The sequence below is a fragment of the Oncorhynchus gorbuscha genome, linkage group LG12 (genome assembly GCF_021184085.1).
Source record: "Oncorhynchus gorbuscha isolate QuinsamMale2020 ecotype Even-year linkage group LG12, OgorEven_v1.0, whole genome shotgun sequence".
Taxonomy (NCBI): Eukaryota; Metazoa; Chordata; class Actinopteri; order Salmoniformes; family Salmonidae; genus Oncorhynchus; species Oncorhynchus gorbuscha.
The window spans coordinates 52,264,904-52,336,992 of record NC_060184.1 but is presented as its reverse complement, the minus strand read 5'-3'; positions in this window follow the sequence as shown (position 1 = coordinate 52,336,992).

Here is a 72,089-nt window from a genome sequence, read left to right as displayed (position 1 = left end):
GATGCATCTCTGGTTGGTTTGGTGGAAAGTTTTGCCCTAGTTCTGACAGTCTGGAGGTCCTGAGGTGAGCAGGGAGATGTTTGCCTGAGGCGTCTACAGCTGTTCTGTTCTGTGATTGTCTGTTACAATGAGTTTATCCGGCCCCACAAGGACACAGCAACTCTCTGGTCAGTTGGAATCTCTGACTTAGCTGCCTGAGCTAGAGAAACCAATATGGAATCCTTTTATTTATTTATTATATCATTGTATTTATTTATTATCACAGAATTCCATCCCTCTATGAAAAAACACCATGTCTCGTAGATCCCATATGATCTATTAGTTATTGTTCCAGTTTTACATTAAGACTAACTATTAAATGCTGTTGTGTTGTTCCCCAGTAGGTGAAACATTATTGGTCCAATTTCCTGTTGAGTCACGGAGACACTCAAAGTGATATACAGAGCCAGCTCAAAGCAGTATTCTTCAAACATTACTGTCTGCTATAAGAACACCGTCTCATCTTCAGTACCATTATTTGCCATTTTTCTCTCCATGTAAAAGACTGAATATTGACCAGTTTTTGACCTGGGATGCATCCCAAATTACATCCTATTCTCTATGTAGTGCACTACTTTTGTCCAGGGCCTATAGGGTGCTATGTTGGGCACAGCCCTGTTCTATCCAGATCTCTATTTGGTCGTTTCCCATGTATTTATGAGCATTGCATTCAATATGTTACAATTTTCCAACTCATTGTCACAGCGGCAGCTTCACAGCCATCCCACACACAGCCTTGTCTTTCCAGTGCCTGGTCTGTTTTTACTGCCTGCTGTCGCGTCTGTCAGGGGAGCAAGTTAATAGCACACCAGAGGACATAGACATTAATCTCAACACAAACCTGTTTCTATAGCTTTGGACCAGCTTTGATGTTCAAAATGATCATAAATATATCAAATAGTATAATGATTAGGAAAATAATTGTGATGCATGTCTTGGACTTTAATGTTGTAAAGGCTGTGGTATGTATCAGGGCAGTGCACAGACCTTTTACGGGGCACGTGCTCAACAGAAAAAAAGAGCACCCCCAAAAACAAAATCCTGTAATGGCAGTCTCAGACTCGTTGAATTATTACAAGAAGAGGAGAAAGCAGCTCAATCTGATGAGTAGAGTACTTTACAAAACTACTTTGACAGGAAAAAATGCAGCTTTTATGCTTTTCAATGTCCAATACAACAAAAAAAGTAAGAATAGAATGTAAGAAATACTCTAGCATACTATTATGATATCCAAACCAACTCCATTTGTTGCAACTATCATGTATCCCAATGGTTTTCAAACTTGTTGACCTGCAACCCCCAAAAAGGAATGGTTCAAAACTTGCGACTCCTGAACACGCACATGCAGAAGTGCACACGCGAACATGCACGCTCAATGAGCAAATGTAGCCTGTCATTACAGCCATAAACAGTGATGAATTTTCAAAATGCAATATAAACAGCCTTTTACACCTGCATTTGGAGCTGAAAGTCATTCAAGTTAGCAGACAATGTCAAGTAGTGCTATGTCATGTCACTTCACTGGAGTACAGAGCAAGTAAAATCATAGGGCTACACGGATGTTACCGGATTGGATGGAATTCATGTCCTATCTGCACCCACAGTCACTTTGGAGGACAGTCTGCCTGCAGAGTGCTAGTTGCCAGCCGAGTAGCCCTGTTCTTCCTCATAAATATTGTAATACTGTCACGCCTTGGTCATTGTATTTTGTGTTTTCATTATATATTTGGTCAGGCCAGGATGTGACATGGGTTTATGTTGTTATATTTCGTATTGGGGTTTTTGTATTATTGGGATTGCGGCTGAGTAGGGGTGTTGTATGGGCTTGGATGCCTGAGGCGCTTCTCAATCAGAGTCAGGTAATTCTCGTTGTCTCTGATTGGGAACCGTATTTAGGTAGCCTGGTTTCGCTTTGTATTTTGTGGGTGATTGTTCCTGTCTCTGTGTCGTTTCACCAGATAGGCTCGGTCACTTTGGTTTTTCTTTTTACTTGTTTTGGAAGAAGAGAACGAGCGCCATTATCCTTGCGGAGATGGTGCTAAATACATCTACACGGTCGGTCCCTGGGATTGGGCTGGCCAACACGATTCGGTTTGCTTGGAAGGAAAAGGAGTTGGAGCCTTTAGGACGGGAATCTTTTGGAAGGATAATATTGATGGAGATTCTGAAGCTGACGGTGAAGGACGTGTTTTGTTTCCAAGGCAACTCGCTGGAGGGAGCATACGACGTGGCACTATATACAGAGGAAAAACACGATGATATCCTGAGAAGGGCAAGAGCAGTGGGAGGTGAGAGGCCGATGTGCCACTACGATATAACAAGCCTGGCGAAGAATAACTTTAGGGTTGTAACTGTCAACATTTACAACCCATACGTTAAGGACGAAGAGGTGAGGGCTTTTCTGGGGAGATACATGGATAACGTCTCCTCAGCAAGGCACCTCAAAGACTCCCTTGGGTTTTGGAATGGGAGGAGAGGCTTCCAGGCCCTCCTCAGAGAGGACCCAAAGGGACATGGTGGCTACCTCCATCCTCCTGCTATGTTCTCCCTAGGGGCTGACAGGGGGATGTTGTTTTATGCACGTCAGCCCCCATTTTGCAGGCGCTGTATGGCCTACGGTCACATATTCGCCTCGTGCAGTACACGGAAATGCAGATTTTGTGCATCTGAGGATCACGAGGCGAGAGATTGTGACAAGCCTAAGACGTGCCGTGGGTGTGGCTCGTCAGCACACCTGTGGCGGGGGTGCCCTGCCCGTCAGAGGTCATATGCGGCTGGGGGGAGGGGAGCAGGAGCGGGGGATGGGGGAAGAAGAGGAGGGGAAGGAAGCACGCCTCATGACCAGAGTACAGGTCCAGAGGGGAAGGCCACAAGGAAGGAGGAGGAGCCAGAAGCGGCGGATGGAAGAGAGAAGGAAACGGAAGGCACGGGAGTAGGAGAACCAGAAAAAGCGGCGGAAGAAGGCAACCGAGTGGAGGAGCATGAGAGAGAAGAAAGCGAGGGAGGAGTGGTTGAGAAGGAGACGGTGGAAGAGAAAGTGGACTGGGGGGAAAGTGCCCTGGTGGAAGAGATGAGGGGTATGGTGGAGGAGCTGGCGGGGGGGGGTGGTATCTCTCCACTGCCGCCATCACCAAAGAAGAGTATGAAGAGGAGGGGGCGATTGGCCGACAGTGAGGGGGAGGGGATGGCCAAGAGAGTGATGGGTGCGGGAGAAACCTCTGGGTTGCTGCTGGTTTCCCCAGGCCCTCAACTTCTGTTGGGTGGGGACACACATAACAAGACTCAGGACTGGGTACAAGAGGAGGTGGGGAGTTTTTTGTTTGGGGACTCCCCCAATTTTTTTCCAAACCAGCTGCAACACTGGGGAGGGGGAGGATTGTGGGGGTAGACCCAGGGTGCAGGGCACCCCGGAGCCAAACACTATTCCTGCATCCTGGGATGGTGTGATGGAGGAAGAGGGGGGGATGTCGGGATTACGGATGGTGTTCTCACCGGTAGATATGGAGCAGGGGAGCATCGGGTGAGTCTCCTGTTTATGTTTTTTTTCTGTCTGGGTTTAGAATTTGAGTGTATTACATGTTTTTATTTTTTTCATGGAGTCTAATTTTACTTTTGTTAGTTTAAATGTAAGGGGTTTAAGGGATTTTGTTAAGAGGAGGGCGGTTTTTAGTTATTTGGAGGGTGTGGGGTTTGATTTTTGTTTTTTACAGGAGGTTCACCTGAGGGATGGAGCGGATGTTAGTAGGTTTAAGAGGGAGAGGGACAAGGGGAGTCGGTTTGGGGTTTTGGGGGGGTGCACTCATCGGGAGTAGGGATTTTGTGTGGGCACAGGGAGGTAAAAGTGGAGGATTCTTTTGTGGTAATGCAGGGGAGGGTTATAGGGGTGGATGTCACGATAAGGGATTGTAAATTTAGATTAGTTGTGGTGTATGGGCCACAGGTGGTGGCAGACAGGAGGGAGATGGTGGACTGTCTGACGCCCCTGTGTGTCACAAATAGGAAATTAGTGATAGGGGGGGATTTTAATACAGATTTAGGAAGAGGGGGGATAGCAGTGCGGGCGCCATTGCCAGGCTAATGGCTTGCCATGGTCTGGTAGATGGTGGTCTGCACACTACTCCGAAAATGGACGGTCCTACATGGTGCAACTCCAGGGGGGTTGAGCGGAGGCTTGACTATATTTTTGTACCCACGTCTTTGGGTAAGTTGTCTGGTCGGCTGTTGCCTGTTTTCTTTTCGGATCACGACGGGGTGCTCCTGCAGGTGGGGTCGCCAGTCTGCCTCTTTGGTAGGGGGTACTGGAAGCTAGATCGGGATGTGCTGGAGGAGCAGGCTTTTGTTGACAGGTTTTATGGTTTCTTTTGGAGGCTTGAGGGCCTCCGGTCCATGTGCGAGGGGGTGTTAGAGTGGTGGGAACTAGTTAAGGTGAGGATTAGGGCTTTTATAATAGGGTATTGCAAGAGGAAAAAAAGGGAGGAGAGGAGGGAGGTGGATCGTATCCAGAGGTTAATTGAACTCGAATACGAGGCAGGCAACCTCGGCGGGTCGTTTGACTGGGAGAGATCCGCAACCCTAAAGGCGCAGCTCAGATAGTTGCAGGAGCGGAAGGCTCGAGCTTTCCTTGAGCGTGCGCATAGTGGCTTTCTAGAACATAATGAGACTTGTTCTGCTATGTTCTTTAAGTTGGTTAGGGCCAGACAGAGTAGGAAGGTGTTAGGAAAGAAAATGGTAGTATAGTTAGAGAACCAGAGGACATGGTCAGGGTGACAACTGATCATTTCCAAGGTTTATTTAAGGATAGGGAAATAGATGTAGAGCAGGGAAATGTGTTTTTAGAACACTTGTCCAGGCGGTTGCCGGAGGACATTAGAGAAGTGATGGAGGCCCAGATCTCACTAGAAGAGGTTGAGAGCGCTCTTAGGAGGATGGGAAAAGGGAAGGTGCCTGGGATGGATGGGCTGCCGGCTGAGTTTTATCTCAAGTTTTGGGGTATACTTGGACCAGTGGTCCTCGAAGTCTTGAAGGCCATCCTTGAGACGGGGGTCCCGGGGGGATCAATGGCTGTTGGTGTGCTGTCACTTTTATATAAGAAGGGGGAAGTAACAGACCTTGGCAACTGGCGGTCGTTGACCATGCTGTGTGTAGATTACAAGCTACTTGCAAAGGTTTTAGCAGACCGGTTGCGCACAGCTCTTCCCTACGCCGTTCATAAGGATCAGACGTGCGGGGTAGAGGGCCGCTCTATTAGATGGAACCTACAGTTAATCAGGGACTCCATCTCTTGGGTTGAAGATAGAGGACTGCCTTTAATGGTAGCAGCGCTAGATCAGGCGAAAGCCTTCAATCGCGTGAATAGATCCTTTTTATTCAGAGTGTTAGGTCGATTAGGAGAAGTTTATAGGATGGATTCGTAAATTATATGTCAGAGCGGGGTGCCGAGTTAGTGTAAATAGTCACTTAGGTGACGTTTTTGACCTCTCGTCTGGGGTCAGGCAGGGGTGTCCACTCTCGGCTCTCCTCTTTGTTCTGTACATGGAGCTTCTGGGGGCTGCCATTAGGGCAGACACAGGGGTGGAAGGCTAGCTGATCCCTGGAAGTGGTGGGCTGCGTGTTAAGATGACGCAGTACGCCGACGACACTTCCTTGCTGTTGTGCAAGGACTCGTGCCTGACAAGGTCCCTTGCCATCTTTGGGGATTTCACCCGAGCGTCGGGAGCAGTTCTGAACCATGCAAAGTCTTCCGTCAAGTTTTTCAGAAGATGGCGCGGTAGAACGGATGTGCCTGGGGGGTTATCTCTCTGTGAGGGGGCCCTGAGGATTCTCGGGGTCCATTTTGAGACCTTCGGCTCAGCGACGCTAAACTGGAACATGCGTATCGCAGTGGTACAGAGGAAGCTAGCAATGTGGAAAGCTAGGTATTTGTCTTTTATGGGCAAAGTCCTGGTCCTAAAGGTGGATGTGTTGCCGTCTCTTTTGTATTTGGCATACATCTACCCATTGCCGGCTTGTCTGAGGAGGCCTCTAGTGAGGCTTGTGTTTCAGTTTATGTGGAGTGGCAGGTGCGAGTGGGTCGCCAGGGCACGCATGATCTGTCCCATCGGGGAGGGAGGTAGGGGTGTACCACATTTCCCCCTCAAGCTGGACACAATTTTTGTTTCTTTTTTGTTAACCTCTTCAGTCGACCCTCTACTTTTTCGAACATTCTGTTAAAAATCGCGCAACATTTCAGCGCCCTGCTACTCAGGCCAGGAATATAGTATATGCATATGATTAGTATGTGTGGATAGAAAACACTCAGATGTTTATAAAACTGGTTAAATCACGGCTGTGACTATAACAGAACGTGCGTTTCATCGAAAAGTGCAAGAAAATCTGATCACTGAAAATGGAAATAAATATCCTTGCGCCACTTCCAGGAATTGTTCAAAGTGAACCGAATTACATGAGGCCGAGGTTTCAGTGCCTACAGCTTCCACACGATGTCTAGAGTCTTGTCATTTGATTCAGCTTTGATTCTTGGTCAAAACGGATCAAGGGAATCGATTCCCTCCGGTCTCTGACCGGATATTTTGGTTGAGAGTTACACGGACATTTTTTCCAGACGGACAGCTAAAGAGTATACTTCGCCTCGTGATCAATTTGATCGCTTATTAACGTTTAATAATACCTAACGTTGCATTACAAAAGTATTTTGAAGTGTTTTGTGAAAGTTTATCGTCGACATTTTGAATTTAAAAAAACTAGCGTTATGAAACGCTATTTTTTCCCATTTATCACACAGTCTTCATAGATCGATATCTAGGCTATATATGGACCGATTTAATCGAAAAAAAGACCCAATAGTGATTATGGGACATCTAGGGGTGCCAACAAAGAAGATGGTCAAAGGTAATGAATGTTTTATATTTTATTTGTGCGGTTTGTGTAGCGATGACTATGCTAATTATTTTGTTTACGTCCCCTGCGGGTCTTTTGGGGTGTTACATGCTATCAGATAATAGCTTCTCATGCTTTCGCCGAAAAGCATTTTAAAAATCTGACTTGTTGCCTGGATTCACAATGAGTGTAGCTTTAATTCAATACCCTGCATGTGTATTTTAATGAACGTTTGAGTTTTATCTAATACTATTAGCATTTAGCGTAGCACATTTGCATTTCCAGAGCTCTAGATGGGACGCCTGCGTGCCAGGTAGGAGCAAGAGGTTAATGGAGCTTGCTCAGCCAGTGATACACCCGTCCAGTTACCTCCTGCAGGTGTTTTTCTCGTATCAGGCGAGAAGCATAATGGTGTGGTCTAACATGGGTCCTCGGGCAGAACAGCTGCCGTGGCACTTTGGTCACACGGCCAAGTGGCTGCGTGCGCACCCTGAGGTTGAAGTTGCCCGAGTAGGTTTAGATCACAGGCACCTGTACGAGGAGGTCAGAAAGGCAGTGAGTCCGGCGCCTGTAGTGGGCATCTCGGATGTGGTCTGGGAGGGAGTGCAGGCGCGGGGTCTGGATAACAGGCTCAAGGACCTGAATTGGTTGAGCCTTCATAAGTGTTTGCCGGTACGTTCCATCTTGTACCGGTATAATTTGGTGCAATCCCCCACCTGTCTAAGATCCTCTTGTGGCAGGGAGGAGACTGTGCACCATGTCTTTTGGGACTGTGCCTTTGCCTGAGTAGTATGGGCTAGGGCACGGGTGTTGTTAGGTTTGGTAAAGGGGGATTTTGTATTGACGTGGGCCAGGTTAGAGAGGGGTGTAGGGAGAGCGAGAGGGACGAATAGGGACAGGTTTCTGCTCTGGCTTCTCATGAGTCTCTTTAAACGGGGGCTGTGGGAAGCAAGGCAGAACATGGTGAAGACAGGGAGAGATTGGGGGTGGAAGGGATAGTGAGGAGGGTGGAAGGAGATTTGAGGGGAGGATGAAGAGGGAGGAGAGGAAGTGGGGGCAGCATGCTGCTCGGGAGAGGTGGAAGGGGGGTTTAGGGCTGGGTGTCATTTAGATTTGTAAGAGGATAGATTAGGGACGGGGAGATAGGGAGAGGTATTTTGTAGGGTGACGGGGAGGGAAGATGCTCCCCTGAGGTTTTGTTTGGGGTTTATGTTTAGTTTAATTAGTTTATTTAAAATACCATTATTTGTGTATGTATGTAAATTATGAGCTGTAAAGAATGAATGGTATTGAAGATAATAAATTATTTTTTATAAAAATAAAAAAAATAGGCTGTAATTAGATTTCACGTTCCGTTTGTTGTTTTTGTATTGAGTTATTTCATGTATCTTTCCGTTTTCATTCATTAAAGATCATGAGTAACAAACACGCTGCATTTCGGTCCGACTCTCTTCCTTCCACAAACGAAGAACAACGTTACAAATACATGATGTGTTAAATCCTCATGCCATAATATTAAAGGCAATGTGATGTTACAGCTGCTTATAGACATATAGCCAGTAGCCACTCAAGCTAGGCCTATCTGAAATATGAAAATGATCAATCAAATCGCCAGGTAGCCTATTATTGTCCTGGCAAAGATGAGTCAGTAGTGGATTACTAAACTGTATTTCATATGAATGGTAAACGTAGGCCTACTCTGTTTTGTCAGCCAAAACTGGAGGAAATTAACAAATTCTTTCTGGTCACTAATCTTTTTGGTTCTGAAGTATAGATGAGAATTCCTGACATCTTGTGGGCAGTGAGTTCATAACAACAACATAAAAAAAATAATTATACCACCAGCAATAATGGACTTGAGACTGAAAGGGAAAAGGGGTATGTACTCTGCTCAGGTAGAGCCCTATCTGTGCACACAACCTGGTATGTACACTACATGGCCAAAAATATGTGGACATGCCTTTAATTTAATGGATTCCGCTATTTCACCCACACCCGTTGCTGACAGATGTATAGAATTAAGCACACGGCCATGCAATCTCCATAGGGAAACATTGGAGGTAGAATGGCCTGTACTGAAGAGCTCAGTAACTTTCAACGTAACAGCGTCACAAGATTCCACCTTTCCAACAAATCAGTTCGTCAAATTGTCTGTCCTCGGTTGCAACACTCACTACCGAGTTCCAATCTTCCTCTGGAAGCAACGTCAGCACAATAACTGTTTGTCAGGATCTTCATGAAATGGGTTTCCATGGCCGAGCAGCCGCACACAATCCTAAGATCATCATGCGCAATGCCAAACGTGGGCTGGAGTGGTGTAAAGCTTGCTGCCATTGGACGAATCTGGGTTTGGCAGATGCCAGGAGAACGCTACCTGCCCGAATGCATAGTGCCAACTGTAAAATTTGGTGGAGGAGGAATAATGGTCTGGGGCTGTTTTGCATGGTTCGAGCTAGGCCCCTTAGATTCAGTAAAGATAAATCATAACGCTACAGCATACAATGACATTCTAGACAATTCTGGGTTTCCAACTTTGTGGCAACAGTTTGGGGAAGGCCCTTTCTTGTTTCAGCATGAAAATGCCCCTGTGCACAAAGCCAGGTCCATACAGAAATTGTTTGTGGAGATCGGTGTGGAATAACTTGACTGGCTTGCACAGAGCCTTGACCTCAAACCCATCGAACACCGTTGGGATAAATGGTAATGAGCCAGGCCTAATCGCCCAACATCAGCATCCGACCTCACTAATGCTCTTGTGGCTAAATGGAAGCAAGTTCCAGCAACAATGTTCCAACATGTAGTGGAAAGCTTTTCCAGAAGAGTGGAAGCTGTTATAGCAGCAAAGGGGGTCCAACTCCATAATAATGCCCATGATTTTGGAATGAGATGTTCGACGAACATGTCATGCAGGTGAAAGAGGACCCAAAAGCGACTTAACAGAAACAGAGTTTATTTAAGTCCAAACAGGGAATAACAGAAATCCTCTAGTCTGTAGAGGGGAATAACTGGAGAAGCGGCCACAGACTGCAGGTCGCCTTAGGCGCAGGCCGTAGTAGACAGAGACACCTGCTCACACGCAGCATCTGATGAAGGCAAAAACACGACAGGACAGGGCGATACACAATCACAGCAAAAACACGACAGGACAGGGCGAAACGCAATCACAGCATGGTGAATACTAAACAAGGAACCGACGGGACAGGAACGGAACACAAAGGAATAAATAGGGACTCTAATCAGGGGAAAGGATCGGGAACAGGTGTGGGAAGACTAAATGATGATTAGGGGAATAGGAACAGCTGGGAGCAGGAACGGAACGATAGAGAGAAGAGAGAGCGAGAGAGTGAGAGAGGGAGGGGAGAGAGAGGGATAGAAGGAGGGAAAGAACCAAATAAGACCAGCAGAGGGAAACGAATAGAATGGGGAGCACAGGGACAAGACATGATAATAAATGACAAACATGACAGTACCCCCCACTCACCGAGCGCCTCCTGGCGCACTCGAGGAGGAATCCTGGCGGCAACGGAGGAAATCATCGATGAGTGAACGGTCCAGCACGTCCCGAGACGGAACCCAACTCCTCTCCTCAGGACCGTAACCCTCCCAATCCACTAAGTATTGGAGACCCCGTCCCCGAGAACGCATGTCCATGATCTTATGTACCTTGTAAATAGGTGCGCTCTCGACAAGGACGGGAGGGGGAGGGAAGACGAACGGGGTGCGAAGAAAGGGCTTAACACAGGAGACATGGAAGACAGGATGGACGCGACGAAGATGTCGCGGAAGAAGCAGTCGCACAGCGAAGGATTGACGACCTGGGAGACACGGAACGGACCAATGAACCGCGGGAGTCAACTTACGAGAAGCTGTCGTAAGAGGAAGGTTGCGAGTGGAAAGCCACACTCTCTGGCCGCAACAATACCTTGGACTCTTATTCCTGCGTTTATTGGCGGCTCTCACAGTCTTCCCCGCAGACAAAGGCAGACCGGTAATGAAGTCTAAGGCGATGTGAGACCATGGTCGAGAAGGAATGGGGAGCGGTCTGAGACGACCGGCAGGAGGAGAGTTACCCGACTTAGTCTGCGCGCAGTCCGAACAAGCAGCCACGAAACGGCGCGTGTCACGCTCCTGAGTCGGCCACCAAAAGCGCTGGCGAATAGACGCAAGAGTGCCTCGAACACCGGGATGACCAGCTAACTTGGCAGAGTGAGCCCACTGAAGAACAGCCAGACGAGTGGAAACAGGAACGAAAAGGAGGTTACTAGGACAAGCGCGCGGCGACGCAGTGTGCGTGAGTGCTTGCTTAACCTGTCTTTCAATTCCCCAGACTGTTAACCCGACAACACGCCCATAAGGAAGAATCCCCTCTGGATCAGTAGAAGCCACAGAAGAACTAAACAGACGGGATAAGGCATCAGGCTTGGTGTTCTTGCTACCCGGACGGTAAGAAATCACAAACTCGAAACGAGCGAAAAACAACGCCCAACGAGCTTGACGGGCATTAAGTCGTTTGGCAGAACGGATGTACTCAAGGTTCTTATGGTCTGTCCAAACGACAAAAGGAACGGTCGCCCCTCCAACCACTGTCGCCATTCGCCTAGGGCTAAGCGGATGGCGAGCAGTTCACGGTTACCCACATCATAGTTGCGCTCAGATGGCGACAGGCGATGAGAAAAATAAGCGCAAGGATGAACCTTATCGTCAGACTGGAAGCGCTGGGATAGAATGGCTCCCACGCCTACCTCTGAAGGCCAACCTCGACAATGAATTGTCTAGTGACGTCAGGAGTAACGAGGATAGGAGCGGACGTAAACGTTCTTTTAGAAGATCAAAAGCTCCCTGGGCGGAACCGGACCACTTAAAACACGTCTTGACAGAAGTAAGAGCTGTGAGAGGGGCAGCAACTTGACCGAAATTACGAATGAAACGCCGATAGAAATTAGCGAAACCTAAAAAGCGCTGCAACTCGACACGTGACCTTGGAACGGGCCAATCACTGACAGCTTGGACCTTAGCGGAATCCATCTGAATGCCTTCAGCGGAAATAACGGAACCGAGAAAAGTAACGGAGGAGACATGAAAAGAGCACTTCTCAGCCTTTACGTAGAGACAATTCTCTAAAAGGCGCTGTAGAACACGTCGAACGTGCTGAACATGAATCTCGAGTGACGGAGAAAAAATCAGGATATCGTCAAGATAGACAAAAACAAAGATGTTCAGCATGTCTCTCAGAACATCATTAACTAATGCCTGAAAAACAGCTGGCGCATTGGCGAGACCGAACGGCAGAACCCGGTACTCAAAATGCCCTAACGGAGTGTTAAACGCCGTTTTCCACTCGTCCCCCTCTCTGATGCGCACGAGATGGTAAGCGTTACGAAGGTCCAACTTAGTAAAGCACCTGGCTCCCTGCAGAATCTCGAAGGCTGATGACATAAGGGGAAGCGGATAACGATTCTTAACCGTTATGTCATTCAGCCCTCGATAATCCACGCAGGGGCGCAGAGTACCGTCCTTCTTCTTAACAAAAAAGAACCCCGCCCCGGCCGGAGAAGAAGAAGGCACTATGGTACCGACGTCAAGAGACACAGACAAATAATCCTCGAGAGCCTTACGTTCGGGAGCCGACAGAGAGTATAGTCTACCTCGAGGAGGAGTGGTCCCCGGAAGGAGATCAATACTACAATCATACGACCGGTGAGGAGGAAGGGAGTTGGCTCGGGACCGACTGAAGACCGTGCGCAGATCATGATATTCCTCCGGCACTCCTGTCAAATCGCCAGGTTCCTCCTGAGAAGTAGGGACAGAAGAAACGGGAGGGATGGCAGACATTAAACACTTCACATGACAAGAAACGTTCCAGGATAGGATAGAATTACTAGACCAATTAATAGAAGGATTATGACATACTAGCCAGGGATGACCCAAAACAACAGGTGTAAACGGTGAACGGAAAATCAAAAAAGAAATAGTCTCACTGTGGTTACCAGATACTGTGAGAGTTAAAGGTAGTGTCTCAAATTTGATACTGGGAAGATGACTACCATCTAAGGCAAACATGGGCGTAGGCTTGTCTAACGGTCTGAAAGGAATGTTATGTTTCCGAACCCATGCTTTGTCCATGAAACAACCCTCAGCCCCAGAGTCAATCAAGGCACTGCATGTAGCACCCGAACCGGTCCAGCGTAGATGGACCGACATAGTAGTACAAGATCTAGATGAAGAGACCAGAGTAGTAGCGCTCACCAGTAGCCCTCCGCTTACTGATGGGCTCTGGCCTCTTACTGGACATGAATTAACAAAATGTCCAGCAACTCCGCAATAGAGGCACAGGCGGTTGGTGATCCTCCGTTCCCTCTCCTTAGTCGAGATGCGAATCCCTCCCAGCTGCATGGGCTCAGTCTCAAAGCCAGAGGAGGGAGATGGTTGCGATGCGGAGCAGGGAAACACCGTTGATGCGAGCTCTCTTCCACGAGCCCGGTGACGAATATCTACCCGTCGTTCTATGCGGATGGCGAGAGCAATCAAAGAGTCCACATCTGAAGGAACCTCCCGGGAGAGAATCTCATCCTTAACCACTGCGTGGAGTCCCTCCAGAAAACGAGCGAGCAGCGCCGGCTCGTTCCACTCACTAGAGGCAGCAAGAGTGCGAAACTCAATAGAATAATCCGTTATGGACCGTTCACCTTGGCATAAGGAAGCCAGGGCCCTAGAAGCCTCCCTACCAAAAACTGAACGGTCAAAAACCCGAATCATCTCCTCTTTAAAGTTCTGGAACTTGTTAGAGCAATCAGCCCTTGCCTCCCAGATAGCTGTGCCCCATTCTCGAGCCCGGCCAGTAAGGAGTGAAATGACGTAAGCAACCCGAGCTCTCTCTCTAGAGTATGTGTTGGGTTGGAGAGAGAACACAATCTCACACTGCGTGAGAAAGGAGCGGCACTCAGTGGGCTGCCCGGAGTATCAAGGTGGGTTATTAACCCTAGGTTCTGGAGGCTCGGCAGGCCAGGAAGTAACAGGTGGCACGAGACGTAGACTCTGGAACTGTCCAGAGAGGTCGGAAACCTGAGCGGCCAGGTTCTCCACGGCATGGCGAGCAGCAGACAATTCCTGCTCGTGTCTGCCGAGCATGGCTCCTTGGATCTTGACGGCAGTGTAACGAGCGTCTGAAGTCGCTGGGTCCATTCCTTGGTCGGTTCCTTCTGTCATGCAGGTGAAAGAGGACCCAAAAGCGACTTAACAGAAACAGAGTTTATTTAAGTCCAAACAGGGAATAACAGAAATCCTCTAGTCTGTAGAGGGGAATAACTGGAGAAGCGGCCACAGACTGCAGGTCGCTTCGGGTAGGCGCAGGCCGTAGTAGACAGAGACACCTGCTCACACGCAGCATCTGATGAAGGCAAAAAACACGACAGGACAGGGCGATACACAATCACAGCAAAAACACGACAGGACAGGGCGAAACGCAATCACAGCATGGTGAATACTAAACAAGGAACCGACGGGACAGGAACGGAACACAAAGGAATAAATAGGGACTCTAATCAGGGGAAAGGATCGGGAACAGGTGTGGGAAGACTAAATGATGATTAGGGGAATAGGAACAGCTGGGAGCAGGAACGGAACGATAGAGAGAAGAGAGAGCGAGAGAGTGAGAGAGGGAGAGGGGGAGAGAGAGGGATAGAAGGAGGGAAAGAACCAAATAAGACCAGCAGAGGGAAACGAATAGAATGGGGAGCACAGGGACAAGACATGATAATAAATGACAAACATGACAGAACAGGTGTCTACATACCTGCCACCCTATAGAATTGTGCATTTTGCGCACTTCATATCAAATCAAATCGGATTGCATGGTCGTTCTGACCATGCAGTAATATCTAACAAGTAATCTAACATTTTCACAACAACCACCTTATACACACACAAGTGTAAAGGAATGAATAAGAATATGTACATATAAATATATGGACTAGCAATGGCCGAACAGCATATGCAAGATGCAGTAGATAGTATAGTGTACAGTATATACATATGAGATGAGTAATTTAGTGTCGTGTCTTTGGCTATGGATATGACTTGCTATTCTAAAAAAATATTTCTCTGTCATAAATATTACCTGATTGAGCTTTTCATGTAAATGTAATTAACTAGAGAGACGGGCACCACAAAATAATATTTATAGAGCTGTTATCTTCCGAATAAACTCTTAAAGACCTAGTAATATTTTACATCAATAGCAGTCAATATTAATCGTCATCTTAATTCAGTCTCATCTGAAAGTTGTACATTCTTGGTTATCTGCACGAACCCTGGCTAACAATTTGAATCAGCAATGCAAAATTGGGTTTAATTACTTATTTACTAAATACCTAACTAATGACACAGAATTACACATACACCTAATTAAATCATAACTTCATTACAAATTGCGTCATAAAGGAAAACGTCCCTAGCGGGTGGAACAGATATGACAGCTGGTTACACAAAATAAAAGGGGCTGGGTTTGAGTGAAAGAGCGGGAAGACTGAGGAACAAAGGGAAGAAGCTGTGCTATCGTAAATATAGTATCTTATATATTCTAAATTACCGCCCATTTGGAAAAGGAAAATGCAATAAATATTTACCCTGAGCTGCGCTTCGGTAGGTTGGTGGTAGATGAAAGGCCGTGTTGCCCAACGAGTCCTTTGATGAACATCTCTGGTTGTCAATTGGATACATTGTAGTAACGTCGTTGGGTGATAGACGGGATACTCTGTCTGGTCCTTCCTAACCCTTGTTTGCATCTGCTGTTGCGAACTCAACGGCTAGGAGGTATCACTTCTGTAGTGAATAAGAGTTCAAAATTCATACCATTCGCAACCAAAGCTCACGCTGATGTTGGCTTCGTTCTGTAGTTATTATCTGAACCATTCGGACATAGGACCGTCGTCCTCATGTCCTCGGAACAGGAGGTTATATTGTCGTCAAGGAATTATATAGGAAGGGTGAGGAGGGCGTGTTTGAAAAGTTTTTTAGCCCATGTCCCTTCACAGGGGCGGGCCACTGATTGAGCAGAGCCCTATCTTATGAAAACCCAAATCTCACATTTTAGAAGCTAAAATCACTTTTCATCCCATCACAAATAATTTCATATTCAAACATTTAAATTGAACAACAATTCCATGTGAATCCGATAACTCTGGTGTAGACTTTCCACTGTAGAGTTTGTCATCTTATCATTGATGAGAATGTCTCAGATGACAACCGAACTGACATCATATTCATTAAGTAACACAGCATATGTTCTATTGGTATTATTACCAGAATATAGTTCATTTCCCTCCACCTTCTGATGTTCCCAGAATCTCTATGTTAACCAAGGGTTTTGCAAACGTAACCTCAGTAGGGTAGAGGGAGGAAAAATTGGGGAAGAGGTATTTATGACTGTCATAAACCTACCCCCTAGGCCAACGTCATGAGAGTAGGGTATGTAAACATTATATAAAGCGGCATTGTTTAAATTGACTAGTGATACATTTATTACATCCAATTTTTAACAATTAAAGTGGCTAGAGATTTGAATCAGTATGTTGGCAGCAGCCACTCAATATTAGTGATGGCTGTTTAACAGTCTGGTGGCCTTGAGATAGAAGCTGTTTTTCAGTCTCTCGGTCCCAGCTTTGATGCACCTGTACTGACCGCTCCTTCTGGATGATAGCAGGGTGAACAGGCAGTTGCTCAGGTGGTTGTTGTCCTTGATGATCTTTTTGGCCTTCCTGTGACATTGGGTGGTGTAGGTGTCCTGGAGGGTTGTCTAGGAGCAAGACATCGGGGTCCGCGATGGGGCTGGTTTTCTTTTTGTAGTCCGTGATTGACTGTAGACCCTGCCACATACCTCTTGTGTCTGGGCCGTTGAATTGAGACTCAACTGATTGCCTTGCGGAGGGAATAGCTACACTTTTTGTATTCAGTCATGTTTCCGGTTGCCTTGCCCTGGTTACAAGCAGTGGTTCGCACTTTCAGTTTTGCGGAAATGCTGCCATGAATTCATGGTTTCTGGTTGGGGAAGGTTTGAAATTTTGCCGTGGGTACAACATCACGGATGCACTTGCTAATAAACTCGCTCACCAAATCAGCGTATACATCAATGTTGTTGTTTGATGCTACCGGAACATATCCCTGTCCACATGATCGAAGCAATCTTAAAGCGGGGAATCAGATTGGTCGGACCAGCGTTGAACTCTAAATTCCACAACGTATGTTGTTATGGTCACACCTCGACCCGTTAATAATAAGGCATACACCCCCGCCCTTCTTCTTACCAGAGAGATGTTTGTTTCTGTCGGCGCAATGCGTGAAGAACCCAGGTGGCTGTAGCGACTCTGATAACGTATCCCGAGTGAGCCATGTTTCAATGAAATAGAGAATGTTACAATCTCTGATGTCTCTCTGGAAGGCAACCCTTGCTCAGGTTTTGTCTACCTTGCTGTCAAGAGACTGGACATTGGCTAGTAGTATACTCGGGACCGGTGAACAATGTGCTTGTCTACGGAGCCTGACCAGAAGACCACTCCGTCTGACCCTTTTGCGGCGCCGTTGTTTTGGGTCACCTGCTGGGATCCGATCCTTTGTCCTGGGTTGTGGTCCAAACAGAGGATCCACTTCGGGAATGTTGTATTCCTGGTTGTAATGTTGGTAAATTGACATTGCTCGTATATCCAATAGTTCATCCCGGCTCTATGTAATAAGACTTAAGATTTCCTTGGGTAACAGTTTAAGAAATAATACATAAAAAAACTAAATTCTGCATAGTTTCCTAAGAACGCAAAGCGAGGCGGCCATCTCTGTCGGCGCCAGATGTTCAATTCCTCTCTAAAGCCATTTCAAATATATCGGTTGTAAAATAGTTGCTATTGGCTCAATTGTTTGGAATATGGAAATATGGGATATAAAAACCCACAGAAAGCTGAGAACAACGGTAGTTATTTCAAAAGCTATGCATTTCCCACAATAGGATTTTGATTTTTTTTTGTTAATTATATTGTGCTTATCACCCTTACGGCAGTCAAGCAATGCATACTGCCAAAGGGAATTCACAATTTTATCTAGTTGTGGCCACAACTAGACCTCGTTTCAAATGCATGGTCAAAATCCATAATCAAGCCTACAGTATCCCCAAATCCTCAAAAAAAGACTCTAAAATCCCATTGTACCAGAGAGGGATAATTCTCATTAGCACTGTATGTAAATTGTATTATTGCATTCTTCAGGCTCTCCCACTACCTAGAACTGTCTGGTCAGCTTGCTGATGAACAGAATGGCTGTAGGAAATCCAGAGCATGTATAGACTATATATAAATGTTTATACTGTCTCCACAGTCTTCCGGGATACAATTCAAGAGAGAACCAACTTTTGCCTGTTTTACTGATTTTCAGAAGGGTGAAAAGAGACCTCCTTAATTTTAGATTAATTCAAATGGGAATTGATGGAAGATTCTATGATGCCATCAAAGCTCTTTATCGGGCTCCAGTTCCCTGTTCAGGTCAATGACCTCGGGACTGGCTGGTTTCCAAACCCTTACAGTGTAAAACAGAGAGACGTACACTTGCCCACTTAATTTGCCTCTTAAAGGATCAGCCCCTTTTTTTCAATTTTTGCCTAAAATGACATACCCAAATCTAACTGCCTGTACCTCAGGCATTGAAGCAAGGATATGCATATACTTGAAACCATTTGAAAGGAAACGCTTTGAAGTTTGTATAAATGTGAAATGAATGTAGGAGAATATTACACTTTAGATCTGTTCAAAGAAAATACAAAGAAAAAACTACAGTTTGTTTTGTATTGTTTTGGAACCATCATCTTTGAAATGCAAGAGAAGAGCCACACATTCAGCTAGGAAGCTGTAATTTAGATGCAGTCCACAAGAGGGCAACAGTGTATGTGCAAAGTTTCAGACTGATACAGTTGAAGTCGGAAGTTTACATACACTGAGGTTGGAGTCATTAAAACTTGTTTTTCAACCATTCCACAAATGTCTTGTTAACAAACTATAGTTTTGGCAAGACGGTTAGGACACATACTTTGTGCATGATACAAGTAATTTTTCCAACAATTGTTTAAAGACAGATTATTTCACTTATAATTCACTGTATCATAATTCCGGTGGATCACAAATTAACATACACTAAATTGACTGTGCCTTTAAACAGCTTTGAAGATTCCAGAAAATAATGTCATGGCTTGAGAAGCTTCTGATAGGCTAATTGAAATAATTTGAGTCAATTGGAGGTGTACCTGTGGATGTATTTCAAGGCCTACCATCAAACGCAGTGCCTCTTTTCTTGACATCATGGGAAAATCTAAAGAAATTAGCCAAAACCTTTAAAAAATTGTAGACCTCCACAAGACTGGTTCATCCTTGGGAACAATTTACAAATGCCTGAAGGAACCATGTTCATCTGTACCAACAACAGTACACAAGTATAAACACCATGCGACCACGGAGCCATCATACCGCTCAGGAAGGAGATGCGTTCTGTCTCCTAGAGATGAACATATTTAGGTGTAAATGTGCAAATCAATCCCAGAACAACAGCAAAGGACCTTGTGAATATGCTGAGGAAACAGGTACACAAGTATCTATGTCCACAGTAAAACGAGTCCTATTTCGGCATAACCTGAAAGGCCGCTCAGCAAGGAAGAAGCCACTGCTCCAAAACAACCCTAAAAAAGCCAGACTACGGTTTGCAACTGCACATGGGGACAAATATTGTACTTTTTGGAGAAAGGTCCTCTGGTCTGATTAAAGAAAAATAAAACTGTTTGGCCATAATGACCATTGTTATGTTTGGAGGAAAAAGGGGGGAGGCTTGCAAGCCAAAAACATCATCCCAACCGTGAAGCACGGTGGTGGCAGCATCATGTTGTGGGGGTGCTTTGCTGCAGGAGGGACTGATGCACTTCACAAAATAAATGGCATCATGAGGTAGGAAAATTTTACTTGGCTCAAATGTCAGGATTTGTGAAAAACTGAGTTTAAATGTAGTTGGCTAAGGTGTATGTAAACTTCCGACTTCAACTGTAACTTCAAGAATGAACAACCTACATGACATTAAGTATGAAGTCACCCAGGTGTCCTTAACAATTTGCCCGAGTGTACACCAGTGTCCGAAATTGGTAAATTGATACATTTTCAAGAGCATAACTATAGAAAACAATACAAAAATGCTACGCTAATAAAAAATACAAGTTCTAAAAACTCCCAGGAATGTCATACATTATGTATCATTAGCATCCCTACATAAAATGTACAAACATGAGACGCGACAAGAATGTTGATTCAATGTCTCCAAACACAGAAGTGAAATATTTAAGATAAGGGCCAAGTTATCAGCCAACACTGATTTAAAGTCATAGGTGAACACACCGCAAACCACACACCAATTTTTTTTAAAGTATTTAGTACCAGGATTGTGCTGCTGGTCCCAAGTCTCTTTCTGCTGTAAGGCACTTAGCATCCTCTACTTGTAGGCTGGCTAGGTATTCACACCTCTAGGTGGCCGGGCGGGGGTATGTTGTGTAGCCAGAGAGAGCAGCAGTCAGACTAAGTGGGGGATGGAGGACTTGAATATGTTCTCTTTGAAGTCAGTCTTTACCACTATTGAAGATAAAGAAATCAAGTTTATTACTTATTTAATTGAACCTTTATTTTAGCAATACATCATTTTTTATATGTATTTAACTAGGCAGGTCAGTTAAGGACAATTCATTCATTTTAATGTCAGTTAATTAACTGACTTATTCAGGGCAGAACGACAGATTGTTACCTTGTCAGCTCATGGATTCGATCTTGCAACCTTTCGATTACTAGTCCAACGCTCTAACCGCTAGGCTACCTCCCTACATCACATCTATAAACATATATTATATAGAGTGGAGGACACTGTTGTGGAGTCTGTGTACCAAATATTGTTTTATTTTTTAAATGAACATTGATTTAACTAGGCAAGTCAGTACAATTTATAATTTACAATGACGACTAAACTGGCAAAACCTGGACGACGCTGGGCCAATTGTGCGCAACGCTATGAGACTCCCAATCACGGCCAGATGTGATGCAGCCTGGATTCAAACCAGGTACTGCAGTGTGTTAGGCCACCATCCGGGAGACAAATGTGAAATGTATGTTGACTTTGACATGTTGTGGCTTTTGAGTGACTTGCTTGCTATTCATACTGTACACATACAGTCTACATGTTGCATTACAACCTGTAATTTAAGTGGATTTGTATTTGGATTTTATGGAATGGACATACACAAAATAGTCCAAATTGGTGAAATGAAAAAAATGAACTTGTTTAAAAAATAAATAAAAGTGTGTACAAATGTATTCACCCCCTTTACAATGAAGCTACTAAATAAGATCTAGTGCAACCAATTACCTTCAGAAGTCACATAATTAGTTAGATTGCACAAGGGTGGACTTTATTTAAGTGTCACATGATTTGTCACATGATATCAGTATGTGTACACCTGTCCTGAAATGCCCCAGAGTCTGCAACACAACCGAGCAAGGTGCACTAAGCGGCACTATGGAGATCAAGGAGCTCTCCAAACAGGTCAGGGACAAAGTTGGAGAGAAGTACTTATCAGAGTTGTGTTATAAAAAATATCTGAGACTTTGAACATCCCACGGAGCACCATTAAATCCATTATTAAAACATGGAAAGAATATTGCACCACAAAAAAACCTGCTAAGAGAGGGCCACCCACCAAAACCCATGGACCAGGCAAGGAGGGCATTAATCGGAGGGGCAATAAAGAGTCCAAAGATAACCCTGAAGGAGCTGCAAAGCTCCACAGCGGAGATTGGAGTATCTGTCCACTTTAAGCCATACACTTTACAGAAGAGTGGCAGAAAAAAAGCCATTGCTTATTTAAAGAAAAAAATGTGAACACATTTGGTGTCGCCAAGAGGCATGTGGGAGACTCCCCAGACATATGGAAGAAGGTACTGTCGTGGCTGAATCAGAAATGTGTTATTTACATAAATAATGCTTATGTGAGATATTTGTCATTAGGGTGTTTTCTTTTGGATAATACTGTTGGCAGTTGCATTTTCCTCTCTCTTCTCCAGGGCTTAGTATTGTCTTCATATGTCTATGTATCTGTTAAACCATGTGATGCTATGAAGAATGTCAGAAGGGGAGGAGGACATAATGGAGGCTTGTCTTCTTATGGGAATGTGTCTAACTATTGTATGTCCCCTCTGAGGTTGCCCTTATCTTGACCTAGTATATGACCTAAGAGGCTCACTGTCTTTTATGATCTTGTCTAGGAGGAGGTGTATTTGAGATGGGAGTATCTATAATTGACAATTGAAATATGCCATTGGATGAGGTAATGTGTTGGTCCTAAGTGGTACCAAGAACGATATTAGAATCTCGTCTAAATAGACCAATCTGAACGATAATTTATAGCTAATGCTATCTGGATGGGATACTCATCTTTCAAGTAATAGGCCCTTTTTAATGTTCCTAAGATCTGTTATTTGTCATGTGAGTTGAGAGGGGTGTTTCTTGGCTATACATGATACTAAGAATTGTTTTGTAAGCACTCTCAGAGAATTCATTTACAGACACTGAATTGATCTGAGAGTCAAAATGGGCTATGGTGAAGCTCATATAATTAAAAATTGACTTTATAATATAACTCTGACTTGTGTGTGGTTTGCTCTCTCAATGTTTAGTAATACAGGAAATTACCACAACAGTACTCTGGTAAGATGAGACTACAATTGAGCTTTTTGTCCATCAAGGAAAACGCTACACCTCTCATAACCCAACACCTCTCATAACCCTGAGAACACCATCCCTACAGTGAAGCACGGTAGTGGCAGCATCATGCTGTGGGGATGTTTTTCATTTGCAGGGACTTGGAAACTGGTCAGAATTGAAGGAATGATGGATGGTGCTAAATACAGGGAAATTCTTGAGGGAAACCTGTTTCAGTCTTCCAGAGATTTGAGACTGGGGCGGAGGTTCACCTTCCAGCAGGACAATGACCCTAAGCATACTGCTAAAGCAACATTCGAGTGGTTTAAGGGAAAACATTTAAATGTCTTGGAATGGTCTAGTCAAATTACAGACCTCAATCCAATTGAGAATCAGTAGTATGACTTAAAGAGTACTGTACACCAGCAGAACCCGTCCAACTTAATGCAGCTGGAGCAGTTTTGCCTCGAAGAATGGGCAACAATCCCAGTGGCTAGATGTGCCAAACTTTATAGATACATACCCCAAGAGACTTGCAGGGGAGGGGGGGTGAATAGTTATGCACTCTCATGTTTCAGTTTTTTTGTCTTATTTCTTGTTTGTTTCACAAACATGTATTTTGCATCTTCAAAGTGGTAGGCATGTTGTGTAAATCAAATGATACAAACCCCCCAAAAAACATTTTATTTCCAGGTTGTAAGGCAAAAAAATAGGAAAAATGCCAAGGGGGGTGAATACTTTCGCAAGCCATTGTGTTTCATTAGGGATTATATATACATATATAAATATAAAGCAATCAAGAAAATATTTAAAAAATCTCTCAAATGAATACTATGCAACCATTGAAACTGCTTTAGCTTGGATTTACTATATGAAAGAATATAAATATAAAGACTGGAATTTCACTTACTTTTGCAAAACGAGTTTCGACATGCTCTTGCTTAAATGCCAAACGCCACTTGACTCACACGTGCGAGATTATCTGAAAGATTTTTCTTCACACAAAGGGTTTCCACCTACTCTCGCAAAGCATAGCTCATTGGCTATCTAGCTAGCTAGGTTTCAAAACGATAGGTGGTCATTTGACAAAGATACTGACAATCAAGTGAACAGTGCCTGTGTCATCGGTGCGCAATGATGTCGTACCTTCCTCGTAATATTGGCTTTCCAGTGGATATATGTATATATATATATATATATATATATATATATATATACACTGAATGCAGAATAATATAGCAAAGGCTGGTTACTTTTTAGAGTGTCTGAGGAACCAAGTTTAGCTTTCGATTTTCACAGATTTCTTTCTTTGCAAGTTGATCGAGTGGAAATACAAAATCGATTGTGCATACTATATGGAACTTTTTAGGATATGAAAAATTATTTTATCAAACAAAACTACACTACATTTTATCTCTGGGACCCTTAGGATGACAAATCAGAGCAGGATTTCAGAATGTAAGTAAATTATTTACTGTACCTTCAGATGTGAATGTATCAAAACTGTCACAGTGAAAAAAGTGTTTTGTTTTTGTGCACTCTCCTCAAACAACAGCATGCTATTTTGTTCGCTGTAATATCTACTGTAAATTGGACAATGCAGTTAGATTAACAAGAATATAAGCTTTCTGCCTTGATGTATTTATTCCAGGCCCTGACAGTTTCAAGTCAATCAAACTTTTTAAATAAAATAAATGGCCTGCCCTCCAACTTTCTTTGGAATGTAAAGACATCAAGGGTAGAATTGACTGTTTTACACTTACCCTATCAAAATGGAGGTATTGGACTACCTCAAATGAACATATATTGCTGTATTGAAGATGTATTGTATTGCACCTTTAACCTCTCTAGGTTATGTGGGACATTAGCGTACCATCTGGCCAACATCCAGTGAGATTGCAGAGCACCAAAGTCCTAGTTCCAAAGTGGCATCATGCATTTTGAGCATGTGTACCATAATGAACCTCTACTGTCATTCAATCAATTATAAGAAAGATTTGGATTATCCAATGCCGATAACTCTATGTTCTTACAACTCAGAAATCATATTCAATTGCATCAACAGAATCTGGATTAACCTAAGGCATCTAGCATAGACAAAATACTGAAAGAAGCTGCTACGCCAAAGACGTTGATTGCCAAGTTATATCAAGGGCTGATTGAAACTCTACCTGATTGTTCAGAACCTATACGTAAAAAATGGGCAACAGATCTAAAGGAAGAAATTGAGCAGAACAATTGGTCACCGATATGTGAAAATGTTCATACCTGATCCTACAACTTAAGACATAAACTACTGCAATTTAGGATAATTTATTGGACCAACTACACTCCTGCCAGAATGTATGTACAGTAATGCACCCAGAAATGTTGGGTCTCTGTTGGGGATGCAAAAAGCACAAAGAAAACCTATTACATATGCTGTGGTCCTGTGATATACTGACACCATTTTGGGATAATGTATGTGCTGACATTTCATTGTGTCCAGGAATTTATATCCATCCATCTCCACAATTATGTCTGTTGGGAAATGTAAATATTGGTGATCAATATCAGAGAAAGTCTAGTAATCTAGGTCTAATTGCTGCAAAAGAAAATTGTCTAGCCATCAACTGGAAAGCCTCATATTCGCACTCAAAAACAAACTTTGACTGCTACATGACGTTGAATTGTGTGTGTCACAAAGTTAAACAAAACATTGAAGTGTTTTGATGACATTCGGAAACCATATGTTGATCACTTTGGGGAATGTGTTGCATTTTGTTTTGTGTTGTTTGTGGGGTGCTGTAGAAAATCTATTAAAAAAATAAAAAATAGTCAACAAAAAGAGTTTTATTGAGAATTGTTTCTGCATTCTCTTATGCTGGAGCGGATATGTAAGAATACTTTTCATAAAAGTTTTGAACTGTAGCCTTCGGTCCGCAGTGTTATTGCATCATTCAAGTAACATAGTGGAGCTGTGAGTACTAATAAAGCAAAAGGAAAGATTATGGAACACAATGAAAAACCAAACATTTAATTAATCTCCAGTCTAGGGTTGCATCCCAATTGGCAGCATATCCGTAGGGCCCTGGTCAAAAATAGTGCACTATATAGGGACTAGAGTTCCATTTGGAACACAATCTAAGAATTTATTATTCCAGGTCATCTTGACCTTGGTAACTGATGCCAACTTTGATTGATCATGCTTATACACCCATTAAAACTTTTTTTATTACTTTTAATATTATGGGATAAAAAACAAATATACACAAACAATTTGTGAACAATAGGATGCTTTCATCTGCTCTCTTATGACCTTCATACTAATGTATTTTTCCACTAATGAATTGTATTTATTTTGGAGCTCTAAGTTATGGTCTGAGCAGCACAGGTGATTCTGTAAAAAAGTAACACTCGTTGTCGGATGATAAATGACCGGACCAAGGTGCAGCGTGGTAGGCTTACATTCTCTCTTTATTTGAAAACTTAACAGCAGGAAAAAGCAATGAACACAAACCGAACCAGAAGCTAGTCGTGCATAAAGCAACAAACAAAGACAAGATCCCACAAAACACAAAAGGAAACTGACAACTTATATCTGAGTCCCCAATCAGAGACAACAGCTGCCTTCGATTGGGAATCAAACACACCAACATAGAAACAGAAAACCTAGATTGCCCACCCTAAACACACCCTGACTTAACCAAATTGAAAAATAAAAATGATCTAAGGTCAGGGCGTGACAGAGAGAGAGAGCGAGAAAGAGATTAAGATAAATAAATGTGAGATAATGAAAAGAAGAATGGAGAGGGAAATAAAGGTATAGATGTTACACCAGTTAATAGGAAAATATGCAAAGTGAGAATATCAATCTGTTTATGTCAATCTATGAACTTCACAGTCTAAATTTTTTGGCCTGGATGGTAATATTCCTAACTTATTCTACGACCCAACTGAACCACCATCACCCACAGTTTGGAGAGCACAGAGAGAGAGAGAGAGAGAGAGAGAGAGAGAGAGAGAGAGAGAGAGAGAGAGAGAGAGAGAGAGAGAGAGAGAGAGAGAGAGAGAGAGAGAGAGAGAGAGAGAGAGAGAGAGAGAGAGAGAGAGAGAGAGAGAGAGAGAGAGAGAGAGAGAGAGAGAGAGAGAGAGAGAGAGAGAGAGAGAGAGAGAGAGAGAGAGAGAGAGAGAGAGAGAGAGAGAGAGAGAGAGAGAGAGAGAGAGAGAGAGAGAGCAATGTGAGTGACTGGAAAGGGAATATGTGATGTGTGTCAAAAATGTCAGTCATCCCGCCACCCACCTGGACTAATGTCACCCACAGCTTTGGGAAAGGCTGGTATAGAGACAGAATGGAGACTGAGTGACAGGAAAAGGAAGGGTTGGTAAAGTAACATTTATTTATGTATCAAGAGAGGAAAAACCCATACATTAAGCCTTATATCATAATTGTCACAGTCATACCATCATTAACATATACCACATATTCACAGTTTGGGAAACCTTAGTATAGAAACACAGACCATTGAGAGTAACTGGAAAAGGAAAGGCTTGGTGAAGTAACCCTGGTGTAGGTGTCAATAAGGTGAAAACTCATCCTTCATCATGCTTCATCGACAGCTAAACCCTCCTGTCCCTGAGCAGCGTCCTCTGACTGGCCTGTCACCAGCAGCCAGCCAAGTGAAAATGGAAATAGTTATGACAACATTAGAATGTAAAGAATACAGTTTGCCAGAGGTGCCAGGTAACCCTGTGACCTGAATCAACTCAGGCAGAAATCCATTACATGGATTATTTTAGTGTGTGTGTGAGAGTGTGTGTGTGTAAGAGAGAGAACGTGTGTTTGTTTGTGAAAGAGAGACATAGTGTGAGTGAGTGAATGTGTCTAGCTATAGATTTAGCCCTGTTGTTTATTAGGCCCGGAGGTGGGGCTTACCAGACAATGTTTACAACAAAATTATTGTCTGTCATACAATGGTTCATGCTTCAGTGGATGACAGCATCACAACAGTGTTGAGTAGTAGATTTTTCTCCCCTAATTAATGTTATATATTTTTATATTTCAGTGTTGGAAAGGGGCTACTAATCTGTGATATATTTACCTGTTCAAAATAAATAATGTTTTGCGATGTACACTGAAAAGACTAAAGGTTTTTAAATGGTTCTTCCTTAAGTTTCCTTGGAGAACTCTTGCAGTTTCAGTTATTAACCCATAAACCCTGTCTAATCTGGTCTAATCTTATATAATTGTTTTAATTTAAGTTGGTCATACCAAAAAAAAACATTTTGATATTTGATTTAGAATTTTAAGACCTCTTGAATTATCAAAAAAATATATCAAATGTTTTTTTTTAAATGAAAATATGTATTTGACCTTACTGCTATTAGCAGGAACAACAGATAGTCCCCCCCCAAAAAATCTAAACTAAGTTTCTTCTGAAGTGTCTATTCTATATCTGAGAGATATAAGATAAGGAAACATGTTTTTTTCTACATGTATTTAACCCTGATTTGTGTCACATAACAGTCCATATATAGTGCATTCGGAAAGTATTCAGACCCCTTGACTTTCTCCACGTTTGTGACCGACCGCCTTGATTCGAAAATTTGAAATGGTGATTTGTACATTGGATAAAGCAGAGACAGAGCTACAAAATTGGATATCATGCATTGCATTTTAGGAACAATGGGAAAGTAATTATGCTTTGAGAAAATGACTTTTGAATGTTTTGATACCTACTGGAGAGCTCTTCTTTGTCTACACAAATTCAGCATGGTCCATACCCTCTTAAGCCAGCCCCACCCATCGCTTTAAGGATTCACATGTGTGGTCATGTGAGTAGTGTAGTAAAGATTAAGACTAACAATGTAAAAGTAGTAGCCTAAAATAAGGAATAATTCCAGGTAAAGAGGACGTGTCCAGATATAAATATTTTATAAATATTGGATGACGATTACTTGTCTAAATTGATGGGTCATGTGAAAGAAATGCTATAACCCCCAGCCACATCAGTCGATGGGTCTCTATAGGTGTAAATGGTACAGAGAAATGGTTACTTGCATAGTAGCAATATCATAAACAAATAGTGTCAATATAAAGAAAATAATATACAGTGTGTACAAGAACAATATCAATAAAGATATCAGTGATAGACGAGGTAGTTGTATGCATACAATCAGGTGTAAAGTGTCTGAGCAGCAGTGGAAAAAAATTGCACCAGCAACATATGGCGTGTGTTAGGAGAGAGTCATTTGAAAAGAGCCACTGCAGATAGTGCTGACGACTGGGAACTCGCACCCCAGTGACGAACTAGTCTGTCCGAACCACACATGAACAAGATAATATATATTCAGAGAGCCTGTTTCTGTCCTGCCCTTGACTTTGGTGTAGGGCATGTGATGTCCATTGCATCATCGTTGCAAAACTCCCTGATCTTCTCAAAAATATATGTTTGTCTAGCTGTGTCCAGTCCAGGTGGTGCTTGTACAGGCAGACCATCTATGGGAGGAAGGATGTCAACGTTATAAATGTTTTGGCATTATTATACAATATATAGCCGTAATCACCGTCAGGCACACCTGGCTAACTTGATGGGTCATGTAATCATCTCGCAAAGTGGAGTCTTTTGTTAAGACATGCTAGTTAAACAATGAACCATAATCCCAATCCATAGAGAACTGGCAACACAAACCGATTGTCATAGCTAGCTAAAGTTAACCAAATAGGTTCAATGTTAGCTAGCTAACATTAGGCTATAACCAGCAATGCAAAATGGCATTCTGAGATAATATTACTACACACAGATCATAAACATAATGTCAGCTAACGAGCCAGCAATCTAACATTAGCTAGCTAACTAACAGTAAGCTTTAACTTGGGGGCTTTTGTTTAGACATGTAGCTAGCAAGCTAGCTAGCTAAACAATTAACCATAATCCCAATCAGTAGAGTACTAGCAATACAAACCGATTGTCAAAGCTAGCTAAAGTTAACCAAATAGGTTCAATGTTAGCTAGAGAACCAGCCAACTAGCATCAGCTAGTTAGCTAACAGTAAGCTTTCACTTGCAATGAAAACAACTGTCTGACAAAATTGGAAACTTATAATATCTAAAACTGTAGCTAGACTCTTAACCGTATACATGGATGAACGCTTAATGGCAGACTGCAACCCCTTTCATAAAAAAAAAGATGTCCTGTGTCGTTTACGTTTTGTTTGTACAGCTTGCTTGGCCAGTTATTTCACTCTGATTCACACAGACCGTGTACAATGCCATAAGAATCATCTTAAGCTTTAGCCCCCACCCAAATTCTGACCATTTTACTTGTCCTAGCAGAGCTGGTTAGGCTGTTTTCATGTTATCCAGAGTGTTGGTGACTGTTACTGTACTCCTGGGAACAATTTAGTTAAATACATTTTTGTCAATGTTTACTGACACCAGCCATATTCAACAGGTGTTGAGCATTCATAAATGAATCAGTTATTCTGCGCTCTGGCACACTCCGACGAGAGTGCTCTGAAACAGTTGTCACAGTGACGATCTATTGAAATGGATACCAGCATTGTTGAGTCTTTTGTTAAGTTTTACTACATACATACATTTAAAAAAGCCACGTTCGACAGTATTACCTACACATACTGACCAGCTCAAATAGACAGAAGCAGCTGTATGGCAGACCAATCCAAACTCATCTCTCGGCATGTCCAGGCCACTCATTATCTAAGCAAATCATGGCTTGAGGGAAGGCTTGTCCACTTTTTCTGTGCCTTAACTGACCTAGGCTCGTAATTTAACAATTGCATTCTTATTTACAGATGGCAAACAAGTTTGTTATTAAGACACAAAAGTTCATATGTTCCAAAAGTTATTTGTGCCAAAAAAATGCATTTTGATTTTAAAAAAAGTTTACTTTCAAAAGGCTTTCCTGTGAAGTAGTGACCGGCGACATATGCCTTGTTTCCTGAAACGGGTCACATTTTGTTAGGTTACAGCCTTATTTTAAAATGGATTACATTACACATTGTCCTAATCAATCTCACTCAATACCCCATAATGACAAACTGAAAACAGGTTTTTAGAAATGTTTGCAAATGTATATAAAAAAACATATTTACATAAGTATTCAGACCTTTTGAGATGTGACTCGAAATTGAACTCAGGTGCATCCTGTTTCTATTGATCATCCTTGAGATGTTTCTACAACTTGATTGGAGTCTAGTTCAATTGATTGGTCATCATTTTGTAAGGCACACAACTGTCTATATAAGGTCCTACATTTGACAGTGCATGTCAGAGCAAAGCCAAGCTATCAGGTCAAAGGAATTGTCCTAGAGTTTCTGCAGCATTGGAGGTCCCCAAGAACACAGTGGCCTCCATCACTCTTAAAATGAATAATTTTGGAACCACCAAGACTCTTCCTAGATCTGGCTGTCCAGCCAGAAGGGAAGTTGACCAAGAACTTGATGGTCACTCTGACAGAGCTCCAGAGTTCATCTGTATAGATGGGAGAAACTTACATAAGGACAACCATTGCTGCAGCACTCCACCAAATTAGGCCTTTTTGCTAGTCTGGCCAGACGGAAGCCACTCCACAAGACAGCCCGCTTGGAGTTTGCCAAAAGGCACCAAAAGGACATAGACTATGAGAAACAATATTCTCTGGTCTGATGAATTCAAGATTGAACTCTTTGGCCTGAATGCCAAGCGTCACATCTGGAGGAAACCTGGCACCATCCCTACGGTGAAGCATTGTGGTGGCAGCATCATGCAGCATCATGCAGTGGGGGTGTTTTTCAGTGGCAGGGACTGTGAGTGTAGTCAGGATTGAGGGAAAGATGAATGGAGCAAAGTACAGAGAGAAAACCTGCTCCAGAGTGCTCATAGCCTCAGACTGGGGAGAAGGTTTACCTTCCAACAGGACAATGACCCTAAGCAAACAGCCAAGACAACTTAGGAGTCTCTGAATGCCCTTGAGTGGCCCAGCCAGACCCCGGACTTGATGCCGATCGAACATCTCTGGAGAGACCTGAAAGTAGCTTTGCAATAACGCTCCACATCTGACCCGACAGAGCTTGAGAAGATCTGCAGAGAAGAATGGGAGAAACTCCCCAAATACAGGTGTGCTAAGCTTGTAGCATCATACCCAAGAAGACTCAAGGCTATAATCGCTGACAAAGGTGCTTCAACAAAGTAATGAGTGAAGGGTGTGAAATATGAAAAAAGACAAGTCTTGTGAGGCCTGGGAGCAAAACAACCGACATGTACGTGTTCATCAGAGTCTCACCTTTAAACGGAGGGCTGTACCGACTCCAGACAAGTCCCAAGACACATATTTGGATTAATATTTTTTTGACATGTATTTACCCCTTGATTTTTTTCACTTAATAACAGTCTCCATATATACACTTATACACTTCCATTCAGTTTTTCGACTGGTACCGGGGGACCTTCAGACAAGTCTTGTGAAGCGAGTGGGCTTTCCATAGAGGGGTCATAATAGTTTGTAGGTTAAACAGCTCTCTCACATTACACCGCAGATGTGGAAGTGTTACATAGGCAGATGCGGTGGATTCAGACGCATCAATTCAAAACAATAGAGATCTGTAGCTTAAACTGACAGATTGTTATGGGGATTTTTTGTATTATGCTAATTCGATTTCCATGTGGGCGGATATTTAACTTGGTGAAGGCAACAGGACTGAAACTAAATGAATGTAACAATCACAATCTCTGTCACTAGCAAACAGTCATCGGTGGTACTGGTAACTCTAAAATTCAATTGAAAGGCACCCTGAGAAATATGCAAATTAGGCTTAAAACCCTACAGCAGGGCTATTTTATTCCGGTCCTGGAGGGCCAAAACATTTCTGGTTTTGGATTTTTGCATGGTTATTCAAAGAACCATCCCATTTATGTTTCTTCGGAGACCCTAAAATGGTTCCCCTATTTCAACGCTCTCAATAACCAACCTTATTTGTTCCAAATATACACCTTTATTTTAAAGAGTGTATTGTTGTATATACAGTACATACTATATTACACTCTAGTCACTAGTGATAGCCAGATCGGCTCCAATGAAACTAAAACCCGCTTAGCCCCTTCTCTCTCACACACACACACAGCCACACCAGAGGAGAAAAGCCACCCCACCCCCTCTGACGCACTGCTGCATCCCAAATACCACCATATTCCCTTTACAGTGCACTACTTTTGCTAAAAGAGGCACAGCTACTGTCATTATGCCAAGTGATATTTACCCTGTAATATTTACAGTTTCTCAATGCTCAAGTCCAACAAAGGCAGCTTGAAATTACATCCAGATGTCTGTTGTACTGTGTACCTTGTGACATTACAGGCTGTGAAATAGATTGTGTAGTAAAACTGGGGAACACTGACAGTGACACAGAACATACTTGACCTAGATGCGTTTTAGAATCACATCTGTCTGCATCTCAAATAGCACCTTATTCCCTCTATAGTCAGAACCACAGGTTGACGAGGAACACAATCAATGTGTCTCGATTAATATTGATTCCCTATTTAGTTCACTACTTTGACCATAGGCCAGTGCACTCAAAACGCAAAAGAATGCTGGGTTAAAGACAACCCAGTTTGGGTTATTTTGACCCAGCCAGTTGTGTTGATTGGATTACCAAAACATTTGGCAAAGGTATTAGTGTTGGGAAGTTTGTCTCTTTTTACTGACTCTGATCTTTTCTCAACTCGTTCAGTCAACAGAACAAATCTTACGACTCACTTTGTTAATTTAAGTCAGTAACCCTCAGAGCATGCAGGACTCCCTACTGGCGAATGATGGACTGAAAACTGAAATAGTCATGGTTCTACAAGCCTCTCGTTCACATTATCTTCACCATTAAGGGCTTATTGGAGTTGTCATTTGTGACTGAGACTTGTAAACATGTGCTTTTAGCAATGTTGATTGTTAGGCATACAAATTCAATTTATTTTTGGTACATTGCTAGATTTTTTTATGGATATGATTTATTTAAGTTTCATACACCTACCGGTGCCCATCCCACATGGGCTTGAAAGACACTAGAGAACAAAATACAATTATACTAATTATACACATACAATGATCATGTTAAGTACAGCTACCATCAGGCCATACTACAAAAGGTACAATAAAATACAAAATTGATTTAATCTTCCCCAAGATCACACAGTAGGCAAGTTCTCTCCTCTTCAGGCTCTCTGTTAAATCTACCCATTTCTACAGCCAAAGGGAGGGTGCCAGATCTGAGTTTTCCAGAAATTAACCTTTGGCTATTTGTTAGGTTCAGTCGGACATATGTTTCAGGGGTGTAGTTCTCTTTGATGAGAGTGTACATTCTAAGTTTAGGTTGAAACCAAACATCAACTGCCCATTTTTCTTTATGGATCAGAAAAGGCATGTCTTTGATTTGGTTAACACCACATGGTAATTTGTTCCTGAATATATACTGCAGATCAATTTCACAAAAAAAAGATAACAATTCTCTAGCCCATGGATAGTTATGAGTAAGGTCCCAATCTAAAGTTTTTTTTTGTGATTCTGTGTTGTGGCATATTTATCAGTCTGTTTTATAGATGTGCCATGCCCCCTTTTTACCCAAACACACATGGTTCCCAACCCATATCTCCACAGATGGCCAGGTTTGGAGTCAGTTTGTGCATACCATGATCCGCATACCCCAGTATCATAGTCCATCACTGGAAACACATGATTTATACAGCTGAGAATAAGTACAGTAACCACGATCCTTACATATGTTAATTTTGTTTAACACTGACCCCAAGGCTCTACCTTCAGAATCTTCCAGTGATATAATACCATCTTCAAAGGTCATGTGTTCATCCAGAGTGAAACCACAGTATTTATAGAGCCCAGTGTAGAATAATGGGTTTGTACCCAAACAAAAGTTGTGTGCACTTCTCTGCATGCCCTTCTTTCTGAAATGAAGAATCTGGGTCTTCTCTTGATATATCACTTCTCTCCATTTAGTACACCATAAATGTACAATATTCAACATATTCCTGAGGCCATCTCGGTCTCGGCAAGAAGAACTATGTCATCAGCATACAAGATACCCAGGAATATATCCGCAACTTCGACATCAAATTTAGCATGTTTGATTTGTGGGACTAAACCATTAATGCAGACAGAAAAGTACTCCAATTTCTTAATCATAGCCCCAATTTTGTCCTACACATTGAATATAGTTGCAGAGAGTCCCTGTAAGCCTAGATTCATATCATTCAGGTGATAAACAACATAATTGCCTTGACTCACTTCGAATCCTTAGGAAACTATGCAGTATTTCGTTTTTTAAAGTATTATTTCTTACATTGTTACCCCAGGAAATATTTAGTCTTATTTCATACAGCCAGGAAGAACTATTAGATGTAAGAGCGACGTCAATTTACCAAATTTACCACCAGGAATACGACTTTCACGAATCTGATTCTCTGTTTAGACCACCACCCAGGACAATGTACCTAATCCCAGAAACTGACTCAAAACAACGGCGCCGCAGAAGGGGCAGACGGAGCTGCCTCCTGATCAGGCTCCGTAGATGTGCACATCGCCCACAGCTCCCTAGTATACTACGCACCAATGTCCAGTCTCTTGACAACAAGGTAGATGAAATTTGAGCAAGGGTTGCCTTCCAGAAATACATCAGAGATTGTAACATTCTCTGTTACATGGAAACATGGCTCTCTCGGGTTATGTTGTCGGAATCAGTTCAGCCACAGGGCTTCTCCATGCATCGAGCCAACTCCTCTCTGGGAAGAGGAAGGGAGGGGGTGTATGCTTCATGATTAACTACTCATGGTGTAATCATAACAACATACAGAACTCAAGTCCTTCTGCTCACCCGACCCAGAATTACTAAAAATCAAATGCCAGCCATGACGAGAATTCTCGTCAGTTATTGTCACAGCTGTGTACATTCCCCCTCAAGCAGACACCAAGACGCCCTCAAGGAACTTCACTGGACTCTATGTAAACTGGAAACCATATATCTTGAGGCTCCATTTATTGGAGCTGGGATTTTACCAAAGCAAATTTGAGAACATGCCTACCTAAATTCTATCAGCATATTGATTGCAATTGAGAGCATCCTGTCAAGCTGTATCACTGCCTAGTATGGCATCTGCAATGCCCACAACCTCAGGGCTCTCCAGAAGGTGGTGCGGTCTGCACAATGCATCACCGGGGACAAACTACCTGCCTCCATGACACCCTCAGCACCCGATGTCACAGGAAGGCCAACAAGATCTTCAAAGACAACAACCACCCAAGCCACTGCCTGTTCACACCGCTACTATCCAGAAGGCGAGGTCAGTACAGATGGATCAAAGCTGGGACAGAGAGACTGAAAAACTGCTTCTATCTCAAGAGTGCTAAACAGTCATCACTAACTCAGAGAGGCTGCTGCCTACATTGAGACCCAATCACTGGCCTCTTTAAGAAATGGATCACAAGTCTCTTTAAACATTGCCACTTTAACAATGTTTACATATCTTCCACTACTCATATTATATGTATATACTGTATTTTATACCATCTATTGCACCTCATGATATGTATATACTGTACTTTATACTATCTATTGCACCTTGCCGATGCCGCTCGGCAATCGCTCATCCCTATATTTATATGTACATATTCTCATTCACCCCTTTAGATTTGTGTGTATTAGGTAGTTGTTGGGAAATTCTTAGATTACTTGTTAGATATTACTGCAATGTCGGAACTAGAAGCACAAGCATTCCGCTACCCTCGCATTAACATCTGGTCCATGTGTATGTGACCAATAAAATTTGACTTGATTTGATTTGAAAATACACGAGCGTTCAGGTGCCTTGCTTTAACACACCATTTTCACTGTAGTGTCCAAAACGTATTTCAAGCTGTCAGGCATTCCCTTGGCAGCAAGAGCCTCTCAGTGGATGCTGCGGTGTACCTAAGTGGCATCGGGATCAACTGCTTGCATGCGCGTTACCACTCCACTATGTCTCCCTGTAATGGTTTTTTAAGCTATCAGTACAGATACAGACACATCTTGACCACCAACGTCCATTTGATGTCACAAAGCTGTCCAGTGCTTTAAATATATCCTCTCATGTTATCCTGGTTTCCAGTGGTTTGCAGAAAAGGATGCCTTCCTTAATTGACCCTCGATAAATGTAACGGACATATAGCAGGAGCTGTGCAAGGCCCGCCACGTCTGTTGACTAATCCAGCTGTAACGCATATCATTCAATGGCTTGAATGCAAAGCAGTAATTGTTTCAAAACATCTCCTGACATGTAACTAATGTGTTGTGAAACAATGTTGTTTGATGAAGTCATTGTCTGTATAGTTTTTTGGGCCTTTTCGCCCAGCATTGTCCCAGCTATATCCCCGGCTGCTGGAAGAATTAATTCCTCCACAATAATATGGGGCTTGCCTGTCCTAGCCACTCGGTAGTCACCTAGCCCCTTCTTATTAATGGTATCTGTTTCTTTTATACATGTCTTACTACTACTTCACCAACTACTTCTCTGATAGAGTTCAGTGTGCCAATTCGGAGGGCCTTTTCAGGCAGTCTATGGGGGTGCCACAGGGTTCCATTCTCGGGCCGACTCTCTTCTCTGTATACATCAATAATGTTGCTCTTGCCGCTGGTGATTCTCTGATCCACCTCTATGCAAATGACACCATTCTATAGACCTCTGGCCCTTCTTTGGACACTGTTAACTAACCTCCAGACGAGTTTCAATGCCATACAACTCTCCTTTCCATGGCCTCCAACTGCTCTTAAATGCAAGTAAAACTAAATGCATGCTCTTCAAACGACCGCTGCCCGCACCTGCCCGCCCGTCCAGCATCACTACTCGGGACGGTTCTGACGGTTGATGTGGACAACTACAAATACCTTGGTGTCTGGTTAGACCGTAAACTCTCCATCCAGACTCACATTAAGCATCTCTAATCCAAAATTAATCTAGAATCGGCTTCCTATTTTGCAACAAAGCATCCTTCACTCATGCTGCCAAACATACCCTCGTAAAACTGACCATCCTACCGATCCCCAACTTTGGCGATGTCATTTACAAAATAGCCTCCAACACTCTACTCGACAAGTTGGATGCAGTCTATCACAGTGCCATCCGTTTTGTTACCAAATCACCTTATACCACCCACCACTGTGAGCTGTATGCTCTAGTCGGTTGGCCCTTGCTACATATTCGTTGCCAGACCCACTGGCTCCAGGTCAAAAGCCCCATATCCTACTCACCACTGCGACCTGTACGCTGTCATTGGCTGGCCCTCGCTTTATATTTGCCGCTAAACCCACTGGCTCCAGCTCATCTACAAGTATCTGCTAGGTAAAGCCCCACCTTATCTCAGCTCAATGGTCACCACAACAGCACCCACCCGTAGCACGCACTCCAGCAGGTATATCTCACAGGTTACCTCTCTTATCCTACCTCATTTGCACACACTGTATATATACTTTTTCTACTGTATTATTGACTGTATGTTTGTTTATTCCATGTGTAACTCTGTGTTGTTGTATGTGTCGAACTGCTTTGCTTTATAGTGGCCAGGTCGCAGTTGTAAATGAGAGCTTGTTCTCAACTAGCCTTCCAGGTTAAATAAAGGTGAAAGAAAAAAAGCTAGAAAGAAAACAAGAAAGTTGTCTTTAGTCTTGCTCAAAAAACTCCCGTGGCTTATTTTTCCAAATTCTCATGTTTTGTTTCCCCCGAGAGAGTAACAGTTAATGTGATTGGATGTTAATTATTTGACTGGGCTACCTGTATTTGACATTGTGTTATTTCGCTGAACACTAGATGGTTTCATTCTGTTTTTGGCAGTGAAACGAAGCTACTTTGGTTAGAAAAAGACCTCACCCAAATGTATATACATGTACTGTTTGAAGAAATATGAATCACATTTTTATTTGGCCTATCCATGACGGCATTACGCATTCCAATGCTTTTTCAACATTGATAGATAGTGCCACTTTTGAGCATTCATGTTTTTGCTATGATGGAATATATTTCAAAAACGGTGCAGACGGTCTTGTTCCCTATGAACCCTGTATGATATGAGTAAATCAACTTTTGTATTACAGTTTCTATGTAAAAAGCTATTACCTTAGCAATTATTTTGTAATCCACATCAAGAGTGATACTGGGAGGAATGATCCACATGAAAATTGATCTTTATCTTTCTTAGTAGGGTGATTCTATCCAAACATAGTGACTGGGGAAGTAAATTTTTCTCTAGAGCTGCTGTGAGCACAAGTAATATAGGCTTTATTAAGTCAGATTGAAAGTGTTCAGTAAAGGGACTTTTTCTTGTGCCAAATTTCCTTTTACCATTATAAAACTTCAATTTTGGGTCTTCAGTCATTTCTGTAGACTGAAATTGGACTTTTTTATCAATGAGAATTAGGAGTAGGTGGAGGAGAATGCCAACCCATCCCAAGCTCACCCAAACCTTTCATGTTCTATTGCTGATAGGTGAGTTTCTTGTAACAAAAAAGTCTGCACATCCAATAGTCATTACAGTGTTATTCATTTAGACAGATTGCCTGGATGGTGCTGTGATTGTCTTTTTAATAGGCGTGTGAGTGAAGGCATTAATAACACATACCTTTCTCTTTTGTTTCGTTGATGTGGTGGGGTGTCCATTGTTCACCTCATTTCAGTAGCCTAACAGTACAATAGTCCTGTGCCTCATTTGTCAAACATTATCTGTAGAGAGGCTGTGCTGTAGTCATTGCCATTTCCACCGTTATCTTTGCCCAGGTTATCCAGGAATCGGGTAGCTCCTTTTGCTGATTTCAGTGTGATGTCTCTTTCCTATCCTCTTTCCTATCCCTTGACCGGTAGTTGTGCTGGGTACACCAAAGAGAACGGGATTCATTTTCCCCATAACTTTTTCTTTATGGGGTCGAATTCTCTGCATTTCATGTAGAGGTCTCTGCTTATGTTGGCATTGATGTAGATTCGATGGCCCTCATACAACAAATGTCTGACTCCTGACTTTTTGGATTGGATGGCCAGTCATAGAGCTTTATCTTTGTCCCTATAGTTAAGGAACTTTGCGTTCATGCCCCTTGGTTTGCTGTTCATGTCCCCTCTCGAGCTACCTGTTCGATGTGCTCGTTCAATTGTGGGATTCTGTATGAAGTTCTTGTGGTATTACCTTAACCAGGAATTCTTCCATTCCAGTTGTTCCACAACTTTCAGGGAAATTACGGAAATAAGATTTGAATGGAAACTGAAGTCTTCCAACCTCTTTAATCTTTCAGTAAGGCCTATAATGATGCATTTTTGCTCATTGACGGTTTCTGGAGCTCTTCTCGTGAAATTTTCTCCAGGGTTAACCCAGGTTTGGCCTCCTCTCATTTGCCCTGTTCAGTCATATCAATTTTTTTTATGTTGACGTCATTGGATATTTTCTTCATCTGCTTGGACATTTTCTCATTGGACATCACTTTACATGCTGGGGTAAACAATTGTTTTATTTCATAATGGGATCACGGACCAAAAAATGTTTGGGAACCCCTGTCTTACAGTGCCTTATACGGTAATCTACTGTATTCAGTTTATACAGTATCATACTATTGATTAATACAGTAAATTACTGATAAAATTACAAGAATTGCTAATTAACGCTTTATTCTTTCAGATTGGACAACATGGCTATGTTCAAGGTTGCCATGTAACATACAACACACATTTTACATCTTCCTGTTGTTGTGTCAATCAATGAATGGATGAATCCTATGCCTGAACGTATATTTGAGTAATTTTATAATGTCTTCGTGGGATTAATTAGCATGGGCAGAATGTACAGGAGCCTGGAGACTCTTAACTTTGAAAGTAAGGTGGCCATGACCTTGCCTTGTCCCCCCCCCTGCACCTCACCCCCTCCGTCTGCCCCCTTCTCACCCCACCGCCCCCATGTTTGACCTGTAAAAACATGTGCCCCCCTCCATCAGAAAGCTGCGTCCGACAATCATTTCATTAGCTCAATATTATCCTTGACACTGAACGTTCACATCTCTCTGTCCCTGTCTTTGGGAGAACAATACAAACCAATAAACTAAACCGGATTGCTCCAATCATCTTTATGGGAATTAGAGGAGGACATGACAGGAATGGACAGGGGTTTGTCTGCCCTCAATGCATCACCATCAAGCTGCTTCAGCAAGTGTCTTTCTGGTTGCTAGCTCAGCTGTGGCAAAAGCAGTATCTGCTTTTTAAGTTCACATACCTGGTGACAACCCAGGCAAATTGCATCTCAGTCTTGAGTGCCTCCTACCGCCAAGGTGCCGATGAGTCGGGCGGTGTAAATCTGTTCAAATCCACCTGACAGATGAAAAATAAGCTCAACTCCCTGGGAGACTGGACACTGGCCAGGTGTAGGAGGCCGGGAGGGAGGCAGTCTGGCCGGGCCTCCATCTATGTGTAAGATCTGATTCCAGCTATCTAACAGCTTTGCACCGCTGGAGGTGGACCTACTGGCCCCGGGGGTCAGCTCTGATCCTGGGAGTGTACCAAAAGCCGGCAGCCGACCGGTTGAACCCTTCTCCACGAATACCACTGTTCAGCAGGCCGCTGACTCAACACAGCAGTGTCTCGGGCCCTCCTTCACCTTCCCAGGGCTTCCAATGCCATTCACTGCTGCTGTTGCGGAGAGTCAGGTTAGCCTGGCTTGAAGGCTAACATGTTTACACTCCCTGTTTTATGATCCTTTACAGAAAAGATTAAAAATATATATTAGATCCCAGAGTGACAGTGTCCAACACCATAACAGTATTTCTGATCAGGAGGTACTTGAAGCAACTACTCTGAGACTGTCTATTGCTTTCTCTTGCTCCTTTAAGAAAATATCCTTTGAGTCCCTCCTTGATACTGTAGCTCACAGTATATGTGATTCCCACTTGACTTCTAAAATAGGTTGTCTACTGTTGTCCCCAACATTCTGTCTATTGTAAAAAGCTAAATGACCTCCGGCTCCGTTCCAGTGTATTTTAACACTGATCTGTTGCAACCTCTCTTTAAAAAGCCCATTCTAGACCCAACCTCAATGCGTAATTATAGGCCTCTATCTAAACTTCCTTTTTAGTCAAGATTTTAGAAAAGTTATTTACAAACAATTTGTTACAAAAATTCCAGTTGGGCTTCCGCTCACTTGGCCAAATGAAAATGCTTTATTGAAAGCCAGTAATGACCTTCTGTTGGCTGCCGATGCCAGTGAATGCTCCCAGAAATGATCCATATGCACAAAAAGCTTATTTCTCTAAAATGCTGTACACAAATGCTTTTCCATCCCATTTCTCCTTTACCACCTGATAGGTGTGGCATATCAAGAAGCTAATTAAGCAGCATGATCATTACACAGGTGCACCTTGTGCTGGGGCAATTAAATGGCACTCTAAAATGTGCAGTTTTGTCACACAAAACAATGCCACAGACGTCGCAAGTTTTGAGGGAGAATGTAATGTTAATTTCTCTACTATAATCCACCTCCAACGTCATTTTAGAGAATTTGGCAGTACGTCCAACTGGCATCACAACCGCATTCCTGGCTTCTTCACCTGCGTGATCGTCAGAGACCAGCCACCTGGACAGCTGATAACACTGTGGGTTTGCACAACTGAATAATTTATGCTCAAACAGTCTCAGGGAAGCTCATCTGCATGCTCAACATCCTCACCAGGGTCTTGACCTGACTGCAGTTTGGCATTGTAACCAATATCAGTGGGAAAATGCACACCTTCAATGGCCACTGGCACGTTGGAAAAGTGTGTTCTTCATGGATTTGTCCCAGTTTCAACTCTACCAGGCAGATGGCAGGCAGTGTGTATGGTGTTGTGTGGGCGAGTGGTTTGCTGATGTCAACGTGCCCCATGGTGGCGGTGGGGTTATGGTATTGGGCAGGCATAAGCTACAATTGCATTTTATCGATGTCAATTTGAAATCACAGAAATATAGTGACGAGATCCTGAGGCCGATTGTCGTGCCATTCATCCAAATGTTGAATTCCAGTAGGAGTTGCACATCACTTTGCAAGCCAGCATAATGTGCCTGATGTGCCCTCTAATCTATGCAGTTCAGGCCATTATATCAGGGTAAAACTAGGCCCTCAAATGAATACCTTATGAAATACATATTGCCTTAAATTCTAATGACAACAAACCTGTTGAAGGGCACCAAATTACAATGAATGTATTTAAATCATGTCTCTGGCAGTAGCAATCAGTCATGGGTGGTACTGGTAACTCAAAAATTAACTCGAAAGGCACCTTGGGAAATATGCAAACAAGGCTTAAAACCCTACAGGTAGGCTATTAAATTCCATACCTGGAGGGCCGAAACATTTCTGGTTTGGGATTTTTGTATGGTTCTTTAGATACCCTAAAATGCAACTTGCACCTGTATTTTTAAGAGTGCTGTATGTGCTTCCCCTTGGTGACATCGTCCGCAATCTTAACATTCAATCTCACTGCTACTCAGATGACACACAGCTTTATTTACCAATCAGGCTCAGTGACTAAGCTAGCGCTGCTATCCTTCACAAGTTTCTTTCTGACATCAAATATTGTTTGTCTGGCAATTGTCTCCAGCTCAATGATAAGAAATCAGAGTTTTTATTTTATTTTATTCGGCCACTACCTTGCTAGAACCCAGATTGTAAATAACCTTGGTTATTTGTCCACCCATGTAAAGCCTATGGCCGGAAACCTTGGTGTCGTCTTTGACCCTGACCTTAACCTTGAGCTGCATGTAAAGAAGATTTTCCAGTCCTGCTTTTATCATCTAAATGGAGAAAGATATTATACATGCTTTTATTTCCTCATGCCTACTGTAACTCTTTGCTTACGTCTCAGTCAGAAATCACTCCATCGTCTACAGTTGGTTCAAAATGTTGCAGCACGGCTATTAACAGGCACCAGACAATGTAAACCTATCATACCTAAATTAGTTTAGCCATATCACACTGGCTACCAGTTACTTTTAGAGTACATTAAAAAATGGTATTAATCATGTTTAAGGCTAGGCTTGGATTAGCCCCATCCTATATGTCCAATATTGTATCTCTCTATGAGCCAGGGAGCAGCCTGAGCTCCTCTGGCAGGGCATGGTTGACCATTCCAAAGTCTAGGTTGAAAACGAACAAAGACTGGGTATTTGCCATTAGGGTCCCTAGACTTTGGAATGATCAGCCTTGTAGATTCAGTGCCACTTTTTAAATCCCTACTGAAGACAGAATTTTATAAAGAGGATTTAAAATGTAGTATTTACTTTATTTTATTATTTTATGTATTGAAATTATTATTAATAATAATAATAATAATAAAGGTATTTTTAAGATCAGGCAGGCATACTGCTCATGCAGCACACCACAGGGTATGTGTCCCAAGTGACACCTCATTCTCTATATAGTGTGCTACTTTTGACCAGGGCCAGTAGTGCTGAATTTAGGGAAAAGGCTACCATTTGGGACATAGTCAGGGACTGACAGATAAAAGCGTTGATCTGTTATAAGATTGTATGAACACCGAACCTGGTAACTAAGGAATTGTTTGTGATCATAATTTTGACTTGAAATAAAATCCATTATTTGAGGAGCAGAATCCGAACCGAAAATGAAAGTGATCTATACTGTCCTGGAACACAACCGTTATTTTTAAAAGCATTGGAATCGGTTATTAAATTTATTTGACTTTCTTGGTATTTTTTTCCAGTTCCACAAAAATAAAACAAATGCCTTTGCAAAGCCCTCACTCTGTCACTCATAAACGTACTCCAGCATCTGTCTACAAGCTGGAAATCTTTGCCAGTGTGTGTGCGTTGTCTACCTGCCCCTCCCCTCTGAAGCATAGGTTACTGTAGCTTACTGACAATGTTTCAAGCGTAACTCAGAAATTAGGCAAAACATTGGATTGACTTTTTCATTGCTAGTTAAGGTTTCACACGATATTTATTAAATACAAAAAGTAAGACGTGTTTTAATTCTAGTGCTGCTCTGTACACACAAGCTTGTTAACAAGCTAGCTAGCTAATGTTTGCTCTGGTCCAACATTAAACAATCTCGGAAGTCAAAAGACATTCAAACTTCCTCCATGGATAATGTATAATCCATGTATAATTATGTGGGCCTAATTCAGATAATGCATGTCATAACAAGATGCCCAGAGATTCAAGGCAAGCTTCCTCCATCCTATCTCGCTCTCTCCTCACCCTCAATTTCATTTGCATCTTGTGACTGGCAGCACAGTGTGTGTGTTTGTCTTTCATAATGATTAAACTATGATGTTACGGCAAAATACAATTTGCTATTAAATACTTTCCTATACAGATTAAATCCTTAATCCGATCCACAGCAAACTGCTCAATCCGCACTGATTGGTAAAGTAATTTAATGTCAAGCTAAATGTAAAAAAATATTTGTTGGTCTGAACCATTTCAGAACTTTATTTTTCTGGTCAGAACAGTGGACAGGAAAGGAAAAATGTATGGTTCTGTTCCGAACAAAACAATTGAAAAATAATTATGTTCTGGGTGGAGGAAAGTGTGGAAGAACAGTGGAGGTGGGATGTGTGCGTGTGTGAGCGTGTGTGTGTGTGTGTTTGCATGTGTGTATGGGTTGAGGAGGTGAACATGAAGGCTGGTAGAGAGAGAGAAAAAAAAACAGGCAGTTAACCATCCATGTCACGGTTCACAGAGAGGGAAAATGAAGTCATGCTGATAGATAACGCTTTATTTGGATAGTCCATTTGTAGATGCTCTACAGACTATCAGTTTCATGTCAACTGCATGTCTCTTTACTTTAAACAAGAAAGTGCCTGTAGTCCATCTACAGATAAACACATTCTTGTTGAAATTCAATAGACATGCAGTTGACATGTGAGTGATAGTCTGTAGAGCATCTATCGATGGACTATCCAAATAAAGTGTTACATATTAATTAACACTCCCCCGTTATGAACCACAGGGAACATATTGGGTGTGTGTGTGAGTGTGTGTGTGTGTGAGTGTGAAGGTATTTTGGTGGTTTATTAGGATCCCCATTAGCTTTTGCAAAAGCAGCAGCTACTCTTCCTGGGATCCACACAAAACATGAAACATGACATAATACAGAACATTAATAGATAAGAACAGCTCAAGGACAGAACTTAATACATTTTTTACAAAGGCACACGTAGCCTATATATCAATGCATACACACAAACTATCAAGGTCAAATGGGGAAGAGGCGCTGTGCTGTGAGGTGTTGCTTTGTCTGGTTTTTTTAAACCAGATTTCGAGTGTGGTGTCAAAAAGCAGAGTACCTCTTTATTACAGACAGAACTCTCCCTATATTTACAACCATTGAATATATATGTTTTGAACATGTCAGTTTACAATCTAAGGTACCTCCAAGTAATTTAAGGGGGATACCGAGTCAGTTGTCCAACTAAATGAATTCAACTGAAATGTGTCTTCCATATTTAACCCAACCCCTCTGAATCAGGGAGGTGGTGGGGGAAGGGGGGGGGGCTGCCAATCATCAACGGTGCCTGAGGAACAACTGCCTTGCTCAGAATTAGCTATTTTTACCTGGTCAGCTCAGGGATTTGATCCAGCAACCTTCCAGTTGCTTTCCCAATTCTCTAACCATTAGGCTACCTTCCACCCCTATTTAGTCTCCTCAACTTGATCAACAGGTACACCATTCATTACCAGATTCAACTGAGGTCTAGAACTTAAAGAATGATTTGTACCAAATACAATGCTCTTAGTTTTTGAGATGTTCAGGACCAGCTTGTGACTGGCCACCCATTCCAAAACAGACTGCAACTCTTTGTTAAGGGCTTCACTGACTTCATTAGCTGTGGTTGCTGATGTGTATATGGTTGAATCATTAGCATACACAGACAAACATGCTTTGTTTAGTGCAAGTGTGTCACGCCCTGACCTTAGAGAGCTTTTTAGGGTGTGAGAGTATGATTTGGGTGGGCATTCTATGTTCTGTTTTTGTATTTCTTTGTTTTTGCCGGGTATGGTTCTCAATCAGGGACAGCTGTCATTCGTTGTCTCTGATTGGGAATCATACTTAGGTAGCCTTTTTCCCTTTGTTATTTGTGGGAAGTTGACTTTGCTAGAGACATCATAGCCTAAGTTAAGCTTCACGGTCGTTTCTTTGTTTTGTTGGCGACATTTACCTAATCAACAGAATTGTACACTCACCACGCTGCGCTTTGGTCCACTTCTTACGACGCCCGTGACACAGTGGCAGGTCATTGGTAAAAATAGAAAAGAGTAGAGAGCATAGAAAGCTTCCCTGCAGTACACCACACTTTACATGTCTGACATTAGAGAAGCATCCAATAAAGAACCCTGTGAGTTCTATTAGATAGATAGCTCTGAATCCACGATATGGCAGGGGTTGAAAAGCCATAACACATGTTTTTTTCAACAACAGGTTATGGTCAATATAGCAAAGGCTGCAATGAAATTTAACAGTACCGTTCCCACGATCTTCTCATTATCAATTTCTTTCAACCAATCATCATTCTTTTTTGTCAGTGCAGTACATGTTGAGTGCCCTTCTCTATAAGCATGCTGAGTCTGTTGTTAATTTGTTTACAGAAAAATAGCATTGTATTTGGTCAAACATAATCTTTTCCAACAGTTTGCTAAGAGCTGGCAGCAAGCTTATAGGTCTGCTCATAGAACCAGTAAAGGCCGCTTTACCACTCTTGGGTAGCGGAATTACGTTGGCTTCCCTCCAGGCCTGAGGACAAAGACTTTCCTCTAGGATGACAGATAGGAGTGGCTATCAGAGAGGCTACCATCTTCAGTAGCTTTCCATCTAAGTTGTCAATGCCAGGAGTTTTGTCATTATTGATCCCCCTATAACACGCTAACTTCCCAAAATTCAAACTTGCAATGCTTTTTATGCATGAATACAATTGCTCAATGTTCATTGTTGGCATATCCTGCTTAAGTTTGCCCACTTTGCCAATTAAGTAATCCTTAAAATAATTGGCAACATCAAATGGTTTTGTGATGAGTAAGCCATCTGAGTTAATGAAAGATGGAGTTGAATTTTTCTTTCTGCCCCTAATTTAATTTAAAGTATTAGTTCCATCATTCTTTATATTATTGATCTTGGCTTCATAATACAGTTTCTTCAACTTTTTGTTGAGTTTAGTCACATAATTTCACAAGGTAGAGGGATCTATGAGTGCAGGCGTGTTGAGAATCATGCGGAATCACTACCATAACATATTTACATTTTTTTTCTCTTCCATCAAATCTTTGTCTGGAATTGTCATGGATTGGATAACCACACATGTCCAATATTTGCTGTGTAAACACAAATCTGGCTTAACTGACTGATAAATTCATTGCAGCAGGACAGCCTGTGATCGAATACCAAATAAAACCAATGCGCAAACATGCTTACAAACCACAGTAACCCAGAGAGAAGACCATTAACAAGTAGCGCTACCTCCCTGTGAGTTTATCTTCGATTTAGTGTCTTGCACTCTATCAGGCCATATAACATCAGACTTTGAGAACTAAGAGGAAGTCACATGATGTGAATGTATTGATTTCAATTATCCTATTACTGGGCCTGGAGGTCCTATGAAAACAGATAAACCAAAGTCATCCTACTAATTACAGAGAGAGAGGGGCTCATGCATTCATTTTGCTGTTGATTAACGTTGCTTCGATTTATGTTAAACAATGCCAGGGGATACAAATGCAAACGGATTACATTTGACAACAGAGAGAAAGGGAGGGAGAAAAAGGGGGGATAGAGAGAGAGAGAGAGACAGAGGGAGTGTGTGTGTGTGCGGAAAGGTGAGGGGTTTAAGCTTGAACGCATCAGCACCATTGGCACCACATACATTCCTGACCTGGTAAACTCCCAGCGGAATTAGCATTGTAAAGCCCCGTTTTGAGACTACCTCATGGGATTAATACTGTTTAGGTTTGTGTGCATGACTCTGTAAAACAGATAAAGAGAGTTTGAGTATGATGTTTGTAAGTGTGTGTGTGTGCACGAATGTGTGCATGAGAGAAACACTGATAGAGAGAGAGTTAGACTGAGAGTGAGAGAGGGGGGGTGTTATTGTGAGAGGGGGGGTTGAGAGACAGAGAGAGGGTATTGAGAGAGAGATAGAGAGAAAGGGTGAGAAAAAAATGTGTCAAATTATTTCCACAACCCCTCTCCCCTGCATTCCTCTTTTGTGTGTGTGTGTGTGTGTGTGTGTGTGTGTGTGTGTGTGTGTGTGTGTGTGTGTGTGTGTGTGTGTGTGTGTGTGTGTGTGTGTGTGTGTGTGTGTGTGTGTGTGTGTGTGTGTGTGTGTGTGTGTGTGTGTGTGTGTGTGTGTGCGCGCACCATGTGTGTGGAAAGGTGAGGGGTTTAAGCTTGAACGCTTCAGCACTATTGGCACCACAAACATTCCTGACCTGGGAAGCCTCCCAGCGGAATCAGCTTTGTACAGCCCCCTTTTGAGACTCCTTCACAGGATTAATACTTTTTAGGTGTTTGGGGTTGATGTGGGTTTATGTGCATGACTCTGTGCTGTGAAACAGATAAAGAAATAAAGAGAGTTTGTGTATGGTGTGTGTGTGTGTGTATAGAGATTGTGCATAGGTGCGGGTGCGTGTGTTTGTGTGTGTTACTGGGACAGCGTAGCGAAATGGTCGGCAGCGTTAGCAGACATAGTTAAAAGTGACAACAGACTTCACATCAAACAGGGATCATATGAAACGCATGCGCCTTGCTTCCCTCATCAGGGCACAGTACACTGTACCCAAATGCCAGATTACTTCTGACAGAAAACATACAAATAAAACTCTACCACGGCTTAAAGTGAGGGGCTAAAGAGATCCCCACTGTGTAAATTATTCATACTTTGACGTACTAAAGGAATAAAAGCTTCTGTCTTTCTCTCTAATCCCCCAGTAAAGCTTTTTGTAATAGTACGGCAGGCGCTTAAGAGTTGCCTAGCTCTGACAAGACTCTATTCATCAAACTTTTCTTATGTATGAAATCAGTGTCTGACAGGCTTCTGAAATCCTTCGGCTCTGTGTCATTATAACGTTTATCCTCAAACACCCTCTCAATCTAACGACTTCTCTCTCTCCAAGATGGTGATTGCTTTGATTTTAATTGGGATGTTCCAGGGGCGCTACGACAACTAATCCAGCTGGTTCCCACTAATCAAACAAGGGCTGCTCATGGTGATTCATTTTTTCCTTGATGGCTGCGTCCCAAATGGTGGTGATGTTACGTTTGATACAGGAGCTCTGAGGCTTGCATAGAAATGGATTAAGCAGCTACCTTCGAAGCTGTGTGCTGATGCGTGTTTCACTTTATCAGAAGTACGTCATCAATGACGTCCAAAGCGTCATTTTATCATGTGCTTTTTCAAACTGTGTGTTGGAAAATGCGAGTTCCCACTGATTTCGTTGTGGCCCTGGTGTTTTCTTCGATTCCAAGCTGCTTTAAATCAGTCACCTTTAGTGGACCCCGGACATACAAATATAGTTAGGATTTTGTATTGAAAGTATTATCTGTCATGCAGGTGATAGAGGACCCAAAAGCGACTTAACAGAAACAGAGTTTATTCAAGTCCAAACAGGGAATAACAGAAATCCTCTAGTCTGTAGAGGGGAATGACAAGAGAAGCGGCCACAGACTGCAGGTCGCTTCGGGTAGGCGCAGGCCGTAGTAGACAGAGACACCTGCTCACACGCAGCATCTGATGAAGGCAAAAAACACGACAGGACAGGGCGAAACACAATCACAGCATGGTGAATACAAAACAAGGAACCGACGGGACAGGAACGGAACACAAAGGAATAAATAGGGACTCTAATCAGGGGAAAGGATCGGGAACAGGTGTGGGAAGACTAAATGATGATTAGGGGAATAGGAACAGCTGGGAGCAGGAACGGAACGATAGAGAGAGGAGAGAGAGGGAGGGGGAGAGAGAGGGATAGAAAAAGGGAACGAACCTAATAAGACCAGCAGGGGGAAACGAACAGAAGGAAAAGCAAAATGACAAGATGATATAAGACAAAACATGACAGTACCCCCCACTCACCGAGCGCCTCCTGGCGCTCTCGAGGAGGAACACTGGCGGCAACGGAGGAAATCATAGATCAAACGGTCCAGCACGTCCCGAGAAAGAACCCAACTCCTCTCCTCAGGACCGTAACGAAAAACGATAAAAAGGGAAACTAGGGTACTACTCTAAAAAAAAAATGAGAACTAGGGACAGACTGAGACACAGCAAGGGCAGGAACAAGAACAGGAGAGATGCGATGGCAGGGAACAGACTGAGACCCAGCAAGACCAGGAGCAGAAGCAGAAAAAAATTACCAGACTTCTTCTGCGCGCAGTCTGAACACGCAGCCACGAAACGGCGCGTGTCACGCTCCTGAGTCGGCCACCAAAAGCGCTGGCGAATAGACGCAAGAGTGCCTCGAACACCGGGATGACCAGCTAACTTGGCAGAGTGAGCCCACTGAAGAACAGCCAGACGAGTGGAAACAGGAACGAAAAGGAGGTTACTAGGACAAGCGCGCGGCGACGCAGTGTGCGTGAGTGCTTGCTTAACCTGTCTTTCAATTCCCCAGACTGTCAACCCGACAACACGCCCATAAGGAAGAATCCCCTCGAGATCAGTAGAAGCCACAGAAGAACTAAACAGACGGGATAAGGCATCAGGCTTGGTGTTCTTGCTACCCGGACGGGAAGAAATCACAAACTCGAAACGAGCGAAAAACAACGCCCAACGAGCTTGACGGGCATTAAGTCGTTTGGCAGAACGGATGTACTCAAGGTTCTTATGGTCTGTCCAAACGACAAAAGGAACGGTCGCCCCCTCCAACCACTGTCGCCATTCGCCTAGGGCTAAGCGGATGGCGAGCAGTTCACGGTTACCCACATCATAGTTGCGCTCAGATGGCGACAGGCGATGAGAAAAATAAGCGCAAGGATGAACCTTATCGTCAGACTGGAAGCGCTGGGATAGAATGGCTCCCACGCCTACCTCTGAAGCGTCAACCTCGACAATGAATTGTCTAGTGACGTCAGGAGTAACGAGGATAGGAGCGGACGTAAAACGTTCTCTTAGAAGATCAAAAGCTCCCTGGGCGGAACCGGACCACTTAAAACACGTCTTGACAGAAGTAAGAGCTGTGAGAGGGGCAGCAACTTGACCGAAATTACGAATGAAACGCCGATAGAAATTAGCGAAACCTAAAAAGCGCTGCAACTCGACACGTGACCTTGGAACGGGCCAATCACTGACAGCTTGGACCTTAGCGGAATCCATCTGAATGCCTTCAGCGGAAATAACGGAACCGAGAAAAGTAACGGAGGAGACATGAAAAGAGCACTTCTCAGCCTTTACGTAGAGACAATTCTCTAAAAGGCGCTGTAGAACACGTCGAACGTGCTGAACATGAATCTCGAGTGACGGAGAAAAAATCAGGATATCGTCAAGATAGACAAAAACAAAAATGTTCAGCATGTCTCTCAGAACATCATTAACTAATGCCTGAAAAACAGCTGGCGCATTGGCGAGACCGAACGGCAGAACCCGGTACTCAAAATGCCCTAACGGAGTGTTAAACGCCGTTTTCCACTCGTCCCCCTCTCTGATGCGCACGAGATGGTAAGCGTTACGAAGGTCCAACTTAGTAAAGCACCTGGCTCCCTGCAGAATCTCGAAGGCTGATGACATAAGGGGAAGCGGATAACGATTCTTAACCGTTATGTCATTCAGCCCTCGATAATCCACGCAGGGGCGCAGAGTACCGTCCTTCTTCTTAACAAAAAAGAGTAGTACCCTAGTTTCCCTTTTTATCGTTTTTCGTTACGGTCCTGAGGAGAGGAGTTGGGTTGGAGAGAGAACACAATCTCACACTGCGTGAGAAAGGAGCGGCACTCAGTGGGCTGCCCGGAGTAGCAAGGTGGGTTATTAACCCTAGGTTCTGGAGGCTCGGCAGGCCAGGAAGTAACAGGTGGCACGAGACGTAGACTCTGGAACTGTCCAGAGAGGTCGGAAACCTGAGCGGCCAGGTTCTCCACGGCATGGCGAGCAGCAGACAATTCCTGCTCGTGTCTGCCGAGCATGGCTCCTTGGATCTCGACGGCAGTGTAACGAGCGTCTGAAGTCGCTGGGTCCATTCCTTGGTCGGTTCCTTCTGTCATGCAGGTGATAGAGGACCCAAAAGCGACTTAACAGAAACAGAGTTTATTCAAGTCCAAACAGGGAATAACAGAAATCCTCTAGTCTGTAGAGGGGAATGACAAGAGAAGCGGCCACAGACTGCAGGTCGCTTCGGGTAGGCGCAGGCCGTAGTAGACAGAGACACCTGCTCACACGCAGCATCTGATGAAGGCAAAAAACACGACAGGACAGGGCGAAACACAATCACAGCATGGTGAATACAAAACAAGGAACCGACGGGACAGGAACGGAACACAAAGGAATAAATAGGGACTCTAATCAGGGGAAAGGATCGGGAACAGGTGTGGGAAGACTAAATGATGATTAGGGGAATAGGAACAGCTGGGAGCAGGAACGGAACGATAGAGAGAGGAGAGAGAGGGAGGGGGAGAGAGAGGGATAGAAAAAGGGAACGAACCTAATAAGACCAGCAGGGGGGAAACGAACAGAAGGAAAAGCAAAATGACAAGATGATATAAGACAAAACATGACATTATCAGACCAATAGCTTAGTAGATAGTTCCCTACTCTATGTAACATTCAGGGATGTGAGGATATGAGTTTGAATCTTATTTAGATAAAAAAAGGGAAATCACACTTTCTGCACTGTTTTTAAAATACATGTTTAATTTAGAATAGTATAAGCTTCTTTCTTAAGCATCCCAAATAATGACAAAGACTTAGTTTTTGAAAAATTGAAAACTTGAAGGCGAAAAAGGGAAGCATTATGTAAACCTGGTATTACAACTGATTATAGCTTACTAAAGCCAACGACTTACCACTGCGCCCCATAGTTTTGGTGAAAAGAGTGGGGGAAAAAACTCTGAATATCACACGCTGCTATTATTGATGGCCAGGACATATCACTAATGTGCATTGTGTACAGAAAATGAAGATCTGAGTAATGAGCCATCTTTCAGAGAACCTTGGTTCCCATCACTACCAAATGGTAATGATGTTAGGTTTTATATCGGAGTTCTGAGTTATGCGTAGAAATCGTTAAGCGGTTTACTTCAAAGCATTGTGCAGATGATTGTATCACTTTATCAGAAGCACGTGACCAATGAGGTCCAAAGCTGCATTTTGTCAAACAACCACCTGATTGGTTTGGTATTGGTTTCAGTAGAAGACAAAAAGATTATGAAGCGTCGTAATCTATAATAATTTCGCTGTTCTAAATTATTTTGATCAGCAGGTGCCACTAGCGTACAACGTGTTGATCAAAGCCTCGAGTAAGGATCCTATTTTCGACACAATTTGCTGGAAATGGTCAATGCTTTCGGAAGCTTCATTTCCACATCACCACCAAATGCCACCCTATTCCCTATGTTGTGCATTCCTTTTGACCAGGGCCCATGGGGTATGTAGTGCTCAAATATAAAGCAGTAGACAGGCAGTAGGCTGCCATTTGGGATGCATCCTATGAAAATATCTTATCAAGGGTGGTAACGGTTTATGCCACAGAGGAGGTGTCGCCGGCATTTATTATTTTCCAGTTTGAGTGCTAGGCGTGTAAATGAGAAGTAAAGTCAAGAAGTCATTGATGTGGGAAAAGTAAGTCACAGAAGCGTTACTGTTATGTCCTGACCATAGAAAACTTTTATTTTCTATGGTAGAGTAGGTCAGGGCTTGACTGGGGGTTGTTCTGGTTTATATTTTCTATGCGGGGTTCTAGCTTCTATTTTGGTGATTTGTATGATTCCCAATTAGAGGCAGCTGGTTATCGTTGTCTCTAATTAGGGATCATACTTAAGTAGCATTTTTTCCACCTGTGGGTTATGGGATATTGTTTATGTTTAGTTGCCTGTTAGCACTGAATTGTCGTCACGACTTGTTTATTGTTTATTGTTTTGTATTTGCTTCAGTTTCACTTTATTCATTAAAATATGTGGAACTCTACGTACGCTGTGCCTTTGTCCGACCATCATTATTACGAACATCGTGACAATTACATTTCCTCTAGTCCTCTATGAATGGGGACTATGAATGGGGACTTCCGGCGCCGACAGAGATGGCCGCCTCGCTTCGCGTTCCTAGGAAATTATGCAGTATTTTGTTTTTTTTACGTGTTATTTCTTACATTGGTACCCCAGGTAATCTTAGGTTTCATTACTGAATATAAAAGCATAAAAGCAGGGACCGAGAGACTGAAAAACAGCTTCTATATCAAGGCCATCAGACTGTTAAACAGCCACCACTAATATTGAGTGGCTGCTGCCAACACTTGTACTGTATGTCTAACTTATCTGATTTTCTGACCCAGCTTTCCCTTGTTTCTTCTCTTTTCATTTAACCTGTCTGCTTGGTTAGCTTTTGGAATTCATTCATTCAATTCCAAACATCCTGTATCCTCAAGTCCAGTTTTTATGTGACCTGATTCCAAAATAATAATAAATTATTAAAAATAAATTTTCCTCCTTAACTTTCACTACCTAGAAAGGTGTTCAAACCCGGAGCCTGTAAACTTGCAGTATTCAATCAATCACTGACGTCCTGCCCGACTGGCAAGATTGTGCCATAATGCTTCTATCATGTGTTTAGCATAACTTATCCAAAGAGCAAATCTGGGACAATATTTAATAAACAGGAATTGTTAAATGTATTTCTAGCCTTAAGCTTAGCCTTGGGGTTATATGTGAAAATGCTATTTGATACGGACTTACTTTATTTCACAACATCTCTACCACACATGGCACAGACAGACCATATCTTGTCTGAATTCTGCTGTTTCCTCTATCCTCTCAGACAGTTGATGGTATAATGATGAAATGCAATCCACATGGCTCAGAATGAGCAGTGCTATTATTTGGATCATATTATTACATGCATGTCTGCTTTCATTGGATTGTACAGCTGACATGTCATATTTTTGCATGGGCTTTCACAGAACCATTCAATAGCATCAGATTGCTTCTAAAAATACTTAAGCCCTATTGTTTTCCAACAAAATGGTTTACTATGCCAGTAACAATGAATTTGCCATCATTTTGATCTTTGTTCATATTACCCTCTTCTCCGGAAATGATTAATTGGGAATATCATCAACAAATCAAATCAAATGTATCGATATCACCCTTCTTACATCAGCTGATATCTCAACGTGCTGTACAGAAACCCAGCCATTGAGTAGCTTGGATGAAAAGTTGCCCATTGTAAACGGCCAGCTCCTCAGTCTCAGTTGCTAATATATGCATATTATTATTAGTATTGGATAGAAAACACTAAAGTTTCCAAAACGGTCATTATATTTTCTGTTAATATAACAGAGGAGTAAAATCAAAGCAGGAAGTGGCTTCTATTTTGAAAACTCCATGTTCCATAGCCTCCCTTTGCTCCATTTAAAGGGATATTAACCAGATTCCTTTTCCTATCGCTTCCTCAAGGTGTCAACAGTCTTCAGACATAGTTTTAGGCTTTTATTTTGAAAAATGAGCCAGAACGATAACATCACGTCAAGTGGTCACATGAGTTTTGCCCTGCGCAACATAATTTGGACAGCCATTGTTTTCCCCTCTCCTACTGTGAAAGACATTTGCGGTTGATATATTATCGATTATATATTTTAAAAACAACCTGAGGAATGATTATAGAAAACGTTTGACATGTTTCTGTGGACATTGTGGAAACTATTTGGAATTTGTCTGCGTTGTCGTGATCGCTATTGCCTGTGGATTTCTGAACATAACGCGCCAAAAAAAGGCGCGTTTATTGACCGCCCGACAAAACATTATATACACTTAGCATTAAGTAGCTTGTTCACGAAAATCAGAAAAGCAATCAAATTAATCGCTTACCTTTGATGATCTTCGGATGTTTTCACTCACGAGACTCCCAGTTGCACAATAAATGTTCCCTTTGTTGCATAAAGATTATTTTTTATATCCAAAATACCTCCGTTTGTTTGGCGTGTTATGTTCGGAAATCCACAGGAAAGAGCAGTCACAACAGCTTAGACGAAAATTCCAAATAATATCCATAATGTCCATAGAAACATGTCAAACGTTTTTTATCATCAATCCTCGGGTTGTTTTTAAAATACATCATCGATAATATATCAACCGCAAATGTCTTTATGAGTAGGAGAGGGAATGGCAATGACTGTCCGAACTCTGTTGCGCGAGCAAAACTCACGTGACCACCTGATGCAATGTTATCTTTCTGGCTCAATTTTCAAAATAAAAGCCTGAAACTATGTCTGAAGACTGTTGACACCTTGAGGAAGTGTCAGTTAAAGTAATCTGGTTGATATCCCTTTAAATGGAGAAAAGGGAGGCTATGGAACATGAAGTTTTCAAAATAGAAGCCACTTCCTGGTTTGATTTTTCTCAGGGTTTCGCCTGCAATATTAGTTCTGTTATACACACAGACAATATTTAGTCAGTTTTGGAAACTTTAGAGTGTTTTCTATCCTAATCTGTCAATGATATGCATATTTTAGCATGTGGTCCTGAGAAACAGGCCGTTTACTTTGGGAACATTATTTTTCCAAACGTAGAAATGTGCCCCCTAGCTTCAGGAGGTTAATAAAACATATCCTCAGTTAAGCATACACAGCTGTACTTTCCAACTTCATGAAACGTCTTCTGCCACAACCGTTGTATTTTCAATGCACTACAATCACAGCTCTCTCACTGCAAGTTATCTTGGGAGTAGGGGAGAGCTAAGTTTGTTATCCAAATGGCACCTATTCTCAATATAGTGCACTAATTTTGACCATGCTTTGGTCAAAAGTAGTGCAATATATAAGGAATAGGCTGCCATTTGAGACAAAGCCCCAGACGAAGCCCTAGACTTCCCTTACTCTCCCTCTTATATCCCTCTTTCCTGGTCTAAAGTAGTGCACTCTATGGGGAATAGGGTGCCATTCGGGATGCATCCTAGATCTTACAGGGTTGAAGAAGCTGGATATGCCTGCTAGTTCCCTAGCAGAATAAATGTGAAGGGAACAGGGTTTAGTGAATTTCAGGGGGCTTAATAGCTTTCATAAATGACTGAGCACATTATTTCCAGTTGTACAGTAGTCCATTACACGATGCTTTGCCGTTACTCCAACAGGGTTTGGATCTGGGCCGTGCCGGTCCCTGTCCCTCCCTCCCTCCCTCCCTCCCTCCCTCCCTCCCTCCCCCTCCCTCCCTCCCTCCCTCCCTCCCTCCCTCCCTCCCTCCGATTCTTCTGGCTAAGGCTTGGCTCCTATTCAACAACCCACTTTGGCTTGAGTACCAAATGAACTCTCTCCGAGCCATAACTTTAAAGACAGTTCACTCTTTTTACTGCTTACTGTGAGGGGAAAGACTCGGAGGTGTTGATGACTCCTAAACACGGCTCGTTCCTATAAGCTCAGATGGCGCGATAGGCGATATAGCTAAAGGTGTGTGTGACCGAAAGGGAAGGAAGTATATAATGAGATAGATAGAAGAGAATTATAGAGAGAGTCTTGCTATCACACTACAGTAATTAGTGGGCACGCAATCCTTGAGGGATAGAGCCCATCAATCATGTTAATGACCCATTGTTACGTGATAAAGATAACCACACTATGGGGAGTTAACATTTTCTACAGGAATTATCCACATGTATAGAACACCTTTAACCGGAAACTGGGGGTATATATTTTCTACTGACTGCCCTTTATGTCTGATATACTGTAGAACGAGTAGATGAATGAAAGATGCATACAGTACATTTCCCAGTCTCTTTGTATGAACATCAATTATTTGATCTATACCAGAAGCAAAACAATCATACATGTAAATGTACTTGCCAAATAAAGGTGATTCTGATGCTGTGTAATATACATGTAACCAGTACTGTAGTAAAGGGCGGTTTACACACTTTTTTAAATGATGCTCTCTTTACCTACCTTTAAAGGAAAAATGTATTGAACATGTGGGGTATCTCGCCCTCTACCTGTAATTCTCAGACACCACTTTGTCAGAAAAACATTTTCTAACACTTTCCCAGGTTGCCACTACTCTTGCTCAACATTGTTTTACGACACTCCATTAAAACGATTTTCAGGTAAATTGATCTAATATTTTGTTATTTAGAAAAAGTTGTATATGTAATGTAATGACGTTACAACCCCAAAAAGTATGCTTCTAAATAGTACCAGATAAGGGTTATTTGGCTTGTAACCATAGTGGAACCCTTTTTGGTGCTATATATTGTAGAACCCTTTTTTGAAGGTTCTATAAAAAGCCATGCTCATAAGGTTCTATATGGAACCTGTATGGTGCTAAAAATAACCTTTTTTAAGGTTATATAAAAAGGTACTATATAGCACCAAAAAAGGGTTCCGCAATAGTTACAAAAAGTATGTGCTCACTACTGTAAGTCAAACTTGAATAGAGCATCTGATAAATTACAAAAATGTATATCCTTCTGAAGAACTAAACGTTTGTTTTCATTCTGGTCAGCCATAGTATATTGTTAAAATTCCATAGGTGTTACTATTGTGTTAATTGACAAGTGGAATAATGGGTGCTACCTCAGATGTCCACAAGAAGGTAATTGGGAACCATAGACTGGTCAACCATTCTCAAGTGAGACAATGGCATATCACACTGCTTTGCTTAATCTTGGCCAGGTCGCAGGTGTAAATGAGAACTTGTTCTCAACTGGCCTACCTGGTTAAATAAAGGTGAAATACAATTTTAAAAATTTAAATAATATATCACTCATTCACAAGACATTCTAACTGGCTATAGTTGTAAATAAAACATACAGTGCCTTGCGAAAGTATTCGGCCCCCTTGAACTTTGCGACCATTTGCCACATTTCAGGCTTCAAACATAAAGATATACAACTGTATTTGTTTTGTGAAGAATCAACAACAAGTGGGACACAATCATGAAGTGGAACAACATTTATTGGATATTTCAAACTTTTTTAACAAATCAAAAACTGAAAAATTGGGCGTGTTCAAGGGGGCCGAATACTTTCGCAAGGCACTGTATTGGTGAAACAGACAAACTGTATTGACACTTTCACTTACGGTTGTACAGAAAGAGCACTGAGTATAGCACACCCAAAAATATTCTAATGGGTCACCTCTCCCACATTTAATTATCACTAAAAGAGCAAATAATTATTTTGTGAAGTGTAAAGAACCATTGAAGAGCTCAACGGGTTATTTGAGTCATTATGGTTCAACATAGAACCACCAGCTTTCCCAAAGAACCCTTGAGAAACCCAAATTTTTTTTGTGTAGATCTTTAAAGTATATACAGTGGGACAAAAACAAGTATTTAGTCAGCCACCAATTGTGCAAGTTCTCACACTTAAAAAGATGAGGCCTGTAATTTTCATCACTAGGTACACTTCAACTATGACAGACAAAATGAGAAAAGAAAATCCAGAAAATCACATTGTAGGATTTGTAATGAATTTATTTGCAAATTATGGTGGAAAATAAGTATTTTGTCAATAACAAAAGTTTCTCAATACTTTGTTATATACCCTTTTTTGGCAATGACAGAGGTCAAACGTTTTCTGTAAGTCTTCACAAGGTTTTCACACACATTTGCTGGTATTTTGGCCCATTCCTCCGTGCAGATCTCCTCTAGAGCTGTGATGTTTTGGGGCTGTTGCTGGGCAACACAGACTTTTAACTCCCTCCAAAGATTTTCTATGGGGTTGATATCTGGACAGTGGCCACTCCAGGACCTTGAAATGCTTCTTACGAAGCCACTCCTTCGTTGCCCGGGAGGTGTGTTTGGGATCATTGTCATGCTGAAAGACCCAGCCACGTTTCATCTTCAATGCCATTGCTGATGGTAGGCTGTTACTTTGGTCCCAGCTCTCTGCAGGTCATTCACTAGGTCCCCCCGTGTGGTTCTGGAATTTTTGCTCACTGTTCTTGTGATCATTTTGCCCCCACGGGGTGAGATCTTGCGTGGAGCCCCAGTTCGAGGGAGATTATCAGTGGTCTTGTATGTCTTCCATTTCCTAATAATTGCTCCCACAGTTGATTTCTTCAAACCAAGCTGCTTACCTATTGCAGATTCAGTCTTCCCAGGCTGGTGCAGGTCTACAATTTTGTTTCTGGTGTCCTTTGACAGCTCTTTGGTCTTGGCCATAGTGGAGTTTGGAGTGTGACTGTTTGAGGTTGTGGACAGGTGTCTTTTATACTGATAACAAGTTCAAACAGATGCCATTAACCTCTTCAGTCTACCCTCTACTTTTTCAAACATTCTGTTAAAAATCACGCAACATTTCAGAGCCCTGCTACTCATGCCAGGAATATAGTATATGCATATGATTAGTATGTGTGGATAGAAAACACTCAGACGTTTATAAAACTGGTTAAATCACGGCTGTGGCTTTAACAGAACGTGCGTTTCATTGAAAAGTGCAGGAAAATCTGATCACTGAAAGTGGAAAAATATATCCATCCGCCGCTTCAACCCATTGTTATGGGCGAAAGACATTAAATATGGCTGAGGTTGCAGTACCTACAGCTTCCACACGATGTCAACAGTCTTGTCATTTGCCTAGGATTTGTTTCTTGGTCAATTGAACAAGAGACAGCCCATTTCTTCCGGTCTCCGACCGGATATTTTGGTTGAGAAATACACGGACAGTATTTCAAGACGGACCCCTATAGAAAACACTTTGTCTCGTGATTAATTTGATCGCTTATTAACACCTAAAGTTGCATTACAAACGTATTTTGAAGTGTTTTGTGAAAGTTTATCGTCGACTTTTTGAATTTTAATAAATGACGTTACGTTATGAAACGCTATTTTTTCCGTTTATCACACAGTCTTCATAGATCGATATCTAGGCTATATATGGACCGATTTAATCGAAAAAAAGACCCAATAATGATTATGGGACATCTAGGAGTGCCAACAAAGAAGATGGTCAAAGGTAATGAATGTTTTATATTTTATTTGTGCGGTTTGTGTAGCGCCGACTATGCTAATTATTTTGTTTACGTCCCCTGCGGGTCTTTTGGGGTGTTACATGCTATCAGATAATAGCTTCTCATGCTTTCGCCGAAAAGCATTTAAAAAATCTGACTTGTTGCCTGGATTCACAACGAGTGTAGCTTTAATTCAGTACCCTGCATGTGTATTTTAATGAACGTTTGAGTTTTAACTAATACTATTAGCATTTAGCGTAGCGCATTTGCATTTCCAGAGCTCTAGATGGGACGCCTGCGTGCCAGGTAGGAGCAAGAGGTTAATACAGGTAACAAGTTGAGGACAGAGGAGCCTCTTAAAGAAGAAGTTACAGGTCTGTGAGAGCCAGAAATCTTGCTTGTTTGTAGGTGACCAAATACTTATTTTCCACCCTAATTTGAAAATAAATTCATAAAAAATCCTACAATGTGATTTTCTGGATTTTTTTTCCTCATTTTGTCTGTCATAGTTGAAGTGTTCCTATGATTAAAATTACAGGCCTCTCTCATATTTTTAAGTGAGAGAACTTGCACAATTGGTGGCTGACTAAATACTTTTTTGCACCACATATGTCACGAGGACGCTGAAGGGAGAACGGCTCATAATAATGGACGGAACAATGCAAATTGAATTGCATCAAACACCTGGAAACCACGTGTTTGATATATTTGATACCGTTCCACTGATTCCGCTCCAGTCTTTACGAGCGCATTCTCCCCAATTAATGTTCCATCAACCTCCTGTAATATATACAGTACCAGTCAAAATTTTAGACACACCTACTCTTTCAAGAGTTTTTCTTTAATTTAACTATTTTCTACATCAAATCTGTGAAATAACACATATAGTGGTAACCAAAGAATTGTTTAACAAATCAAAATATATTTTAGATTTGAGATTCTTCAAAACAGCAACCATTTGCCCTGATGACAGCTTTGCACACTCTTGGAATTCTCTCAAACAGCTTCATGAGGTAGTCACCTGGAATGCATTTCAACCTCTTGGAACCACCCATCCCGGATCCGGGATAATTGTCATCAACTACGCTAAATAGCATAGCGCAACAGTCAAATAATCTTACAAGAAAATATTCATATTCATGAAATCACAAGTGAAATATAGCAAAACACAGCTTAGCCTTTTGTTAACCTCTTCAACCTATGGAGGCACTATGTCATTATTGGATAAAAAAACGTGCCCGTTTTAAGCGCAATATTTTGTCACGAAAAGATGCTCGACTATGCATATAATTGGCAGCTTTGGAAAGAAAACACTCTGACGTCTTCAAAACTGCAAAGATATTATCTGTGAGTGCCCCAGAAATGATGCTACAGGCGAAACCAAGATGTAACCTCAAACAGGAAATGAGCTGAATTTTTGAAACTCTGTTTTACTATTGTCTCCTTATATGGCTGTGAATGTGCTGTGAACGAGTTTATGCTCTCTGCCGTTCGTCCAAGATGTCTGCAGCATTGTGACGTATTTGTAGGCATATCATTGGAAGATTGGCCATAAGAGACTATATTTGCCAGGTGTCCGCCTGGTGTCCTTTGTCTAAATTGGTGCGCAATTGTCAGTGGCACTCATTACCATGCGATACAGAAGGAGAAGCACACTTCCAGGAACGATACATCATTGAAGAGATATGTAGAAAAACACCTTGAGGATTTGATTCTAAACAACGTTTGCCATGTTTCAGTCGATATTATGGAGTTATTTTGGAAAACGTTCGGCGTTTTTATAACTGAATTTTCAGGTTTTCTTGGTAGCCAAACATGACGCAGAAAACGGACCAATTTTTCCTGCACAAATCATCTTTCAGGAAAACTGAACATTTGCTATCTAACTGAGAGTCTCCTCATTGAAAACATCCGAAGTTCTTCAAAGGTAAATGATTTATTGAATGTTTTTGCTGGTTTTTGTGAAAATATTGCCTGCTGATGCTAACGCTAAATGCTAATGCTAAATGCTAACGCTAAATGCTAAATGCTAGTTTCCTATGGTAGAGAAGCATATTTTTGAAAATCTGAGATGACAGTGTTGTTGACAAAAGGCTAAGCATGAGAGCTAGCATATTGATTTAATTTCATTTGCGATTTTCATGAATAGTTAATGTTGCGTTATGGTAATGGGCTTGAGGCTGTAGTCATGATCCCGGATCCGGGTTGGCTCGACGCAAGAAGTTAATCACCCTGTCATCTCAGATTTGAAATTATGCTTTACAGCGAAAACAATACAAGCGTTTGTGTAAGTTTATCGATATACTAACAAAACATTATGTACACCTAGCGGCAGGTAACTTGGTCACGAAAATCAGAAAAGCAATCAAATTAATCGTTTATCTTTGATGATCTTCGGATGTTTCCACTGACGAGGCTCCCAGTTAGACAGCAAAAGTTCCTTTTGTTCCATAAATATATTTTTTATATCCAAATACCTCCGTTAATTTGATGCGTTATGTCCAGGAATCCACCGGAAATAGCGGTCACGACAACGCAGACTAAAATTCAAATTATATCCATAATATTGACAGAAACATGGCAAACGTTTTTATAATCAATCCTCAAGGTGTTTTTCAAATATCTATTCGATAATATATCAACCGGGACAGTTGGCTTTTCACTAGTACCGGGAGGAAAAATGGCTACCTCTCTGTTTTGCACAAAAATCACACTGAGAGCCAACAACTGACCATTTACGCAATGTGGATGTTTACGCTCATTCTTCAAAAAAAAGACCTGAAACTAGGTCTAAAGGCTGTAGACACCTTAGGGAAGCCACAGAAAAAGGAATCTGATTGATTTCCCTTTCAATGGTCAATATGGATGCATAGGAACACAGAGCTTTCAAAATAAGAGTAACTTCCTGATTGGATTTTCCTCAGGCTTTCACCTGCAATATCAGTTCTGTTATACTCACAGACAATATTTTTACAGTTTTGGAAACTTTAGAGTGTTTTCTATCCTAAGCTGTCAATTATATGCTTATTCTATCATCTGGTTCTGAGAAATAGGCAGTTTACTTTGGGAAATATATTTTTCCCCCCAAAAAAATAGTGCCCCCTAGCTTCAATAGGTGAAATGGTGAAATTTTGTGAAATGTTAATTTGTCGAATTTCTTTCCTTCTTAATGCATTTGAGCCAATCAGTTGTGTTCTGACAAGGTACGGGAGTTATCCAGAAGATATCTCTATTTGGTAATAGGCCAAGTCCATATTATGGCAAGAACTGCTCAGATAAATACATTTCAAGAACTTTGAAAGTTTCTTCAAGTGCAGTCGCAAAAAACCATCAAGCGTTATGATGAAACTGGCTCTCATGAGAACCACCTCAGGAAAGGAAGGCCCAGAGTTACCTCTGCTGCAGAGGATACGTTCATTATCATTACCAGACTTAGAAATTGCAGCTCAATTGAATGGACATTAGACTGTTGAAAATCTGTCCTTTGGTCTGATGAGTCCAAATTTGAGATTTTTGGTTCCAATTGCTGTGTCTTTGTGAGACGCAGAGTAGGTGAACGGATGATCTCTGCAAGTGTGGTTCCCACCGTGAAGCATGGCAGAGGAGGTGTTAGGGTGCTTTGCTGGTGACACTGTCTGGGATTTATTTAGAATTCAATGCACACTTTTAACCAGCATGGCTACTATAGTATTCTGCAGTGAAACGCCATCCCATCTGGTTTGCGTTTAGTGGGAATATCATTTGTTTGTCAACAGGACAATGACCCAACATACCTTCAGGCTGTGTAAGGGCTATTTGAAAAAGAAAGAGAGTGATGGAGTTCTGCATCTGATGACCTGGCCTCTACAATAACCTGACCTCAACCCAATTGAGATGGTTAGGGATGAGTTGGACTGCAGAGTGAAGGAAAAGCAGCCAAAAAGGGCTCAGCATATGTGGGAACTCCTTCAAGACTGTTGGAAAAGCATTCCAGGTGAAGCTGGGAGGGAGAGAGGGGGAGAGAGAGAATGAATAAATATCCCACAAACTCCATTTGAACAGTCTGGCATCAGCATGACTGTAACCGTGTGATGGGTACACGTGCACACACATGGGAAGCGACACAGAGATCATCTAATAGGAATCGAAATGGCTCATTAAAGCACCAAAGTGATCAAGTGGATGGCTGCAGAAGGAGGAAAACACAGTGAATGATTGATTCAGTTATACAGAGCAGGTTAGCTCCTTTTCTCTCAGGCCTTTAGAAGTTATTTAGAGAGTGTGGCGAGTGCTTCTGCTGTAATAAAAATATCCTCTCTTTTGGTGCCATTGATTCAAACTTCCCAGTGACTAAGTAAGAACATTATATCAAATAGATCTGCATTTTTTCAACATCTGAAGAGAGATCATACATGTTAATTTGAGAGGGAAAGTGGTTAGGTATAATCTTTGTGTGTGTGTGTGTGTGTGTGTGTGTGTGTGTGTGTGTGTGTGTGTGTGTGTGTGTGTGTGTGTGTGTGTGTGTGTGTGTGTGTGTGTGTGTGTGTGTGTGTGTGTGTGTGTGTGTGTGTGTGTGTGTGTGTGTGTGTGCGCTTACGCCATGGGGTATTTCGGGGGAGGTATGATGGGTTTGCTCTACCTACATATTGCATTGAAAGTGGAAGCGATATGGTAAAAAGCAAGAATAGGTTTTCGTTCAGGCTTTCACATGAAGTTGGAGTTAGTGATACATGGAGTTGTTGTTCATGATACATGACATGGCTAAATGATTAGTGAAGTTAATCAGATAAGACGAAATTGAAAAGATCAAAGCACAGCCTTTCCTTGTTCCAAAGTAGTGCACTACATTGGGATTAGGGTGCCATTTAGGATGCACTCAATGTCACATGGATGGCTCAATATTCATTCCATGTGATGGTGGTTTTGAAGCCACCTATTTCTACGTTTCATTACTTTCTCTATTATGTTCGAGGACAGCTATTGGTTTCCAATGTTGTAAATGAAGTTGAAAGCCTTTCTAGTGTAAGATATCAATTTATGTTTCCATTTAATCAGTGACCATTGTGGAAAACAATTGGTTTGCATCCCAAATGACACCCTATTCCTTATATAGTGCACTAATTTTGACCCACAGGGATCTGGTTAAAAATAGTGTACTGTAGAGGAAATAAGGTGCCATTCGGGATTTAGCCTTGGGACCATAGAGTCCTTCCATTCATTTCCCATGAGGAGAAATGGCCCTTTGCCAATAGGTTCTGTCTAATGATGAATCTTATAGAACAGCTTTGAAGTGGAAACCTTGCCTTTCAGGGACCCTACTCTCCTCTTACAAACATCACTCTTCATTGGGCTGGTGATAAATGATTTCACAAAAGAGAGTTCTTGATCTAATCCGGGACTGCTCTTGTTCGCTTACGCTCTAATCGGGCAGACACACACACATACATGTACACACACACAAATGCACAGACAAACACAAACACACCATGTCTGTTCAGTCATTTGTTTATCCATGTATGAAGGTGTTATTCAATGTGTTTCTATGAGCTAATAGCAGTAAGGCCAAATTCCATGTTTCATGAAATATTTGTTTAAATATATTGTTTTATACCTGATTGCCTGTAATGAATGAACCTAATGTGGGGTGAACACTACATAACTTTCAAAATCCTAACATTGCTGAGCCTCTCACCGCCACGACTTCCGCCAAAGTCGTGACAGTGAGCGGTGTTCGGCGGTCAACGTCACCGGTTTTCTAGCGCCACCGATCTACGTTTCATAGTCCATTTGTTTTGTCTTTATTGTATACACCTGGATCCATTCCATTATTATTTATTCCCTATTTAACCCTCTGGTTCCCACATGGTTTTGTGCATGTTTGTTCTGTGTTTAGCAGTCGCTACTTTAGAGAGCAGGATTGTTTTTTGTTTAAATATGGAGTCAGCAGGTGCACCCAGTACCTGTGGAGGAGCACGTCCAGCAGCACGCGACAATGCTAGACAATCTTGGCACAGCCATGGATCGCATGCTGCACACCATAGAGCGATGGAAGAGAGGGGTTTTTCCCACACCCCCATCAACTTCACCCCAACCCACACCGCTGTTCACCCCTCCGTCACCTGGATCCAGTGGGATTCGGCTCTCGCTCCCGAGGGGATATGATGAAACGGCTGCCGGGTACCAGTGGTTCCTGCTCAAGTTGGAGCTCTACCTGGCGACTGTCCACCCAGCTCCCTCGGGACACGAGAGCATGGGTAAACATTTGTTCCATCTTAGACAGGGGATGAGGAGCACACAGGACTTTGCACTGGACTTCAGGACCCTGGCAAACAGAATGGGATGGCATGAAAGGGCCCTGATCGACCATTATCGGTGCAGTCTACGGGAGGACGTTCGTCGGGAGCTGGCATGCAGGGACACCACCCTTACCCTCGACTAGCTGGTGGATTCATCCATCCGGCTGGATAACCTGTTGGCCACCCGCGGATGTCCGGATCGGGGCCCATCCATTCCATCCCCCGGCACCTCCGATCCTACACCTTTGGAGCTCAGAGGTGCTGCTCTGAGTGTAACCGGAGGGCGAGCCATTTCCTGCACCACATGTGGCCGCAGAGGGCACACTGCTAGTCGGCGCTGGGGAGGATCCCCAGGGAGTCGAGGCAGCAGGCAGGGCACTGGTGGATCATCCCAGGAGAGTAGGCACCCGACTCACCCAGAGCTCCCTTTTGCACACATGCGTGTGTGTATAGAATTTCCTGAGTTTTCCCCGCGTTCCCAGCATAAGGCTGATTCAGATTCAGGCGCAGTTGGGAACTTTTTTGACCATTCATTTGCACTTAGATTAGGGATCTCTATTGTTCCTGTTGATGTGCCCTTCCCTGTACATGCCTTTGATAGATGTCCTTTGTGGGAGGGGCTGATTAGGGAGGCCACTGCTCCACTATGTATGATAACGCAGGAGGGTCATGAGGAGATAATGAGTCTCTTCCTGATTGATTCTCCTGTGTTTCCCGTAGTGTTGGGCCTTCCCTTGTTGGCCTATCATGACCCCACTATTTCGTGGCAACAGGGGGCTCTCAAGGGATGGTCACGTAAGTGCTTAGGGAGGTGTGTAGGTGTTTCCATGGGTGCTACTAAGGTGGAGAGTCCAGACCAGGTCTCCACTGTGCACATCCCCTCTGAATATGCCGATGTGGCTCTCGCCTTCTGTAAGAAGAAGGCAACTAAACTACCACCCCATCAATGGGGGGATTGTGTGATACATCTCCTGGTAGATGCAGCACTTCCCAGGAGTCACGTGTATCCTCTGTCACAGGAGGAGACGGCGGCTATGGAAACATATGTCTCCGAATCTCTGGGGCAGGGATACATTCGGACTTCCACTTCACCTGCCTACTCGAGTTTATTTTTTGTGAAGAATAAGGACGGTGATTTACGTCCGCGTATTGATTATGGAGGTATCAATCAGATCACTGTGAGGTACAGTTAACCGCTGCCTCTCATAGCCAGTGCAATCGAGTCAATGAACGGGGTGCACTTCTTCACCAAATTGGTTCTCAGGAGCGCTTACAATCTGGTGTGTATCCAGGAGGGGGATAAGTGGAAGATGGCATTTAGTACCACCTCTGGGCACTATGAGTACCTCGTAATGCCGCACGGGTTGATGAATGCTCCATTAGTCTTCCAATCCTTTGTAGGTGAGATTTTCCAGGACCGACACGGGCAGGGTGTAGTGGTGTATATCGACAACATTCTGATATACTCCGCTACACCTGCCGAACATGTGTCCCTGGTGTGCAAGGTGCTTGGTCGACTGTTAGAACATGAAGGCTGAGAAATGTCTGTTCTTTCAACAGTCCATCTCCTTCCTAGGGTACCGCCTTTCCACATCAGGGGTGGAGATGGAAAGTGACTGCATTTCAGTCGTATGTAATTGGCCGACTCCAAGCATGGCAAAGGAGGTGCAGCGGTTCTTAGGGTTTGCCAACTACTACCGGAGGTTTATCCGGGGTTTTGGTCAGGTAGCGGCTCCCTTTACCTCACTGCCTCACGGGGGGACCGGTGCGATTAAGGGGGGACCAGTGCGACTGCAGTGGTTGGCTGGGGAGGACAGGGCTTTTGTTCACCTGAAGGCTCTGTTTACCCAGGCTCCCGTGCTGGCTCACCACGATCCCTCCTTGGCATTTATAGTGAAGGTGTACATGTCCGAGGCTGGGATAGGTCTCAGCGCTTGAGTACACCACCAAAACTCCGCCCCTGAGCTTTCTTTTTGAAGAAGCTCAGCTCGGTGGAGCGTAACTGATGTGGGGGACCAGGAGCTACTGGCTGTCGTAAAGGCTCTGAAACCATGGAGGCATTGGCTTGAGGGGGCTAAATACCCTTTCCTCATTTGGACTGACCCACGCAATCTGGAGTACATCCGGGGGGCGAGGAGACTGAACCCTCGACAAGCAAGGTGGGCCATGTATTTCTCCCATTTTGTTTTCACCCTATCCTACAGGCCAGGTTCCCAGAACGCGAAGGCAGACGCAGATCTATGACACAGAGGAGTGGACCGTGGATCCCACTCCCATACTTCCAGCCTCTTGCCTGGTGGCACCGATGGTGTGGGAGCTGGAGGTGGACATCGAGCGGATGTTACTTACAGAGCCCACTCCCACCCAGTGTCCAGATGTACGTTCTGTCTACTGTCCGCGACTGTTTTCTCTATTGGGTCCCCCTCGTCTGGTCACCCTGGCATCGGTAGGACGGTGCGCTGTCTTAGTGGGAAGTCCTGATGGCCCACTTTAGCTAAGGATGTGAGGGTTTATGTTTCCTCCTGCTCGGTGTGCGCCCAGGGCAAATCACCTAGAAACCTGCCCAGTGGGAAATTACAATCCCTAAACGTTCCACAACGGCCGTGCTCACACCTATCGGTGGTTTTCTTGACGGATCTTCCTCCGTCACAGGGAAACACTACGATCCTGGTCGTTGTGGATCGGTTTTCTAAGTCCTGCCATCTCCTTCCTTTGCCCGGTCTCCCTACGGCTCTACAGACTGCAGATGCCCTGTTCACCCAATTCTTCCGGCACTACGGGGTGCCTGAGGATATAGTTTCTGATCAGGGTCCCCAGTTCACCTCTAGGGTCTAGAGGGCATTTATGGAACATCTGGGGGCCTCGGTCAGCCTCACCTCAGGTTTTCACCCCGAGAGTAACGGGCAGGTGGAGAGAGTTAACCAGGATGTGGGTAGGTTTCTGCGGTCCTATTGCCAGGACCGGCCGGGGGAGTGGGCGGCTTTCATCCCCTGGGCAGAGATGGCCCAAAACTCCCTCTGTCGCTCCTCCACTAACTAATCTCTTTTTCAGTGTGTACTAGGCTATCAGCCAGTCCTGGTACCGTGGCATCAGAGCTATATTGAAGCACCTGCGGTGGATGAATGGATGAACGCTCCCCATGTGCACCTGCAACGGGCCATCAGGCGGCAGAAGGTGAGCGCCGACCGCCACCGCAGTGAGGCTCCCGTGTATGCACCGGGGGACCGGGTCTGGCTCTTGACCTGAAACCTGCCCCTTCACCTGCCCTGCTGGAAGCTGGGTCCGCGGTTTGTGGGGCCATTTAAAGTCCTGAGGAGACTGAACAAGGTTTGTTGTAGGTTCCAGCTCCCCCTGATTAGCGTATTAACCCCTCGTTCCATGTGTCTTTCCTCAGGCCGGTGGTGGCTGGTCCGCTCCAGGAGGCGGGAGGTTCCTCCGCCCCCTCTGGACATCGAGGGGCCCCCGGCGTATACTGTTCGAGCCATCATGGACAAGGTGTCGGGTGAGGGGCCTTCAGTACCTCATGGAGTGGGAGGGTACGGTCCGGAGGAGAGATGCTGGCTGCCGGTGGAGGACATCCTGGACCCTTCGTTACTGCAGGAATTTCACCATCTCCACCCGGATCATCCTGCGCCTCGTCCTCCGGGTCGTCCCCAAGGCCAGTGTCGGCGCACTGCTGGAGCTGCGCGTCAACGGGGGGGGGGAGTACTGTCACGACTTCCGATGAAGTTGGTACCACTCCTTGTTTGGGTGGCGTTCTGCGGTCGACGTCACCGGTTTTCTAGCCGCCACCGACCTAAGTTTCATAGTCCATTTGTTTTGTCTTTATTGTACACACCTGGTTTCCATTACATTATTATGTATTCCCTATTTAACCCTCTGGTTCCCACATGGTTTTGTGCGTGTTTGTTCTGTGTTTAGCGGTCGCTACAAATTTTGTGAGCTGGATTGTTTCCCTGCGTGGAATTTATTTTGTTGTAGTCTTGAGTAAAAGTCTGTTATTACTCTGTGTCCTGCACCTTACTCTGTCCCACCTGCTG